Source organism: Nicotiana tomentosiformis, chromosome 8, assembly GCF_000390325.3.
Source record: "Nicotiana tomentosiformis chromosome 8, ASM39032v3, whole genome shotgun sequence".
NCBI lineage: Eukaryota > Viridiplantae > Streptophyta > Magnoliopsida > Solanales > Solanaceae > Nicotiana > Nicotiana tomentosiformis.
In genome coordinates this window covers 74,981,388-75,053,476 of record NC_090819.1, presented here as the reverse complement: position 1 = coordinate 75,053,476, position 72,089 = coordinate 74,981,388, and the positions used below count along the sequence as shown (strand labels likewise).

At 37.3% G+C, this 72,089-nt stretch overlaps 1 protein-coding gene across 5 annotated transcripts; it reads left to right on the top strand.

Moving 5' to 3' along the window:
* Positions 1 to 20,140: 20,140 nt before the first annotated feature.
* Positions 20,141 to 60,217, top strand: LOC104094648 (TATA-binding protein-associated factor BTAF1). Of its 5 annotated transcripts, XM_009600611.4 has the most exons (29): positions 20,141 to 20,287; positions 20,561 to 20,756; positions 20,916 to 21,010; positions 23,343 to 23,557; positions 23,779 to 23,833; positions 30,526 to 30,607; positions 32,657 to 32,994; positions 35,082 to 35,190; positions 35,273 to 35,882; positions 36,267 to 36,399; positions 37,398 to 37,466; positions 38,281 to 38,492; positions 43,716 to 43,938; positions 44,132 to 44,302; positions 49,152 to 49,577; positions 49,724 to 50,167; positions 50,258 to 50,377; positions 50,452 to 50,934; positions 52,436 to 52,974; positions 54,308 to 54,800; positions 54,890 to 54,958; positions 55,728 to 55,832; positions 55,917 to 56,141; positions 56,206 to 56,466; positions 56,547 to 56,596; positions 57,586 to 57,695; positions 57,761 to 57,843; positions 59,324 to 59,533; positions 59,680 to 60,217. In XM_009600611.4, the coding sequence occupies exons 2-29, from the start codon at positions 20,705 to 20,707 to the stop codon at positions 59,848 to 59,850; spliced, it is 6,153 nt and encodes a 2,050-aa protein (XP_009598906.1). In that variant the 5' UTR covers positions 20,141 to 20,287; positions 20,561 to 20,704; the 3' UTR covers positions 59,851 to 60,217. The 5 variants fall into 5 exon arrangements, with proteins under 5 accessions (XP_009598906.1, XP_009598910.1, XP_009598908.1 ...); XM_009600615.4 differs by lacking the exons at positions 20,141 to 20,287; positions 20,561 to 20,756; positions 20,916 to 21,010; positions 23,343 to 23,557 and having other exon boundaries at positions 32,637 to 32,994; XM_009600613.4 differs by lacking the exons at positions 20,141 to 20,287; positions 20,561 to 20,756; positions 20,916 to 21,010; positions 23,343 to 23,557; positions 23,779 to 23,833 and adding an exon at positions 30,301 to 30,321.
* Positions 60,218 to 72,089: the final 11,872 nt, after the last annotated feature.

The following is a 72,089-nucleotide window of genomic DNA, read 5'->3' as shown; positions in this document are numbered from 1 at the left end:
TCCATTTTAAGTTTAAAGTACCTAAAAAATAAAAACCAAGTTAGTCGAGAATTATAATCATGTTAAGCAATTCAAAACAATGCAGTTAGGCCAAAGAATCAAGCTAAATGGGCTACGGAAGCTCCAGTTGCAAAGCTACTATTTTTGCACAAAGTGCACTGTCGTCGCACCTGCGGAAAAGGCCTCGCATGTACTTCTGCGGAGATTCTATCGCATCTGCAAAAAGGGACCGTTGGCCAAATCTCGCACCTACGGACAAGTCATCACAGGTGCGAGCCCGCTTCTGCGGTGACATGTCCGCTTCTGCGGTGTTCATCAGGGGTTTCCAAAAAACCCAGAAACTGCCTAATCTTTTAATTCCAAACATTTTGGGACATAATTTATACTCAAGACTTCTAAATTAGTGCACTATATGATTATACGACTTGATTAAACCTGATTTTATGGTCAATGGCTAGAGTATTTCTCTTGGACAATTTATCGAACACATAACAATCACTAAGTGGTTTTTGATTATTTTAAACAATTTGGTACTCAGACTTCCCAAATTCTTTTCAACAATAACAGCACACACAACTACACTCAACCAATTTCCTCACCCCTAATATTAACATTAATCAAAACGGAAATGGGGAACTTAGGGGATACGGCCATGAAGAAGAAGAAGAAAATAACAGTAGAAGAGAGGAGTAGCAGAGAGAACTGAAAATGATACTTGTGAGATATGTGAGGGCAATAGAATGCATGAGCAGTGGAGATGAATGTGAGAGATGAGAGATGAGTTTTGAGTTTTGGGGAAAACATAGAGTATTACCTGTAGGAGATACACAATAGGGCTTTTTGCTTTAAACTCACCCGATGCGTCGCTTATGCGGGTATGTTACCGCTTCTGCGTACCCGCTTTTGCAGTTAAGTAATCGCTTCTGCGAAGAGACCGCATCGGCGGCTCATAACACGCTTCTGCGTGGCCACTTCTGCGAGAATGTTTGCGCAAAAGCGGTTTTACAAGATTTCATATTGCCACAACTGGGCAGCCACTGCTTTGGCTCGTTCCAACACTTCATCCTCCTCAATTAAACTCCAAAAAATCTGAAACTTGGCTGATTAGTCAAAAATAATATACTAAGCTATTCTAAAAAAGAAATTTTCAAAAACGACTAAAAATTTTGAAAACGATGGGTTGCCTCCCACCAAGCGTCGCATTTATCGTCGTGGCACGACATGAATCAACTTAACTACTTTTCTCGCCACTTGGACAATATGAATTAGGCACCTAACTTGGAATCAAGCTAGTGACCACGAGCGACGGGGGGTGGTAAGTAGATGATTAAGCCAAACTTTAATTTCTTCATTTTGCATTTCTTGGCTATCATGTGAGGAATGTCATTTTGCCTTTTAAACTTTCAAATTATAAAATGTATAACCTTTGCCTTTCCTCTTCGCAATCCCTCACTGATTCGTGTAGTTCAATTCCCATATCACCACACAACTCCAATGTTGAGAAATGCTTGGAATGTGACATCAAGCCTCCAAATTTCAGTTCTTTCCGGATTTTGACATCCTCTTGGTCCCCCGAACTAGAGTCAAATTCAACCATATTTTCAATTACACCGGTTGACTCTAATTCCATATTTTTCGTGGCACCACTAACAAGCTTGGAGTCGGTTGGCGGATGTTCAATTCTTGATTCCTCAAAATAAGGCTCACTTTCTTTCTCGAAGTTGGACTCTTCTTGACCTCTTTCAACACTCTCAAGTTGGTGGGCATAGTGAGCCTCAACCAATATGTTCATTTGATTTTCCAAGGTGCGGATATTATCATCATTTTGAGTTAGTGCTTGTTTTAATTCCTCGAGTGCTAAGTTGTGCTTTTCCTCATTTTCAAGAATGGCCTCCAACATGAGCATCATCCTCTCATTTTGAGCATTTGAGAGTTCTTCTTGGTTTTGATTAAGTTCCAAGGAAGGATTTTTGGCTTCAACCTCTAAGGAAGGTTTTTGGCTTTCATTCACTTCCGAGGCTTTTTGGACCTCTAAAACTTCAAGCGTTTCTCCCATTTGTAAGTTCAACCTTTCAAGTGCCAAATCATTTTGGAGACTATTTTTCAAAAGCTCCTCCAAGGCACTTTGCTCTTTGTTTCCTCCTTCAAGTAGGCATTCCACCATGAGCTTGAACTCTCCATTTTGACCATGTTGAACTTCTTCCACTTCTATATCCCTATACTTGTCATCACAAAAAGTAGAATCATCATAGTGGGGGTTCGGGGAAGGGAAGGACAAATAAACACAATTATCCCAATGACCATTTTGATTTTCTCACTTATCACAAATACTCCACTCATGGGTTTGAGATTGTGTGCACAATCCACCTCCAGGAGAATTTAAACAATTTTGCCATGAGTGTGATCCTCCACAATAAGGACAAGGGTCATCAAAGTATGAACAGCTACCATCCGACCAATTTTCATTATATGATGCCATTTTTCAAAAATTAAGAAAATAAAAAAGAAACAAACTAGAAAAATAAACAAAGATATGAAATTAATTACACAAATATTCACAAGTTTGGACCAAAGTACTTACGCTTATTTCTCAAACAACCTAAATACGCCAAATTTATTCCCCGGCAATGATGCCAATTTTGATGACGTCCAAATCCACTACTAAAACGTAAATGGACATGGTCGCATGCAATATAATTTACCCAACTATGAGTCGGGGGCAAATCTCACAGAGAACAATATGTAGGCGATTAGGCGTGTAACAAAATTATCACGTATTATGCTAAGCCAAACACTTAGAAAGGTTTTGAGAAAATATTTATAACTAATTGCGAAAATGTAAACTAACCTAGAAAGCAAGTAAAATGATCAATGGCTTCAAGCATGGATGCATTGGGAATTACACTCAAGTAACGATCCAATCTATTTCACGACTTTACAAATATGAGCGAGTTTATTATTAATTAGCCTCGGGTAATAATTCTATATTAGCTTCTTCCGAAAACTAACAAGACTTCCTAATTGAATTATCCCTAAAATAATTAAGAGATTAAGCACACCCGAATATGGCTACAAGTAGTTCAATCATATTCCTAGGTAGAATCTATAAAATGAGGGTTAACGCCTAAAGTTCTTGTTAATTAATCTTTCCCAACCCCAAATTATTTTTCCCAAAATTAATTCGAAGTGAATGGGCGAGTCCTAGGGTTAGCTAATCCCTTTGGAAACATTTAATAACAAGATTAATTAAAGAAATAATAACTCACTTCACAATAAATAAAAATCGTTCAATACATAAGCACAACAAGGTATTTAATCCACACTTTAAATATGAATATTCCCATAAACAAGATTTAAATGCTTGAAAAAATAGTACACACTTAGATATTCAATACAGAGCAAAGAAATGAATAATGGAACATAAATGGGTAAAGAATTCTCAACCAAAAGCTCCAAATCTTCAAGACCCAAGTGTGTGTGCAAGAACCTAACACACACACTGCGGAAGAAAATGTGAAATGACATAAGTGTCCAGGTCTGAAGCCCGTTGACCGCACCTGCGGAAGGATCCTCGCAGGTGCGATTCCGCAGATGCGGAATTCTGCTAGCAGAAGCGAAGACTAGTGAAAATGGATGCACCGCAGAAGCGACAAGAAGAGCACAAAAGCGCAACCGCAGAAGCGGTATCCAAGCGCAGAAGCGCCCACGCAGATGCAAACCTCCTTATGCATAAGCGTAACCGCAGAAGCGGTTCTTCACTCACAGATGCGAGTTCTGCCTTATTCCACATCTGCGGACCATTTCTCGCAGATTTTGACTGTTCTTCGTAAATGCGATTTCACTGGAAGGTTTTGCACTTTTTTCATACTTTTTGCACGATTCTACTTCATTAAATTTCAATTCTCTTCGAGACTTCATTCACCTGAAAATCTAGCAATGCACACCATAAATCACCTCATTTCATAATCAAAGGATACAAAAACTAAAGAAAAGAGACTAGAATAAGTGGTAAAATCACCACTTATCAAAAAAAAATGCTTCTGCGTTTTTGCCAGGGCTTCACTACCTCCGGTTTTGCGGTCGCCCTTCTACTTATGAAGACTCGCTTCTGTGAGAAGCTATCTGCTTCTGCTGACACCAGCGCATTTGCGACCCCATTCCGCATCTGCGATCATGCAAGTGCGGAATTTTCCTCGCACCTGCGGCCATTGCCCCACCCTCTTTTTTTCCGCTTCTGCGCTGCTATGCTTTCTTCTGCGAGCTCACACCTGTGATCAAAAATCCGCAGGTGCGATTGCACCAGCAGACTCCTTCCTTCAGCAATGCACTAAGTCTCATTTTTTATCCGTTAACCATCCGAAATCAACCTGAGGCCCCCGGGACATCAACCAAACACACCTACAAGTCCTAAAACATTATACGGACATAGTCGAGCCCTCAAATCACCTTAAACAATATCAAAAACATAAATCGCACCACAATTCAAGCCTATTGAAAAAAATTCCAATTTCTACAAACGACGCCGAAACCTATCAAATCACGTCTGATTCACCCTAAATTTTGCACACAAGTTACAAATGACACCATGGACCTATTCCGACTCCCGGAACTCCAATCCAAGCCCAGTAACCACAAAGTCCACTCTCGGTCAAACTTTCAAATTTCCAACTTTCGCCATTTCAAGCCTAATTCAACTATAGACCTTCAAATCACAATCCACTCACACTCCTAAGTCCAAAATCACCCAACGAAGCTAACGGAACCATCAAAACTCCATTCCATAGTCATTTATACATAAGTCAATATCTGGTCAACCTTTTCAACTTAAGCTTCCATCCTTGAGACTAAGTGTCTCAATTCATTCCAAAATCCCTCCGGACCCGAACCAACTACCCCGGCAAGTCACATAATAACTGTAAAGCATAAAATGAGTAGTAAATGGGGGAATGGGGTGACAACTCTCGAAACGATCGGTCCCAACTACAAAATCCATGGTGATCTACTCCCATTTAAACTCTAGAATATCTAGCCTCTAAAGCAACCCACCTGGTCTCTAGTGCTCATACTTCACCTGTTGACAGTTAAAGCACCGAGCTACAAATCCCACTATATCCTTCTTCATTCTTCTCCACCAATAGTGTTGCTTGAAGTCTTGGTACATCTTCGCCGCACCAAAATGAATGGAATATTGCTAACTATTGGCCTCCTTAAGAATCAACTCATGTAGCCCATCCACATTAGGCATACAAATCCGACCCTGCATCCTCAATACCCCGTCATCCCCAATAGAAACATCTCTGGCATCACCGTGTTGAACCGTGTCTTTAAGGACAAGCAAATGGGGATCAACATACTGGCGCTCTCTGATGCGATCATATAAGAAAGACCGAGAAACCACACAAGCTAGAACCAAGCTAGGCTCCAAAATATTTAATCTCACGAACTGGTTAGCCAAGGCCTACACATCAACTACAAGAGGTATCTCGCCAATAGGAATGAATGCAAGGCTACCCATACTCACTACCTTTCTAATCAAGGCATCAGCCACCATATTGGCCTTCCTGGGATGATATAGAACAGTGATATCATAATCCTTTAGCAGCTCCAACCATCTCTGCTGCCTCAAATTTAGATCCTTTTATTTGAACAAGTGTTGGAGACTCTGAGGATCTATAAATACCTCACAAGACAGACCATAGAGATAGTGCCTCCAAATATTTAGTGCATGAACGATGGCAGCTAACTCCAAATCATGAATGGGGTAGTTCTTCTCATGAGGCTTCAACTGACGCGAAGCATAAGCAATCACTCTACCCTCCTGCATCAAGACACACTAAATACCGATCCGAGAAGCATCATAATATATTGTATAAGAACCTGAAGCTGCTGGAGTTGTGGTCAAGGCAGTCTTGAGCTTCTGAAAGCTCTCTTCACACTCCTCCGGCCACCTGAAAGGAGCACCCTTCTAGGTCAATTTGGTCAAAGGCGATGCAATAGACGAGAAACCCTCCAGGAAACGACGATAATAATCGGCCAAGCCGAGAAAGCTCTGAATCTCAGTAGCTGAGGACGGTCTACGCCAACTCTGAACCACCTCTATCTTATTTGGATCCACCTGAATCCCCTCACTAGACACCACGTGCCCCAAGAACGCCATTGAACTAAGCCAAAACTCATATTTGGAGAACTTGGCATAAAGCTTCTTCTCCCTCAGCCGCTGCAACACAATCTTCAAATATTGGGCATGCTGCTCCTGGCTACGAGAGTACACCAGGATATCATCAATGAATACCATGACAAACGAGTCGAGATAAGGCTGAAATACACTGTTCATCATATGCATGAATATTGCTAGGGGTATTGGTCAGCCAAAAAGACATCACAAGGAACTCATAATGATCATAACGGGTCCTGAATGTTGTCTTTAGAATATCCAAGTCTTGAATCTTCAACTGGTGATACCTAGACCTCAAGTCAATCTGGTCAAATAGATCATCAATACGCGACAAAGGATACTTGTTCTTGATTGTAACTTTTTTCAACTGCCTATAGTCGATGCACATCCACATAGTACCATCATTCTTCTTCATAAACAGAACCAGTGCACCCCAAGGCGACACACTAGGCCTAATAAACCCCTTATCAAGAAGTTCCTGAAGTTGTTCTTTCAATTCCTTCAACTCAGTTGGTGTCATACGATACGGATGAATAGAAATGGGTTGAGTTCCCGGCACTAAGTCAATACCAAAGTCAATATCCCTATCGGGCGGCTTGCCCGACAGATCTGAAGGAAACACAACTGAAAAATCTCACACCACCGAAATAGTATCGATAGTAGGAATATCAACACCGACATCCCTCACAAAGGCCAAATAAGATAAACAACCCTTCCCAACCATCCGTTGGGCCTTCAAATATGAAATCACTCTACTGGGAACATAGTCTAGAGAACCTCTCCACTCAATCCTTAGCAACCCCGACATTGCCAATGTCATGGTCTTAGCATGACAATCCAGAACGGCATGACATGGAGACAACCAATCCATACCCAAGATCACATCGAAATCAATCATACTAAGCAATAAGAGATCAACTCTAGTCTCCAATCCCCAATAGTCACCACACATGACCGATATACACGGTCCATAACAATAGTATTACCCACTGGCGTAGATATATGAACAGATGAAACTAAGGACTCACGGGGCATATCCAGATAATGAGCAAAATACGATGATACATACCAATAAGTGGAACCGTGGTTAAATAATACAAAAGCATCCATGTGGCATACTAAGACAATAGCAACAACATATGTCCTGAAAGGAATAGCATAGAATCGGGCATGAGCGCCTCTTGATCGGCCTCCCTCTCTTGGATGACCCCTAGCTAACTGAGCCCCAACCCGAGCTGGCTGGGCGGGTGGTGAAGTATCTGGTGCTGAAGTCATAGTCTGACTCCTCTGCTAAGCTGAACCTCCCAAAAGGCAAGGGAAATATCTCTTTATGTGACCCAAATCTCCCACTCAAAACAACCCCTCTCTGAAAATGGCAACAAGTACTGAGGCGGACCCCGAGAACCAGAATACCTGCTAGAAGCACCCAGTGCAGATGAACCCTGAACTGAAGGAGCATGGGATGAACTCTGAGCTAGAAGGGCACTGAAAGATGACTGACTCTGATGAGCACTGTATGAACCATGACTGGATGATGCACCACGATGAACTGGACGAGCCATCTAAGTGGGCCTATAGGGACGACCCCTTTTGTGGTAGCACTGTCCCCCAGAAGGAACACCGTCGAAGCCACCCGATCCACAAGGCTTCTTGGCCTCCCTTTCCTTACGCTCCTGACTATGGACCATCTCTAATCGCAGAGCAATATCAACCACCTCGTTGAACTGAACACCATATACACTCTCCCGAGTCATAGCAAAATGCAATTGATAGGTGAGGCCATCAATGAACCTCCTAATCCTCTCCCTCTCGGTGGGAATCAACCAAAATGCGTGACGAGCCAACTCTGAAAATCTCATCTCATACTGGGTCACAGACATGCCGTCATAGCATAGCTGCTCGAACTGCCTGCACAGCTCCTCCCTACGGGCCGGTGGCACAAACTTCTCCAAGAAGAGAATGGAGAACTCACGCCATGATAGTGGTGTAGCACCAACTGGCCTACTCCTCTCATAGGCCTCCCACTATCTGAAGACAACCACAGTAAACTGGAAAGTAGTGAATGAGACCCCACTTATCTCCAAAATACCCACCGTGCGAAGAATCTGCTAGCACCTGTCCAAGAAGTCCTGGGCATCCTCAGACTCAGCCCCACATAATGATGGATGCTAGAGCCTCCCAAACCTCTCGAGTCTCATCTCCTCATCATCAATCATAACGGGACCCACCTGGGTCTAAGCAACTACAACCGGTTGAGCTGGCAATACCCCCGGCGTCTGAAGTCCCTGCATCACCTACTCTAGAGTACGGGCGGCGGGAGTTTGAGTACCTCTCCTGGCCTGAGAAGTGGTTGGTGCGGTCTAAATAGAAACTGCCTGAGCAAGGCTAGTGCACACCATCAAAATCTGAGCCAAAGCCTCCTGAAGGCCTGGAATAACAATGTGCATAGCAGGTGCCTGAGATGACCCTATTGGCTCAACCACATCTGGAACATGCTTCTGAGCTAGAGCAACTGGTGGATCTACAGGTGCTGCACTAGCTATTGTATGAGCTGCACCTCTGCCCCTACCGTGACCCCTACTGCGACCCCTACTGCGACCTCGGCCTCTCATGGCCCTAACTGGTGATAATGGTGGATGTCCATACTATTTGTTAGCACGTGTCCTCGCCATCTGTGAGAGAATAGAATACAGAAGTTTAGTTACCGGAATCAACAAGTCAGCACGACAAGAATAAATGAATGTGAAGTTTCCTTAGGGTTTGGCAGCCTCTCGAAGATAAGTACAGACGTCTATGTATCGATCCGCAAGACTCTACTAAACCTGCTCATAACTCGTGAGACCTATGTAACCTAGGCTCTGATACCAACTTGTCACGACCCTAAACCAACCCGTCATGATGGCGTATATCATGGTACTAGACAAGCCGACTATTCAGATATTTCCAACACTTTAAATCTTTGAAAGATACTAAAATAGTTTAAATAAAGGAAAATCTCTTAAAACAGGATAGGAAATCACAATTCAATACATAATTCTTCACAAAATCGGGGTATCACTGAGTACATGAGCATCTACGAATTAACAAGGTCTAGCACACTGCCTGGATGTTAAAACAGAATAAATAAATTGAAAGATAAGGGGGGAGAGTCAAGGTCTGCGAACTCCAAGCAGCTACCTCGATGATCTCCGAAGGTCTGGCCTCTGCAAATCAACAACAGCCGAAAATTGAAGCACTTGGATCTACACACGAGGTGCAGGGTATAGCGTGAGTACAACCAACTCAATAAGTAACAAATCTAACCTTTGGAGTGAAAATAGTGACAAGTCCAATTATTACGGTCCACTTTCAACATTTAATAGTACGGAAAGTTACAGGAAATATAACAATGGTATCTCAGATATTTATATTCTACAAGTGAAGGTACAAGAAATTTAGACATGCTTTCAACAAGAACTTAGACATGCTTTCAGATTTCACAACAAAACTTAACACATAACAAGGTAGATCCAAGCCACATGCAAATAAAACAAGGTAGATCCAACCCAAATGCAAGTTAACAGTGCAAATCCAGCCCAAATGCAAGTAAATAGGGTAGAACCAGCCCTATTGTCATTACTGCTAGCATTGAGCCCACTGTGGGTGTGCAGACTCTGAAGGGGTCGATCCAGCCCAAGCATTATAATAAGCCAAATTCTAGCATCAATCAATAAAGTTTGTTGTGGCATGCAACCCGATCCCACAAATATCACTCATAATAGGCCCTTAGCCCTACTCAGTCAATAACCTCTCCAGTCTCTCGGGCTCACCAGAACCATGATAATCAGCCCACAATGATGATTTGATATAACATGTAAGGACAACAGAGGTTGAGATATAATATGCAAGTTATAACTGTGACTAAGTATAAATTGACAGATTAAGCAATTAGTTTTACAGTAAAGCACGATCATTGTGGGTCCCAGTAGTACCATCATATAGCCTAAGCAGGGTTTCTAACATGACTGACAACTCAATAGATCTAGCACATGGTGAAAATATGTGTAACAATAAGATTTAACAACTATTCAGTTCCATGGAATCGACCAAGTCACAATTCTTATGGTACACGCCTACAGGCCCGTCACATAGCACATGCGTCACCTAAACACCAATCACCTGATACAAAATTTGGGGTTTCACACCCTCAGAACCAAATTTAGAAGTGTTACTTACCTCAACCTGTGCAAATCCCTACTCCAACACGCTCTTGCCTCGTGAATCGGCCTCCAAATGCCTCGAATATAGCCACAAACAGTTCGATACAATCAACATGAACTAAAGGATTTAAATCCATAAGAAAAATACTAAGTTATAAATCAAAAGTCGACTCAAAAGCCCCCCTCCCCCTCCCCGGCCCACATCTCAAAATCCGATAAAAGTCATAAAACTCAAAAGCCCATCCAACTACGAGTCCAACCATACCAAATTTACCAAAATCCGACACCAAATCGCCACCCAAAACCCCAAATCAAACTCTCCAAATCCCTAACTTCAAATTACCAAATTCCACTTTAAATACAAACAAACTAGTTGGGAAATTCAATTGGGAAACAAGATTATTGATTAAAAATAAACACAGGTGACTTACCTCAAGAAAACCCTCGAAAATCCTCTCAAAAATCGCCTTAGATCGAGTTTGAAATGTCCAAAATGAAGAAATATCGCGAACCCTTGAATTTAAATGTTCTGTCCAGCCTTTTTGCTCCTGCGGACACTAAACCGCATCTGCGGTTCTACTTTTGTGGAAAATCCACCGCTTCTATGATCTCCCTTCCGCTTCTGCGGACACCAGTGCATCTGAGACCCCCGTCCGCATCTGCGATCAAGCAGGTGCGGAATTTCCCTCGCACCTGCGGCCACTACCTCACTCTCCCTTTTTATGCTTCTGCGTTTCCATGCTCGCTTCTGCGAGCTCGTACCTGCGATCAAAAATCCGCAGGTACGATTGCACCAGCAAACTCCTTCCTTCAGCAATGCACTAAGTCTCGTTTTTTGATCCGTTAACCATCCGAAATCAACCCGAGGCCTGGCAGCCAGATCAAGGTTTAAGAAGCTGACAAATTGGCCAAGCACACATGTAACATTTCCCAACTATGTATGATTCAAGTAGTACCAATGGGAAATACTGAAGAACAATGGCATGCATTAATGTGTAAGGAAGAATCAGAAACATATGCTAGATTAGTGAAATTGTTGTTTGAGTACTCCAACTTGTTTGAAGAGCCTACTGAGTTACCACCTTCTAGAGGTGTGTTTGATCACAGGATTGTGTTGCAAGCTAGTACTGAACCTGTGAATAAATGACCCTATAGATATCCTTGAGTTAAAAAGGATATCATTGAAGGGTAGGTATAACAGATGCAAAATCAAGGGATCATCCAACCCAGCTGTAGTCCTTTTGTATCTCCAGTGGTTTTAGTAGGGAAAAAGGACAGAACATGGAGACTTTGCGTGGATTATATGGATCTAAATAAACACATAGTCGAGAACAAGTTTCCAATTCCTATTGTGGAAGACATGCTTGATGAATTAGGAGGATCAAACATCTTTTCTAAGATAGACCTAAGATCTGGCTATCATCAACTTAGGATAGCAAAAGAGGATGTACCTAAAACTCTTTTAGGACTCACTCTAGACATTTTGAGTATTTAGTGATGTCATTTGACCTTTCAAATGCTCATGCTGCCTTTCAAGGACTGATGAATTCTATCTTTCAGAAGTTCCTTAAAAAGCAGATATTGGTTTTCTTTGATGATATACTTATCTATAAAAGTACCATGGAGGATCATTTGATTCACTTAAGATATGTATTTGTGGAGATAAAAAAGCATCAGTTATTGTTAAGAAGAGCAAATGCTTCTTTGGAGTCCATAGGATTGAATACCTAGGACACTTCATTACCGCAGAAGGTGTGTCTACTGACCCTCACAAGATAGAAGCTGTGAGAAACTGGCCTACCCCGACTACATTCAAATAGCTAAGAGGATTCCTAGGTTTGGCAGGCTATTATAGGATATTTATTAAAGGATTTGGGGTCATCTGTAAGACTTTAACTAAACTAACTAAGGAGAATAACTTCAAGTGGTCACCTACAACTGATGCAACTTTTGCAGAACTAAAGGAAGCCTTTACTCATGCACCTGTTCTAGCCTTACCTGATGCCAACAAAACATTCACTGTCGAGACTGATACAAGTAGATATAGAATAGGAGCAGTGCTTATGCAAGAAGTGCATCCAATAGCCTTAATCAGTAAGGCTCTATCACCTAGACATGCTGCATTATCTGTCTATGATAGAATTATTGACTATTGTGCATGCTGTCTCTAAATGGTCACAGTATTTGCTGGGACAAAGGTTCATCATAAAGACTGATCAAAAGGCCCTAAAGTTTCTTATGGAACAGAAACTACACACCAATTGTCAGCCTTTGTGGTTAACTAAGCTAGGGCTGGGAATATATCGTGTAAAACCGATAGCCCGAACCGAAAAAAGCTTATTGGGCTATCGGTATCGGGTTATTGAGTTAATAGTTTGGTAATGGTTTAGAAAATTTTCACTATTGGGTTATCGGTTCGGGCCTCGATTTGCCAATTTTGTTAATGGGTTAACTGATAACCCAATAAGAATTAATAAAATTATGACTTTACCCTTAAGTATATACATACATATAGGGCTTCATTCTCTCGTATTCCCTCTCAGCCGCACTTTCAGTTGATTGTCTTAAAGTCTTCATCTTCAAAGACCTTACTCCTAGCGTAAGTTTTATACAATAGGTTTCTATAACAAAATTCATCTTCATCTAGGGATTTTTGATTGTTAAAGATTCTTTATTTTTTGCTCATATTTTATGATTTTTATTTTCGTTTCTTAATTTTGTGAGCTCACGTTGTGCAACATATACCTACTACCAGTTTCTCTTCGCACTTATCAGTTCTCAATCGACAATCTTCATCAGTTTCGCGTATTTTTTTTATTCTCTTCAATCTTCATCGCTTTAAATTTTTTATTTTTTCTCATTATTTTTTAGGTCACTGTTTTTGGGTTTCGTAACTCAATTTTTAGGCTATTTGGATTTAATTCGAGATAAGTACAAAAAAATTGAGAAAATCCTTGTTTATGGGTGTTCGAAGTTGTGAATTTAATTCTTTTTATATATGAGCATTTGGGTGTTTATTGATATCTTTTAGAATTTGGACATGTATTCTTTTACTGTTGATTCTTCTATTTCATTTTTTAAGATTTTGTTGGCTCACTGCTTGATTTCTTTTATATTCAAACTCACAGTGACACAAACGCATGGCTGAAAATATCATAATTGATAAGGTGATTGGTGAAAGTAGAGCTTCTAATTCAAATGCGACGACACAATCTCAATCAGTTCAGTCGGCGGTAATGAAGGAAAGAAAAAAGAGGTCTCGTGCATGGGATCATTTTGACCAAATTATTGATTCTGAAGGAAATAAAAAGGGTGTATGTAAACATTGCAAAAGAGAATATTTTGCTGACACAAAAGATAATGGTACGAAAGCACTACTTACTCATATGGCCAATTGTAAAAAAAATGCCTTCAAATGTTGAAACAAGTCGATCAAAATTAGCCTTTCAACCTGTTCCGGGGGTAATAAGGGTGATATAGCTGTCGTTTCTTGGAAATTTGATCAAAGAAAAATGTAAGAAGGCTTTATGTCGTATGGTGATCGTTGATGAACTTCCTTTCAACTTTGTTGAAAAAGAAGGTTTTATGAATTTTATGAAAGTTACACAACCTTTTTTCGAATTCCTTCCCGTAGAACTGTGACTCGGGACTGCTTTGATCTTTTCAATGAAGAAAAACATAAGTTGGTGAAGCTTTTTAAAGAATGAAGACTTTACCTTACCACTGATACTTGGACTTTCTTATACAAAGAATAAATTATATGTGTATTATTGTCCATTGGATTGATGATGAATGGAAAATACATAAAAGAATTATCAACTTTTGTCCAATTTCTAGTCAATGAAGATATAGCAAAGAGTATTGTTAACTATTTGAATGAGTGAGGGTTACAAAGATCTTCACTGTCACAGTTGATAATCCTAGTTCAAATGATGTGATAGTGAAGGAGCTTTCTAAAAAGTTAACTAAATGGGGAACCAATTCCATGAATGGTAAGCACCTTCACGTGAGGTGTATGGCTCATATTATGAATCTTGTTGTTCGGGATGGTATAAAAGAATCAATTGTGTCTATTGAACGTATTAGGCAAGCAGTGAGATATATCAGACAATCTCCCACTAGGTGGAAAGAGTTTTAGGAATATTGTGAAGAAGAAAATCTTGTTAAGAAATCTTTATATTTGGATGTTCCTACAAGGTGGAATTCCACCTACTTGATGTTGAACAGGGCAATTGAATACGATAGTGCAATTTTAGATTATGTTGATCATGATATTGGCTTGTCACATCATCTTGAGTTTGTTGATATTATGGATGAAAGTCCTGCAGGTACACTTTTGAGTAGTGATTGGGAGGATGTAAAGAAATTGACAAAATTTCTTGAAATCTTTTATAAGCTTACTTTAAAGATATCTGGGTCACTTTATGTCACAACAAATCATCATTTTTTTGAAATTTATGAAGTTGCAGTTTATTTAAAATAATTAATATCAAATGAAGATGTTCTTTTGGGTTCAATGGCAAAAAAAATAAAGGAGAAATCTGATAAATATTGGGGTGATCCAGAAAAAATGAATAAGATGATTTTTATTTCATGTATTTTGGATCCTCGGTACAAATTTGATTCTGTTAGTTTTGCACTTGCCAAGATGTTTGAAGAAAAAGGGCCAATTATAGCAAAAGAAGTGCAAACATACATGACTTCATTGTTTGATGAGTATGTAAAGTCCCATTCAAAAGATAAAGGTAGTCGAACTTCTTCAGGTTTATCTAACTCTTCATTGGACATAATGGGAACTTCAAGTTCATCGCTTTTAGCGAGTACTATTACTGTCCAAACTGAAGGAGCTTTTGTATCTTTCTTTGAAGAATTAAAAAGACATAAAGCTGGGATTGGAGGTGCAGATTCTAAATCGGAATTGGAAAAGTATCTTACAGAAGAAGTTGAAAATGAAACAACAGACTCTAATATATTGCTTTGGTGGAAAGTAAACTCACCTAGATTTCTCATTCTTGCTGAGATGGCTCGAGATGTGTTAGCTATTCCTATTTCAAGTGCGGCGTCCGAATGTGCATTTAACACCGGAGGGCGTATTCTTGATTCGTTTAGGAGTTCATTGACTCCTAAATTGGTGGAAGTTCTAGTGTGCCTTCAAGATTGGCTTCAGAGTGAGCCACTACCAGTAAGTATTGAAGAAGATTTAGATGTTCTCGAGCAACTAGAATAATGTGATAATATTTTAATTTATTTGGTTGTATATTATTTTTATAAATAGTTTGTTTAATATTTTTGTTGTTTGACTTGTTAATATATATATATATATATATATAAAAAATCTCTTTAGAATTTGCCAAACTTGGAAAAGAACCTTCCGATGATGATGTGTAGAATTTTATATAGTTATGAGTTGAAACTTTGGTAAGTTCATTATTCAACTTCTATAGTATGAATTGCTAAGAATTTATTTGACTTACTATTTTTTTCTTTTTATGTTTAATAAGTGTAATCATGCCTTGACTTCGTGGTCGCAAATCTACCTCACATGTTTGGAGTTACTATGAAAGGATTGAAGAAGATGATGATGGATGGTGAAAAATAAGATGCAGTCATTGTCGTCTTGTTCTTATTACAATGTGCGACGTACTGGAACTAAGTGCTTAATGAAACATGTTGAGCGTTGTTTGGAGCACAATTCGATGGAACATATAAGGATTGAGTAGTTATTTTCTTGTTAACTTGAATAAAAACTATTAGTACTATATTTGGACTTGTTAATCAAAGTGTAGTTGCTACTATTTTGTATTTTTGTGTGATGTGTTTGAATAACTATTGTTGAAGTATTTGTACTGTTTTCTACAGTGTTTGGAGTTTGAAACACTGTTGAATACTCTTGTTCTTCTTGCTAGTTCTCATTATTGTATATGTCCAGTAAATGATTTTGTATTAAAAATGTACTGAACTTGTTGCTGACATTCCATTGCAATATGTGGAGGTAATGAATGGAATTCTACTGCTACTAATTGTTATCAATATATCATTATCATATGTTTTTGGCTAATTCAAGTTATTGTCGTGAGCTTATCCTATGGTTGCGGTTGTTTGTTGTTCCACTCCTAATTAGCTAGCTACATTTTGACATCTTATGTCTAAAGGACAAAAACAATAAGAAAATCTTTAGTTGCGAGTTTCTGAAGAAGTTTTGATCTAATTAGCTACATTTTGACATCTTATGTCTAAAGGACTAAAACAGTAAGAAAATCTTCAGTTGCGACTTGCGAGCTTCTGAAGAAGTTTTGATCTGGATTGAGTTATTTTATCGGGTAAACCGATTACCGAACCGATAACAATTGATAACCGATTAACCGATAACTGATTTCTTATCGGTTCAGTTATCGGTTTTGCATATTTATAAATCAATAACCGATATGTTAAACCGATAATATTCATAATCAAACCGAACCGAACCGACCGATGCCCACCCTTAAACTAAGTTGATGACTACACTATAAAGTACAAAAAAGTGGTAGAAAACAAAGTGGCTGATGCACTCTCAAGGGTCACTGGAGCAGAATTATTAGCACTGACATTGTCACCTTACAACAATGATCTCCTTCAGTCCATTACTGATAGTTGGAACTCAGATCAAGAGTTCAATAACTTATTGAGGAACTTCAAGTTGATCCTAGCAAGCATAAACAATTCTCTTGGATGCATGGTCAAATGAGCAAGAAAGGAAAACTGGTGGTTGGAAAAGTACCAGAATTAAGGAAAGCAATCATGACAACATGGCATGATGGTCCTCAAGGTGGTCATTCAGGAGTGGAAGCTACATTGAAAAGGCTGGTGACACTATTCTATTGGAAGAATATGAGAATAGAGGTGAAGGAGTTTGTCAAAAGAATATAATATTTGCTAAAGGAATAAGTCAGATCTGGCTGCCTACAAAGGTCTGCTACATTGCTGATAGTTGGAACTCAGATCAAGAGCTTCAACAACTTATTGAGGAACTTCAAGTTGATCCTGCCAAGCATAAACAATTCTCTTGGATGCATGGCCAACTTAGGAGGAAAGGAAAACTGGTGGTTGGCAAAGTACCAGAATTAAGGAAAGCAATCATGACAACATGGCATGTTGGTCCTCAAGATGGTCATTCAGGAGTGGAAGCTACATTGAAAAGGCTGGTGACACTATTTTATAGGAAGAATATGAGAATAGAGGGTAAAGGAGTTTGTCCAGAAATATGATATTTGTCAAAGGAATAAGTCAGATCTGGCTGCCTACAAAGGTCTCCTACATTACTGATAGTTGGAACTCAGATTAAGAGCTTCAATAACTTATTTAGGAACTTCAAGTTGATCCTACCAAGCATAAATAATTCCCTTGGATGCATGGCCAACTGAGGAGGAAAGGAAAACTGGTGGTTAGCAAAGTACCAGAATTAAGGAAAGCAATCATGATAACATGGCATGTTGGTCCTCGATGTGGTCATTCAGGAGTGGAAGCTACATTGAAAAGGCTGGTGACACTATTCTATTGGTAGAATATGAGAATAGAGGTGAAGGAGTTTGTCCAAAAATGTGATATTTGCCAAAGGAATAAGTCAAATCTGGCTGTCTACAAAGGTCTACTACAGCCATTGCCTAATCTAGATGTGGTACGGTCACAAATTAGCATGGACTTTATTTATGGTTTGCCTAAGTCAAAAGGGTGTGAAGTAATTTTGGTAGTAGTTGATAGGCTGAGTAAGTATGACCATTTTATCCCATTAAAACATCCATACACTGCCCAATCAGTTGCTAAGGTCTTCCTAGACATAATGGTAAAGCTACATGGGATGTTTGATGCTATCACTAGTGACAAAGATGTTGTTTTCTTGAGTTCTTTTTGGCAAGAACTCTTCACATTACAATGAGTGCAAGTGCACACTTCATCAGCATACCACCTTTAGTTTGATGGCCAAACTAAGGTGCTGAACATGAGCCTTGAAACATACTTAAGATGTTACTGCAATGAAGATGCTACTAACCGGTACTCATATTTGCCTATGGCTGAGTACTGGTGCAACACTTCCTTCCACTCAGCTATACAAACTATTCCATTTGAGGCAATGTATGGTCGGCCTCTACCATTACATTTGCCCTATCTTCTAGGTGAATCAACTTCTGCTAAAGTTGACAACACATTAATAAATAGGGAACTAAAAATCCAGTTGCTCAAGTACCATTTGAGAAAGGCACAACTCATAAGCAACAAACAGATTCTCATAGAACTGACAGACATTTTGCAGTGAGAAACTGGGTTTATTTAAAGGTTCAGTCTTACAAACAAGTAACAATTTCGAATCATTCATCTCATAAGCTGACTGCCAAGTATTATGGACCATTTTAGATCATCAAGAGGATATGTCCAGCTGCTTATACTCTCTTATTACCTATTGGTGTAAGGATTCATCCTAACAGTTCATGTGTCCTTGTTAAGAAAATGTCATGAAGTCCCTTCCCAAATTTCTTATCCTCCTGCCATTGATTTAGCAAGTCCTTATTGCCCTGACCCTGACCTCGTTTTACAAAGAGGAATGATCAAAAGAGGCAACAAAGTTGTGGCACAGGTTTTGGTTAAATGGCATGGCTTGCCTGTTGATGCTGCTACATGGGATCTGGTTACTGTTTTGCAGACAAGGTTTCCCTCATTTGATCCTCGTGGACAAGGATCTTCTATTGGAGGGGAGTACTGATACACGATTATTAAAGAGAGGAGTCGAGTTATTAGAGAAAGAAGCAAACAGTTAGTTGACAATTCAAAAAGTAGTTAGGGTTAGTTGGAGTTAGTTAAAAATAACTAACTTCCGTTAATAAAGAAATCTGTCAGAAAGTGTGATTCTTCATTCACAATGTAATTGATGTAAATATAGTGCATTACACAATTACAATCATGAATAATACAATCTTCTATTCTACTATTCCTCTCTTCTTCTCCCTTCATCTCTCTGAATTTCTCATACACAGTTGACTTCTCGAAGTTCTTCCTGAATTAACTTTGCGATCCTCGAGCTCATTGAGCTCCTGCAATCGCGTAACAAACAGAAAGGAGAAAAACTACAAACCCCATTAACAAAATGCAGAAACATGATGATTCAACACAAAGTACTTTAAAACATAAAGATCTAAACTCTTTAATCCATCCTCAACAAGAAAAATTTGGATGTTGTGGGCAACGAGTTTGATGAAATTACTGATATTGATGTTATTTCAATGGAGTATTCGTACGAGTAGGTTGTAAGCACAATCTAGTATCGTGCGTTGGAGTTTTACTTGAAAAATTCTGAAACTCCAGCATAATATACCGAATTTCCATTTACAGGAGGTTTTCAAACCCATTACAATTCATGAAGTTTAGACTACTAATTGTTCAAACTCCAGTAATCGTTCTTGGAGTTTTTCTATGTTTAAGAGAGGGATATTTATGTTTAGATTTTATTTTTCCATTAAAGAGTGATTACCAATACAATTTAAAAACTGGCTTAATTCTAATAACCGGCCTAAAAAGTAGCAATCCTAGCTAATTTTATCAACATATTCAATGTGAAAAATTGGGGCATAAATCGAACATCATCATTCGGGCTAGTCATCTAAGTCCATTGGGCTACAGCCCAAATGCACCGAGTAAGCGCCCCGCCGAGTTAGGATTCGGTAATTTGGTAGATTATTAATCAATATGCGGGTCGGGTCAATACACCAGAATCGCAGAATTTTAGTTTTGTTTTTCTTTTATAAAAAGATGCGATGCCTTTGCCTTCCTCTCCTCTGTTATCATAAATCGAAACCCTCGTTCTTCTCACTTTGCCACAACCTAATCCACAACAACAAGAAGAATAAGGAAGAATAATAGGTCAGTCTAGAAGATCCTTTCCCAGGTACACTCCTCATTCTCTATATATCTACATTTCTCTATCTATTAATTTTTCTATATGAAAATTGGATCAGTAGCATTCTTCCATTTCTTATATGTAATTATAATTTCTTCGTTTTACTCTAAAGTTCCTGTTAAATAAATCTCGTAATTCAATTTTGCATGTTAATCTTACGAATTTTTGTGAAAAAATTGAACTTTCTATGGTGGTAATTTGATGTTGTAGCGAGTACATGAGAATTGAAATGTGAATTAATGATGTTAATGTTGCTTGTAGGAGAGTATGATCGTTGTATGAGTGACACATGCAAGGGTGTGAAGGGAACTTGAGAGAATTGACAGGGAACGATATGTGATGATGGTGGCTGATTGTTGAATTGAGAACTGGCGTGGCATAAGAGTCGGGCATAGCAGGGGCAGTATGGCTCAGCAGCAATCATCACGGCTTAATCGCCTGCTCACTTTATTAGACAGTATCCTTTTGCATTTTGTTGCATGCTTAATGATATACACATGCATTGATCTCTTAACACGGAAAGAATGGAAAATTTAGGTTTTTTGTTTGCTAGCTTATATTTTTAGCTATAAAACTTTTAAATTGTATGCATGTGTTAGCTTTAACCAAAATTAAGCTGGCTCGACCCAAGCAACAAGATTGACAGCTGCTAGGCAGATTGGTGAAATAGCCAAATCACATCCTCAGGACCTGAACTCTTTGTTGAGTAAGGTACGTCTTTATCTGCAGTTTGTTATCTAATTATATCAAAATTTCCATTCTTGCCTCTCTGTTGTTGCGACCAAACACTGGTAATGTGTCTTTGAGTCAGAAGTGGTAACATTTATCTGTTGGGAGATAGAAGCCTTCTAATTAAAAATCTTCCTCTCCCCGAGTTCATCTGCAGTAAATCTATGAGATATGTACGTTTTTAGAGTAGTCCATAAATGTTAGATAGTGAGTGCTCTTGGCTCAGCAACATATTTATTTCTGACAGGAAGTAATTCTACAGAACTTTACGTAATGATAGGTGGTGTTTAATTAAACGAGTACTTTACTGGTCGAATTGCAGCTTGATTTTCAAAATGTTACCTTTTATTTTTTGAAATGGGAAAAGTTTTATTGATTTAAGGTACCAAGATGGCACCAGTAGTACAATAACAAAGGGAATGCAGATCAGAACATAAAGAACATCAAAACTGCATCTATTGTCTGCCCCTTAGCAAATCCAAGAAATCGATATACTCATTTGTTCTACCAATAAGATTACCCTTACACAATTAGAGAAGATTCTGTAATGTTACCTTTTTATGAACAGTTGGGCATAAAACCCCAGCTAGAGGCAGAACAAGCTTCTGTAGTAGTTCCTGTTGTATAGCCTCTCGGTGATGTAAGAGAAGGTTTGTGTGGTTCTGACTAGAATGTTAGTCGTCATGCATATTGCACATAAATGGATGTTCTAGCCTTTTGGGTCTTTGGTCTTGTAGCAGGTCTTGGATGTTGAACTGTTTATGCGTCAACTTGACATGATAGGTAGTTGAACCTACTAAATAAAAGAAGCGAAAGGGTGATGTAGAATAAGAAAGGAGATCACTAGATCCAAAATATGAGACCCAACAATACGAGTAGTGGAACAATAACCAACCTAGGCTAGATTTGCAGGGTTTTGTGGCTGAAGTGAAACATTTAGAAAAAAACTTGGTGGTTAAGGCCTGTAGGGTAACCAGAGGATGGTGATGATTTATATTACAAAAAAGCAAAGAAGAAATAAATAGAGCCGTGTACTGTAGTCAGGTGAGTAGTAACTAAGAATGAAGAAATGATATTAGAATTCCACCTAGAATGCATTAGGTACCTCCTAATGTGAGGTTGCACAAGTTCTAAAGAAGCAACCCAGAAAGAATAGATTCTCGTATTATTTATAACTATTGAATCCTGAAAATTACGGGAGTGTTTTTGGACTTAAAGAGCTCTGCTAAACCTGTTAAGAAAATTATCCAGATTACATAAATAGCCTGTTTTCCTACCGAAAACAGTTATAACCTAAAAATAATAGGGAACATTAAGAAAGTACCTTAACAATATTCTCCGTATAATTAATGCTAAACGCAAATTATACCGAATTAAACTTGACTTGAAAGCAATCCACAAACTGAAAATAAAACACAAGATTAAACCTAAAACCATTTATAGATGCTTTAATGGCTGGCTCATATAACAGAAATGATTTTCTCTTCTTTTCTCCTTTTGCCTTCCTTATCAAATGCTGTTCGGATTGAGATTGTCACTCATTTTTTTCTTCAAAAGGATGAAAGCACAGAGGAATTGTTGATCAACTTCTGGTGGAACAAAATTTAGAAATATCCAAGAAGAAATTTTCCGATAAAATAAAATAGTGTAGGACTTGCGAGATGGTTATTGCTTAACAGTGGGTCATCAGGTTGCTCATTCTTCAGTAGAACAGCAGTAAAAACAAAATATTTTTGACAATAGAATAGCAGGAAGAAGATCGGGTGACAAGAGTGTAGTGGAGTCAAAGAAGTGTAGACAAAATGATGAATAAAATATTAAGAGAGAGAGGGCAACAAAGATTGGAAGAGAGGAGGAATTACCTGTTGGCGAGGGATCCACCACATAATCAACTCTCAACATTTTGATTCCTTTATGAACCACCTTATACGGCTAGGTCCATTGATGTTTGTGGGACACTATATTTAAAGGCCAAGGAAAAAACACACAGAGACCGGCTTCTACTCTTGTTTTACTCTTGTAGCCTGAGCCGCTCATCAGTTAGGGATTTCAATAAACAATGACATTTGTAGCTTCTTTGCTTGTTAAGTGTCTTCTGCCCAAGCTTTGGCCTGTAAATTACGAGCTATTTTCGTTGCAAAACTTTCCTTTTACCTGGATGGTGAACCGCTGTTTATTGATTCAACTTGGACATGTACTTTCTCTTGTATTCTTAGGTTATTCTATTTGTTGAGAAAAATATGCTCTTGATGTTGAATGGAAGATTCTTCGTGTATAACATTGAGTGGTCACCATAATTCCCTTTTGAGTGTAGGTTTCGCAATATCTTAGGAGTAAAAAGTGGGACACCAGAGTTGCTGCTGCTCATGCCATTGGATCAATTGCTGAAAATGTTAAACATACATCTCTGGCTGAAGTCTGTTCATCTGTAGAGGTGAAAATGTCTGAAGCAGGGATCTCAGGCAATGTTGCAGAATTGGTAGCTTGGCCTAAATGTTATCCTAAAATAGGAGGGACCTCATTTAGAAGGTTGCACATTCTGTATTTATCTTTCTTGATACAATATCGTATATTCCATATTTTCTTTTGAAGCTATTTGGCTGCAGAGATGTAGTATTTGATTGCTTTTTTTTTATGTAGTTCATTGGTATTCTTGCATTGTTACTACACTTGATCTTAGCTAAAAGGCCGAGAAAGGTATGGTATTCTTGCATTGTTAGATCATTGAGTTTTGTTTTTTATGCCTGCAGTTTTGACTTGAACAAAGTACTAGAGTTTGGGGCTCTATTGGCGTCTGCAGGACAGGTACTCTATTGTTCCTTTTGACCTTGGCAGCTGTCATGCTTCCTCAGTGGGAATGCATTAGGAATTTTTTGATAAAATGTTGCTTATAGTTATTGAGATTCTTTGTTGGATTCTATGGTTGTTTATTAATGGAGTTTGTCAATGAGACACTAAAAAACAGGTATTTTCTCAATTTATTTTGGTTGTCGTCTTCTGATTGCGTGAAGCTTGTAGCTCGCCACCTAATTCTTATAAAAGATGGCATTCATGAATGCATCTTATTAAACTCAGTAATGAGGACTACCTCATCATGCTATTTTACCTGACCAATATTGATAGAATGAAAATACAGAAGTTAGCCAGGTTTAAAATTTAACCCATGATTCAATTGAAAGCTCATTTCTGCAATTACTAGGTACTGACAGTACATCATCTTAGAGGTGCATCTTAATGATCTTATAAATTTTTTTTGAGCTCTTTTCAAGGCCTGTTTATAGTCTTATATCTTGTTATAAGTAATCACGAGGATGCATACCTTATCTAAATATAAGGTTTTAATTAGTTTTTTATGCTTGCATTTTATGCAAAGCAGTATTTTTACAAGCAAAGCGCAATGAAATGACTAGGTCCATGGGGCTTGAAGTGAAAAGGCAGAAGTAAAGTGCATGCTTCTTTAAAGTGAAATGCACAATTTACGAAAAATTAGAAGTATCCGATAATAATCAAATTTCAATAGTATTACTAATTTTGACATCTAATATCCAATAATGCTGTTCAACCCCTCGAAGTTGAGATTCAAAGAATCGATTATTTCTTTTTGGGGTAACTCTAACTCTTTTTTTTAAACTAAGAAATCCTCGTGGGTCATTGGTGCATGTTTTGAAACTCGGATAATGAGCCTGCCCGTTTACTATCTCCGCTTAAAAACCAGACTTTTGTCAAGTCTACACTCTACAACAGGGTTCAAACCCGGAGACCATGGACCTGAGGGCTTTTGTGCATCATTGTTTGAAGCACACTTATCTGAAGCGTATGGATTCACAGATGAATGCACCTTGTTTTGTAAAGCAATTGCATTTAACAACTATGATGCAAAGATATGCAGGAAGTAGAGATTAACAATTGTTGGATTCGTACAATTGATTGGTTTGTGTCTATCCAATGCTTTTATTGTTGAATGATGAGCTTTATTGTCATTTGCAAGCACTTATAAGCATCATAGTAATGTTAATCTGGCTAGATAAGCCATTAGTACGAGTATAGAAGATGGCTTAGACTCAATCTACCACTCAAAGCCTTTCATAGAGTGGATCTCTATTTGATTTGTGTAGAATCAATAACCGCTTCTCCTTTCTTCCTAGATGCTTTTCATAGGGACCTTATGATATTCTAGAATGCCAAATTCGCAAAGGTATTCACTAAGCAAAAGGGTGGTGAAGACATAGTAATGCAATGGGTAAGTATTTAACCCAAAAAATACGAGTGATATCTCTTTTTCAAAAAAAAAAGAAGAGCTAAAACGAATGACATACAACGGAGATTTGTGGAAAAGAATTGATGGTTTACAAAATTTTCACCTGGTGGAGTGGAAGGTGTTCACATATCCTCGAGTGTTACCTTTCCAACTATCTACAAGATATCAAGTGTGAAGCATGTGACAACAATATTCTAGAATGTTTCTTTCTCACTATCTGCGGCATATCAGACCTAAAGCATGTGGCAATTATTAGGTTCATGTGGTGCAAAAGGGCCTCTTTGCGAATGAAGGTTCAAGGGAAGTCTACAAGATCGATTGAGATGGGTTCCAAAATCCGATGGAATTACTTTATGAACAAGATATCATGCAATTAGATCAAGATACTTGGAAGAGGAAAGGTAGGGGAGCGTAATATTCTTGGTGAAGTGCTACAATAGGTTACTAAAGAGAGGGGTATTAGTTTGAATTCCTTGGAATGTATGTTTGTTTACGTTGCTGGCAGCACATGGAGCCGTCCTAACAATTGAAAATTCACAAAAGAAAGTTAATGTATGTCAGATGGTGATTCATATGAAAATAGTTGGATGGAGGTAATTTCTTACTACATTGACGGATAACAAGTCAATCTGGAAGTGTTGAATATGTTCAGAAAATACCAGCTTAAGGACATGATGTTTATCTGTGCTTTTAGGAGAAGGAATCCAAAACGCGGGAATGGAGCTCTTTTGGCATGTATGTGAATACTTAGGAGAAAAAGGAACATGAGAGTTGTGAGGGTTGGAAAATGAATTTGTATATTGAGGCATGTGTTTTGTTTTAGGTTAACTTTTGGTGCATGCAGAAGGTTCCTGGTTGCAGTTACCCACTACCCACTGTGTTGGACGTGCTAAATCTCTTCGAAATGTACTAGTGAATGCTTGCAACAATTGAGCCCTTGGGGCTTACCTAGGCCTAAGGAGTAGGAGGAGGTACAAAGCATTGATTGTACCTTTGGCTCTTACACATGCATTTTGGAGAGAGGGACATGCTAGCGTTATATACAATAAAAACATAACCAATGTGATCCCACAAGTGGGGTCTGGGGAGGGTAAAGTGTACGCAGACATTACTCCTACCTTGTGTGAGGTAGAGAGACTACTTCCGATAGACCCTCGGCTCAAAAAAATATATTTTGAAAAATACAGGAGTAAAAAAGCTATGATGAAAACACTGAAGGAAAAAAATATTGACATCAGAAATAGAAAGATAACCAAAGCAAAAGAAACAACAGAAGTAATAAAATTAAAGAATAAGATAATAAAATAATAATAAAATAATGATAAGTAGAAGAGGGAGCAGATACAGTGCTCTAAACTAGAACTATGCTCTCCCACAAAAAAGAGAAATCGCTTGACTACCTTGCAACATGCGAGCTTTATATTAGGGTGGAAAAACGAATTTGTTAGTTGAGGACATTTTGTGTCTTTTGTGTTGGGTTAACTTTTGGTGGGGCATGATTGTTGTAGTGTGTACCGGGGTGGAAACTGAATGTCTAGTTGAGGACTTTTATTTCTTTTGAGTTAATTTTTGATACACCTACAAGGTTCTTGTTTGACGAGACAAGGTGGTATTAACGCTAGACTTGAGGTTTGGAGGTAAATCTTAGAGTCTAAAGGTTTCAAGTTGAGTAGGGGTAATACAAAACACTTGGAGTGCAATTTTCGTGACGTGACTTGGGAGGCTGAGGTTGAAGATGGATACACACGCCATTTCCAAGAGAGCAAGTTTTAAGTATTTAGGGTCTATAATCTAAGGTAATGAGGAGATTGATGAGGATGTCATACATTGTATTGGAGCGGGGTGGATGAAGTAAAGGCTCGCATCCGGTGTCTTGTGCGGCAAGAATGTGCCACCAAGACTTAAAAGTAAGTTTATAAAGTAGTTGTTAGACCAACTATGTTGTATGAGGTGGAGTGTTGGTCAGTCAGAAGATGAAAGTAGCAGAAATGAGGATGATGAGATGGATGTGTGGGCATAATATGAGAGATAAGATTAGGAATAAAGATATTCGGGACAAGGTGGGAGTGACCTGTGTGGTGGACAAAATGCGGGAAGCGAAGCTGAGATGGTTCGGGCATGTGAAGAGGAGAGACATAGATGCCCAGTAAAGAGATGTGAGAGGTTGACTATTGCGGGTCCAAGGAGAGGTAGAGGTAGGTTGAAAAAGTATTGGGGAGAGATGATTAGGCATGGCATGACACATCTTTAGCTTATCGAGGACATGACCCTTGATAGGAGGCTGTGGAAGTCGAGGACTAAGGTAGTAAGTTAGTAAATAGTCTAGCGTATTTCTTTTTAAACCTGTACTTATTTTCCATGGTTGTAGTACTAGTGTTATCCCTGTGATCCTTATTTTTAGATCTCTATTATTACCTTATATTTCTTTTGCTTCGATTGTATTATTTTTTTTTGGTTGTTGCTATTGCGTTTCTTCCGTAGTTCTTTGTCATAATTACTGTGATTTTGCTTTCATTGAGCCGAGGTCTATCGGAAACAACACAAGGTAGGGGTAAGGGTAGCGTACATACTACCCTCCCTAGACTCCCACTTGTGAGAATACCCTGGTATGTTGTTGTTTGCTACAAGGTTCTTGTTACCTGATGTGGTGGTCGTGACGAATTTGTTTGGACTACATTGAATTGATTCCAATTACATGTTTGGACATTCAAGAGAAGGAGAATGATGTGCTGGCTCCTTTGCAAGTGCTTTGGAAGGAGAGAAATATAAGAGCTTTTGGGGGGTTAAAAACAAATCTGCCCATTTGAGGGCATGTCATGCCTTTTGTTTTGGGTTAATTATTGTAGAGAAACCTGTTTTTGTATAGGTTTTCTACTTTAATGTATACCACTTGTATAGTAGGATTTTTCCGTCAGAGCAATAAATTACTATTATTTAAAAACGGGTTATAGAATAATTTATAGGATTTATCATTAAGCTTTTTACTCCCCTCCTTAAAGAGAATGGAGTTAATATCATTTTCATTGTATGAATTCTTTGATTAAGGCAAAAGAATAGGCTTTATCAAATGATCAAAAGAGAATGGTGCTGATATTATTCGGGGACAATTATGGTTTGGGAAACATTTGTTAAATCCTTCTCACTATAAAAAATGGTGATTTGTGTTGCTTTTATGTAATATTAAATATGTGAATTTTGCTTAAAAATTTAAGAGTTCAATATCCATATTCACATTGAAGCTGATGTGTGTTGACCTTTGTACTTGAATGCTATATTCTTTGGGACAAAGGGATAAATTTAAGAGTTCAATACTCTGTCGTCTTTTCCTACATTGCAAGATAACTTATCATATTTGGAGCTTGTTTTTGCTATTTTGGGCATATCCTAGACAATGCGTGTCACTCCACTCTGGATTTCTTACATAGCTGGAGAAGAGATGGTTTCAATAGGAAGACACACAAGCTTTCGAACACTATTCCCATGGTTTAGTGGACAATTTGGACCGAGAAACAATAGAATTTTTGAAGGCCAAAGTTAGCAACATACATAGCCTCAAACACAAATATATTTCTTTGGTAGCTTTTGGTGCAACATGGCCCTTGTAAATGATGTAGATTCCAGTGTTGTCAAAGGCTCAATTAACGCGCGTTTAAACCCCGAAGCTTAGAAAAGCTCAGGGAGGTTGCTTCACGTCGCTTAAGCTGCGCTTCAGTGTAAGACAAGGCACTAAGACATGCGCCTCATTGCCATGAGTTTTATCGTGAATCAAGTGGCACTAAACAACAAATATAATCAGAAAATAAATGTGTAGTAGCTGTAATGGAAAATATTATAAATGAATTTGTTACTTGGTTCTTGAATTACATATATATTTTATCTTTTCCCGTAGTTGCGCCTTTTTTTTAAACTAAAGCCCACACTTTTAAGTGTGCTTTGCGCTTAAAGCGCTAATAGACCTAGAACGCCTTTTAGAGCTTTTCGCCTTTACACTGGTAGATTCCATGTTAGATATGATCGAGGCATTGCACATTTTGTAATTTTTAACACACTGTCTTAGTGCTGTAATACCATTTATAATATATATATATATATATATATATATATATATATATATATATATATATATATATTTATTTATTTATCAAAAATAAAAAAAGATAATATCTTAACATGCAAATGTGGAAGTATTCCAATATTTTTAAAAGAAAGACTAATAGTGTTTTTTGAGAAAGATGAAAGAATATAATGAGTTAAGCACAAGTTAATGTTGAGGAGTAGTTTTTAGACGGCTAACGGATGGTTAGCCTATTCCTAAGCTAATTGGGTTAAGCACAACATAGGAGTGTCAGTGTGGGGGTAATTCACAAGAAATTTTAGACTGTAGGAGGGTGGTTAATCTATTTCCTTATTGCACAGAGGGGAGTTCAAGTCACTAATATCGAAAGGGGATAATAATATGTAAAAGGTGTACATATTTCTTATGTCTTGGAATTGAGTTCAGGAGCTCTACTTAATGCCAGAGTTTCTTCTTTGACATAACAGGAAATGTCTCCTTTACTGAGAAATTACTGAAATTGACACTAATTATTGGTTTTCTTTTTTGCTTCTGCTTTATTTCCTTTTTAAGAATATCCTTCTAATTTGAATTATATGGTAATTTTGTTACTGAACCAGAATTAATACTTGAGCTTCCACCAATAATCTAGTGGGAGGAATTTAGCTATTTTAAAAGATGAGGAAGAACTGCAAGCTTTGTAAGTTAAGACTTTGCGGTGATGTTGTCTTTGAGAATGATGTTTCAGCTCAGAAAAATCTCATCAAAGAGTAGACTCTTAGTTGGTATACTTATATATTCTCTTCACCGTATCAATCCATTCTTAGTCAAAATTATTATTTCATTTAGGACTACATCTGTGGAAGAAAATGAGGTACAAGGTGGTGATGCCGATTCTATCATGTCTTGGTAGCAGTAATTGATTGATTGAAATCCTTATGGGAGGATTAGGAGACAGTTGATCCTTCATTTATGATGGAGGTAGAATTGATCCTACATAATGTTTGCATTTATCCAAAGGCAAATGCACAAATTGAAAGCCAATGTCCTGGATTCCGGAATGTGTGCCCTACTTGTTCTAGTGAATTCTTTGTGTTTTTTTCTTTTTTGAATTTTGTTGTTTTGTAGGATATTGGAATTGTATGCAAGTGCATTACTCAGATGCTTTATATTGTCTTCATTCAGGAGTATGATATTCCCATGGACAATAGCAAGAATTCAAGGGAGCGATTGGCCCGCCAGAAACAAAACCTGCGACGTCGATTGGGTGAGTTCACATCATTAACTGGTTAGCTGACCAAGGCTGTTGATAGCTAATTGTTTTTATGCCATTAAAACCACTTTATAATAAAATAAAAAGATTTCAGATTGAAGTGCTGCTTGTGTGTTTGTGGTATTGAAATTACTAAAGTAAAACGGGCCTGAAAACTTTGCAGGCTGGGTAGGGGAGTGTTGTCAAATGGTACAAACTATGTTCGAAGAGACACTCTAATTAGACCTGCCATTAAAAAATCTGTCTTGGTTTATTTTACCTTATCATTGTCCTGGTTTTATTGAGATAAGCCTACAGTATGTGGAAAAAAGCAAGTATTGGGAGTAGGTGAATGCATGCCATGGGTTGATTGGAGAAGATTCAGAAGATTTAGGATTTGTGATATGAAGGTGACACGGATTTCTATAGTCAGTCAGGGAGAATGACAAATCTATTGAGTATGGTTTAGCAATTCTCCTTGGATAAGTAGGTCTGGCACATTGGCAGACTGATCTGGGTGCGTAGTCACAGTTGATCACAAACGGATTTCTACTCAAGACTGATTACGTAGTTTCCGAAGTTAAGTTGTGGATTTCATTTGTGCAGTAATGTGTTCACCCACTCTCTTCTCTTAAGTTTGCGGCTCCATTGTTTGCATAGCGTTACTAAGATAAGAATTCGAGTTTTACTGTGTTTGGATGAAAGTTGGTACAAAAGTCGATTTAAAAAATTACCTTGTTGACAATTATAACTTAAAAAGTAAAAGAATATTGAATTTTTTGGAGAATTGGTTTCTCTTTTAGAAAATTGGACGCAATTTTGAGATAAACCTGAAATGAGCGTTTGGCAGTTAATAAACCTGAGGTTTTTGAGACACTACCCAAGGATTATCTTGTTGACATTGTTGAAGATGGTAGCGATGCAAGCAAGTAATCTTTTCCATTGTTTGCCTCCTTTTCTGTTGCTTCACCTTTTGTCTTCAAAACTCTCTGGATTCACTGAGAGTAATCTTAACCTAATGCTGGTTTCCACTTCAACATTTGCGTATCTAGAATCACCTTGTGCTGATTATGTTCTTTTGTTTTCTTTTTTCTTGGGGGGGGGGGGGTATTTGCGGGAGGGAGTAAATTGGAAATTCCTTAGGTAGCTTTCCTTACCGTTATCCTTGGATTTACACGCATGTTGGAGAAGAAACAAATGAAATTGATGCTGTCATTTATTTTTTTTCAACCAATCGAATGCCAATTTTTAGAACTTGTTGCAGTTTTCTGTATTTGTAACCGCGATTACCATGTAAATTTCGTAGAAACCGCTAGAGAATATATCTTTATGGGTGGTTGATGATAGTTATTATTTCTCTTGTGTGATTAGATTTGGGCAACAGTGGGAGGAGGAAGTTATGCATCTATCTGAGTTTATTACGAAGTACTTCATAGAATGAATTTCAGTTACGCACCTGACCACCTGCATGTGGGAGAAAGAAGCAAAGCTGTGTGAGTTTAATAACTAATTTCCTGATTTTCAGTTACATACTTAACCACCCATAAGTGCATGTGCGAGTATGCCGATGAGGATAGTTCTTTGGATCATTTAGGTCAAATTGTTCGCACCAATCCGAACTCTTGTTTCTATACATCAGTAAATGGTAGATATAGCAGCGTGTAGTAGCCTCAACATTTACTGGTTCAGTTATTGGTACTGCTGGGCTCTGGAGCCTGCGCTGTCTAAGTGCATGTTAGCATACTAAATTGTAAATGCTGCATCTAAGTTAGAAGAACTGCTCCATGGTTCTACTTAGTCCAACTAACTAGAATTCGCTAGTGGAAATAAGTTCTCATAGGGAACATGCCTGCTACTTCAATTTCGTCTCTTTCATTTTTCTTGATTGACTTTATTATAACCAATTTTTAGATGATAACTATTTTCTTCTCACATGAGAAATCTAGACCTTGGCTCTCTCTCTTCTATGTTAGTTAATGTAGCGGCGTGATTCTTATTCTCTCTCCCATGTGGCTAAATGAATAAATTATTTGCAAACTAACAGGTAGTCATTCTCGTAATCAGGATTAGATGTGTGTGAGCAGTTCATGGATGTCAATGAAATGATAAGGGATGAGGACCTGATCGTGCAGAGAGCTAATTCTCCAGGAAATGGTGTTGCTACTCAATATTATTCATCAAGGCCTGTCGGCAATATCCGGCATTTTGTTGCAAAAATGGTACCAAGTGTCAGATCTCGGAGGCCCAGTGCAAGGGAACTAAATTTGCTGAAGCGGAAAGCAAAAATAAGTTCAAAGGACCAAACAAAAGGATGGAATAAGGATGGAGATACAGAAGCTCCACAATCACAAGATATAATATCTCCTAGGGGCATGTGTCCCGATATATCGAGCTCTAATAAGGTTACAAGATATCCTAATTTTGCTGTACGCTTAAATAATTCAGATACAAGGTGCTACTAACATCAATATGCATGTGTATTTTCACTCACATACTGAAATTATATTTTCTTCTAGTATCTTCATCTTTTTGGGTTCTCTTATGATCTCTTTTTCTTGTTTTTCTTTGTCGTTTGAGATTCAAAATTCGTATTTGCTCGCTCTCCTATCATACATTGTATGTTGGAGAAAGATATCTATGCGTGTAATGGAGGGCAAATTTCTTCATATTAAAAGAGTCCTGTTAATTTTTTGTTCATGAACTTTTAGTGTTTACAGGATATCGGATTCCTAACTAGTAGATGATTGTATTGTTTTCTATTGATATATTTTTGTTTTCTTTTTTCTTATTTCATTTGTGGATTGATTTCAGTACAGTCTTGAAGGGTGAATCTTATATGCGCATCGTACTCGGGGATTTTTTTTATCTTTTTTTTTTTTTTTTGGTTTTATCTTTTCACTGTCAATGAATGCTATGTTGTGGTGTTTTCGTGATGTTATCTTGCTTTTGGATTCTAAATAAATTTGTTAGTCTGGGAACTTTTAAATTCCTGGGTCTTCTTTGTACAATTGCTGTCGAACCTAAGTTAGTTCATTAGTCTGAGAAAAGTCTAGGTCTCGAGGTCTCTGTCCAGGATTATACTTTGGCAGCATAACTGTATCTACTTTTAGCTGGATCTTTCCTTCGATTAGTTATCCTTAGCTGCTTTGCCTTGCTTCTATTAAGTTCATCTGTTTGGTGCATCGTTTCTTTTGCAAATTGATATACATTGCTAGTGAATTAATATCGAAGTGCAACTTGCAATCTTTTCCTGTGAGCGGTTGCTTCAGGATTAAGTTTAGGTATGCAGGCTGTTCTTAGATAATTTTCCCTGTGATTTTTGGCAGACTTAAGGTGCTGCCTTTGCTAGGAACCTATGCTGCTCTTTCCTTTGCCCTGATGTCCCATTCAGGCTTTGCAGTGCTGCTGCAAAAGGAGCTCATAGTTCTTGATATCTGGAAGCCTGTTTAGGCTTCATGATTCCTGCCTGCAATGTAAACTCGAGACAAACTGGACATAAACTTGTTTGGAGTTGGAGTGACATCAAAAGTAGAGGATGTTGATGTGGAGCTGATAAGTTTGAGAGCCACCTAAAGCTAGTATGGTGCAGTGAATCTGGGAGTTATTTTGTCCTGTGAAAATGTAATTAAAGGTCGTGGGTGGAGTAAGTTGGTTAGCTATTAATTACAGTTGAGATCATATATGCAAAAGTTGGCACCACTGTTGAATTTGAGCTATTGCTTATTTCGGTAGTTTTAGGAGAGTTTTGAAACAGTAAAAATGGGTACTTTAAACTGTTCTAGTTGTATAGAATTGAAGGTATGGTCAATTGACATTAAACTTTATAACTGCCTTGAAAATTTGACATTAAAGCTAGCGGGGTGAATTAGTTGTTTATTGGTTAATTTAAGTTGAGGTCATGTATGCAAGTTGTGGCACCATTGTCTAAAATTTTAACTGTTAGTGGTTTGTTGGGAGGTTTAATGTAGTTTTGAAGCTGTATTAGCAGATAAATTTTAGCCGTTCAAGTCGTTTAGAATTGAAGGTATGGATGTACAACTAACAGAGTTTTCTTCATTAACAATATAACCTACAGAGAGTTCAGGTGTTGTATAGAATTGATGGTATGATGAAGAAAGAGGAACTTTTCCATTTTAACAATCTGTATTATTTCAAAGCAAGGAAGAAGCAGTTTTAATGATCAATAGAGTTACGGCTCTAGTATACCCTTAAAGATCAATCGAAATCATCTTGTGGATCAGATAAGATGTTTTGTTTCAATCATTTAATCAACCATGCCTCAGTTTCAAACTAATTTTTTTTCTTTCTATTTTTTTTTCATGGCAATGGCCAATCATCCACTGTTAAATTTCTGGTTTAGTATTCTTGATAAATTTGTGTATATCATTTCACATCCTTCTGCATTCAAAAGCATGTGCTTAAGTAATTATCATACTTTCTCTATATTATAAACTGTAAATATCAAAATCATGAAATATTGTTTCTGCAGCTATTTGGTGAAAACATCTCTGATGAAGATGGATTAGAGAGTGATGGAGATAAGATTTGGCCATTTCAGAGTTTTGTTGAGCAACTCATCCTTGATATGTTTGATCCTTGTAAGCAACTTCCATTATGCAGTTGCACTTAATTCTTTTCATGGGTTTCTTGTGAGATAATTGTTTCTGATTTCTTCTCCAGTATGGGAGGTTCGTCATGGCAGTGTCATGGCTATGAGAGAGATCTTAACCCATCAAGGTGCTAATGCAGGAGTTATCATTCCAGACTTGAGATGTGATAGTGCATTAAATATTAAAATGGAAGATAGGGTAGACGAGAATACTATCAAAAGGGAGAGACCAATTGATCTGAATATGCAAGTTCCACCTGATGAGTTAGAGTCAGTTTCAAAGAAACTGAAGGTTGAACCTGAAGGTGCATCTTATTTGGCGATGGATACAATGGTCTGTACCAGCAGGGATGGTGATCCTAGTGGTGTTAATGTGAAAGTGGAAGATGCTGGATTGAGTTTGGCTGTTGAACAGGCTAATGGTGAATTTAGCATTGGTTCTGTTAAGTTGGAGACTCAATCTCATCTCAGTGGTGGTGGAAGCCTGGGTAATGATATGTCAGCGGAGAAGGAAGGTGGCGTGGATAAGGCTTCGTTGGAAAAAATGGATATTCTAGAAAACCTTCCTGAGAATTGTGAGCTGATGAACTTGGTTAAATTGGCTAGGCATTCTTGGCTTAAGAATTGTGAATTTCTTCAAGATTGTGCTATTCGTTTCTTGTGTGTCTTATCATTGGATCGGTATGGTCTTTCCTCCCTTGATTTGGTATCTTTGAGCTTAGTTTTGTTCTCAAACAGCTCCCCCAAACCCACCACAAAAAAAATGAAAGAAAAGAAGTCCAGAAGAAAAGAAAAGGAAGAAAGCAATTTATTAGTCTATAAAACATTGAGAAATGTTTTTGAATACCAAACAGGAACAAAAGCTGCATAAAAGATTATTTTTTTCTAACCCCGCCCCAAAAAAAATCTGCTCTTTTGCTGTTGACAGTTTTGGAATGCAACTTTGCTGTACTACTGCTGGGCTTCCCCCTTGATTTCATAATTACTGATAAGAATGGTTATTTTTCTCTAGGTTACCGACATACACCTCACCCCCCAATTCTTTGCTTTTTTTTCCATTGACAGTTTTGGAGACTATGTGTCGGATCAAGTTGTGGCTCCTGTTCGTGAGACTTGTGCACAAGCTTTAGGCGCTGTGCTGAAGTACATGCATCCTACTCTAGTTCATGAGACACTAAATATCTTGCTGCAGATGCAGGTAAATATGAACCAAGCTCAGCCTTTCGTTGCACACTGAGTATGGCTTTTAAGATTGTTAACTTGCATAGTAAGTTGATACTCTTTCACTCTAGCTAGTAATCTCCTATCGAGATGGACTAATATGGGTGTTGTTCTTCTTACAATTCACTTTCATTTGAACCAATTACTGAGAATTTTAAAGCGTTACCATATCTTATATTACTCCCTTAGCTCCATTTATCCAATCCACTGTGTAGGAATGCCATTAGGTGAAGAGATACAGAGTTTTATACACATTTCCTATTGTACTAACTTTTAACCAAAAATGTCAATCATTCCTTTTGCCACATGAGATAAAGCAATAGCATCAGCAGCTTAATGTCATGATCTCTTCTGTCATATAGTGTAAAGACAGTTGCATGAAGAGAGGGGATGTAAGAAAAAATATCGGTCTTGCGTTTGCTAAGTGACTTCTTTTTCTCTTTTTTAATCCTGAAGCAAAATACTTTTACGCTCCAACATGTGGGCCCATCTAGTATTAGACAACACACGATTGATCTTCGTCGATCATGCTAATTGCTACAGACTAGCTATTTGAGGTTAATCATACGTACCTCCCTTGAGGTTTGCCTAAACAGGTGTTGTGGACTCAATAGTTCAATGGCATAAAGAGGGATTTTGAGTCTTTGTTGCCACCCACAGTCAAAGTATTTTTCAATGTGCCTGGCTGAGGAAGGAATCTGGCTTGCTTGAGGGTGTGCTAAAAGATCTGTGTTAATATAAGTCTCTCCTCTACCGTATCAAAAACTATTAAGTCTCTCCTCTCCTATAAGTCTCTCCTCTACTGTATCAAAAACTATTAAGTCTCTCCTCTATTAAACAGTTTAATATCATCTGAAGTTTTGTATTTCAAGTTCCAACAATGGTTTTCAATTTGGGACCGACACATGGTTGATTTGTGTCCCTCTCAGAACAGTTTTTGACATCTGTTTTAATTAGCTGTTCTGGGGTTTTCAGCGTAGACCGGAATGGGAGATTCGTCACGGGAGTCTTTTGGGGATCAAGTATCTAGTTGCCGTGCGGCAGGTAAATCTTAATCTATTGGATGGTGTGCTTGCTGAATCTTTCTGCTGGCTTCTTGCCTTAATAAATCCAAGTGCTGTATGCAATTTGACTTCGAACTTTGTGTAGTGAAGTTGTTCGTGCTCAAGTTTTTGAGTCCTTAGAATTTTCATTATTGGATTATGGTCACCTAGAAACAAGGTTAAAGGGAGCTTACGAACAGAAAAATAATGCTACTTGGAAAATCATATGTATGAGTGTATAGAGGAATGAAAGGTTGAAGTTGGATTGTTCGTTGCTATTTTTGCTGTAGTTAAGCTTATCTTGGCCAATGAAATACCTAGGATGGTCAAAGAAAGTTATTTCTTTCTATTAGTTTCTTTTATCTTTTTTTGTAGGTATTATGGTTTGTATAGAGAAGATGTATCGATGCTGTTTTCTATGTCCTTTTAAAAGAGTCAGAAAATAAACTAACTCAGTCTCCAGCATTTACTTTTGCTTTCTATTAGTTGGATCTAAAGTTGCTTTGGTGATGCGGTTTGTATGGTATTTTCCTAGATTGATTACACACTACCTTTTTAGAACGTTGCAGTTTGATCTTTTGTCTCCTTCGTTTTCTTTGAGGGTGGTGGATATGTTAAATACAATCAGGGGTTGAAGAACTGTTACTTGATAAATTGTTTTAGTCCTGCAGAGTTGGCAGTATGGTTTCATATGTTACCTGCTGAAGTTTCCAAGCTCAACTCCTTTTGTTTACTCATCTTAGTATTCCTCTTGCTATGTACATTCTACAGACTATGATGTTTTTGTTGCTAATTTGATTCTCCAATGATAACAGGAGATGCTTCCAGAGTTGCTTGGCTGTGTCCTCCCGGCATGTAAAGCTGGGCTTGAAGATCCTGATGATGATGTGAGAGCTGTTGCGGCAGATGCTTTAATACCTACTGCAGCGTCTGTTGTTTCTTTAAACGGCCAGCTGTTGCATTCAATAATCATGCTGCTCTGGGATATTTTGCTTGACTTGGATGACCTCAGTCCATCTACGAGCAGGTAAGTCTTTACAAGGCAACTTTGGTACTTAAAATTAAACAAATATTTAAATACCAAGATTTCTAATTATGCCAGAGGAGCATTAACATTGATATATTCCAACACGTTACTGTTAATTCTCTTGACGTTTCTACAGGTTAACTCAAACTCAACAAAATGTATCAGGTTAAATTTGCAAATCATAACTGAAAAGACAAGTTGGATATAAAAACAATTAATTTGCAGTATCATGAAACAAAATTGATTTGGAGGTGATGTTATCATGAATCAGTAAGACTAGTTATGAGGATATTTGATTATATAACTGAACTAAAGCAAGCACGCTGCCACCTTGACCAGATTATTGACAAACTGCGGTGCTGACGGTGACATGCTGTCTATAAACATGTCGCTGGATGGTGATATAGCACTCATTTGCGCTGCCTAGAGACCTGCTAGTGGACTATGTTGTGGCACTGACTTTAGATGATATTTGCTAGTTGGCGACTTTGATGTGTCGCTTGACGGTGACAATCTAATGAGATGCTAACTGGACAATGATGGGATAGATATGACTTGTTGACTTGATAGGTGGACATATGTGGATTGGTGATATTTGCTTGGGTTGATGTGGACTGTTTGTAGGCTCATGACGCCGAAACAATGGAACAATGATAGGAAGAGACCAGAAAGATTAGTACCGCCGGTCTAGTCACCTGAAGAGACAAAGATTAATATCATTAGTAAGCTTTTTGAGCTTAAAAGCAAGATTAGTAAAATTGTAAGCGTAACTTTTCAAAAAAATTACTCCCTCCGTTTTAATTTATGTGAACCTATTTCCTTTTTAGTCCGTGCCATAAAGAATGACCCATTTCCCTATTTGGAAATAATTTACCTTTATGCAATGATTTATAGCCACACTAAATATATGTGCCTCATTTACACCACAAGTTCAAAAGTCTTCTCTCTTTTCTTAAACTCCGTGCCCAGTCAAATGGATTTACATAAATTGAAACGGAGGGAGTATAAAATATAAAGAACTTCTAGTATTATTTATATTTATTATTATTATTTTATATAATATTGGCCTAAGATTTAGATTAAATGGAGTAACTTGATCAGTGGATTCATATAGCCGACCCTTTCTTTGGGATTGAAGCATTGTTGTTGTTGTATAAGCTTATAAAACAAGACTGGTATAATTATTAAAGAATGTAAGCCTTTGATTAAGCGGGCAGCATAAGTCTGTTCACCGGTGAATGTAAGCTATTTAGATCCAAGATCGCAGAGGCTTTGCTACTATGTGAAAATAAGAAGAAAAGCCGAGAGACTTGTACAAGTGCTCCTTGTATGGGAGTTCAAACACTAGGAAAAAGGTAAGTTGGAACATGGTGAAGGGAGAGTTGATGAAGACTGTTGCAGCATTTTAGAAATCCAAAAATCCAGAAAAGACTCAATGACTCAATGTATCATTTACTGCCATCATGCCGGAAAGAGAAGGGACGATGAACCTTAAGGATTACAAGCCTTATAGTCTAGTTGGAACATTTATAAGATCGTTTTGTGATAAGTTAAATAATTGTATATTTCTTGCGAAATCCTCGTATACATGCAATATACCAGAAAGTCTAGAACCTACAATAAAATATGATTCTTTATAGTACTCACCCAATCAATGTATCTTTTATTGCCATCACGCCAAAAAGAGAAGGCGGCAACGAACCTTAAGGATTACAGGTCTATTAATCGAGATGGAACATTTGTAAGGTCATTTTTCGATAGGTAAATTAATTTTATATTTGCAAGAAAATCCTCGTGTACATGCAATATACCAAAAAGTTGAGAACCTACAATAAAACATGTTTTATACAAAACTCATGCAATCGTCTTTACAAATAGGGACCTCACTGGTGCACCAAAAAGAAACTAGAGACACAACTACCCCTCAAATGTGTAAAGTCATTCTCAACTCCATCAAAAGCTGTCCTATTTCTCTTCTTTCATATAACCCACTTATGAGCTAGGGTGAAACATCTGAAGGCGTGGGTCTTCTCTTTCTTCATCCTAAACCCCATCTAAGCGATGTCTCCATTACTGTGCTGGACATTACCCATTGTACTTTGAACCAATTCAAGACCAACCATTACAAACCTGCTGGTAACAGTGCATCAGGATTGGATCATCTTCTCAGCAATTACACATATTGCACCAGCTTACATGTTGACTTTCCTCTTCAAATATTTATCTGTTACCATAGCTCCTGTTTTTGTCGACCCTGCGAAGGAGCACACCTTTCTAGGTTGCCCTTAGGATCCACACTGAAAGATGCAAAGGTTTGAGATTGAGAGACATTCATTATAGAGGGGGAGGCAATGCAGATAAGAACGGAACCGTGGATCGGTGATGAAGGATAAGGACTAGGAACTGAACTACCTTTCAGTTGTGGCCATTGAAGAGTTATAATGAAAGGTTCGGAAGACGTTTTGGTAAGTAATGGTGATGTATTATTGAGGTATGCCAGCAAAGAGCTGGGGAGATTACATCCAAAAGAGCAGAACTTTACAATGTATAAAGAGCTCAAAAAATCTATCACGACCTCAAGTTCGAAAACATTGTCCTCGGCCAACTTACACAAAAAGTTAAGCGAAGATATATATATATATATATATATATATATATATATATATATTTACGGTCTATCAATATTGTTCTTGTTGTCTTTAAAGATTCTAGTATTTATCCATCCAAATGACCCCTAAACGACTGCAGAGATGGTATTCCAAATAAAGGAAGAATATTTGGATATTCCCCTCCTTTGCCTAGCAAGTAAATAGTTCAGTGTATCTGGGGGAACAACACTTGATGCCTTGGACATTTAAGAAGTACAGTATTTGACTTGAAAGTTTACTGTGAAGGAATATATGGTTGACATCTTCAACATTTTCTTCGCAAAGAGAGCATCTATTGCATAGCCTCTTTATTGAAGGTTATTAAGAGAGGGACATTTTCCTTTTACAGCTGATTGAGTTTGTTTAGAGCCTTGTTCTTCCAAATAGATTTCCAATGGTCATAGTGTAAGAGGGTGTGGAGATCTTATAAAAAAATGAGTAACAACTCTTCCTAGAAAAAGGAGGATTCCAAAAGATATTATCGAGAGAGGGATATGTGGTACACCGTTGTAGAATAGAGTGAACTGACTATAATCTTCAAGTTCCTATTCATTGTGATGTCTCCTACGATGAATAAACAGCCTTGACTCTTGCTTATGAGTCAGGGCACGATGTACATTTGAAAGTACAGGAAAGGTGTCCTTCAAAGGAGAGCGGCCAAACCATATATCTTGCCAACTTCATGAGGGTTTGAGTGAAGATGTGGACTGCCTTCTATTACATTGTGAGGTGTCAACATCTTTATTATCGGTGGTGATGATTTGGTTAAAGTACATTAGACAGTGCTAGGGACAATGCCGAGCCTACGGAAAAGGGATGAGAAGGCACAAGGCATGGAACTCGCTTCACTTGCTGTAATGTGGGCACGATTATTAGAGTGGAATATGTGAGCTCTCGTGATGTTGAGAATGATCTTTACATTTGAGTTTCTAGTTTTTATTCGGGTGAACTCTTGAGATTCCTGTCAACTCTAAGGCTTTGGTCTAGTGGTGGGAGTGCAACACGTAATGTGTGGGTTAGGCACACGTCATGAGTTTGAACCTTGCCTTAGATAAAAGCTTGGTATTTAAACGGAGACGAGTAGAAGGGCACATCCATTATCCGTTGAGCTTCGAGCTTTGCGCCACTAGACCAAAAATGTTTTCTCCATTATAAAAAAAACCCTGAGGTTCCTCTATATATAGAAGTTTGAGTGTGTTTTGCGGAGAACCATTTTCCTTTTTTATGTAGGTTTTCTACTATCTCATATAATTGTATACATAGTTTTTTTTCATATTATTAAAATTACCTCTTTATCGAAAATGAAAGGAGATTTTTATACTATTGACCTGGATGTGTACTTCTATTTTCTTGACTTTCGACGTCGACGATATCTAGGTTGAAATTTATATTTCCCTTCCTCCTTTCTAAAATAAAGAAAAAGTCGGGGTTTCTGGGGTGTGGGTGAAAGATGGGCAGTGGCTTGATAATCTGTAGTTCTAATAAAGCTCAAGAAAACTGTCTCTCTTTCAAGATTTAGGCTTTCTCAATCTTTATTCTATTATCCTTTTTTGAAAAAAGGATGATTGTCTAGGTCTCTCACCAAAATTCCATCCTCTCACTCTTTAGCCCATTATCTTCTGTATTAATCACCTCTCCGTTTTCCACTCTGAATTATAGCAGTTTATTTCTCAGTTTATTAATTAGAATATTAATTATTAATAAAGTTATTATTAGATAAAAAATGAAAATTAGCTGAAAGTCATACACTGGTGTCTACTATTACAAGCATTTTGCGGATTTATTTTATGTTGCTATCTTGTCCCCAATTATAGCTCTTGGTGAATTTGTTAGTGCAGAAGACAATTGGCAAACTAATTATTGAGGATCTCTAGAATTTGTTGTAGGTCAAAGTCAATTCTCTTTACTGTAACTGCGTATACCTATATAGAGTCAAGATTTAGAATGTTTGAAAGCAAATCTGAGTGTAATTCTTGTTGATTGTGCTACGATGTTTTGCATAGTTAAGTAAGATTTAGAATGTTTGAAAGCCATTCACTTTAAATTCATTCCTTTTTTCATCTTTGAAGCACCTTTAGCCATAGAAATATCTCATTTTGGGGTGTTGATAAATATCTCTAATCATCTTTTACCACCAGATGTTTTTGGCTGCTGGAATTGCAGTACATTTCCTGTCAGCTTTCAGGATTATTGAGCTGAAAGCACCAAACATTTACCCCGTTCAAGGAGTTGTGAATCTTTTAGCTTATATACAACCCCCCCCCCACCCCCCCCCCCCCACACACACACACAACATATGGTGGTCATTGACAAGCTGCCTTATGTGGCAGGATTTTCAGGCAGCAGAGTTTCTCTGCTTTTTCAACTATCTCATTTTGCATAAATTTGAATTTCCACCCCCCCCACAAACACACACAACAACATATGGTGGTCATTGATAAGCTGCCTTATGTGGCAGGATTTTCAGGCAGCAGAGTTTCTCTGCTTTTTCCATTATCTCATTTTGCATAAATTTGAATTTCCAGATTGCCCCCAAATATGTATCTTGATATTCTCCATGTCTTTGGTACTGCAGTGTGATGAATCTGTTGGCAGAGATCTACTCTCAAGAAATGATTCCAAAAACGTTTGGGAGGAAAATGAAATTTGATCTCAATGAAATTGATCGACAAGATGACCCTGGGGAAGGGACATGGTCTTCAGACAATCCTTACATGCTATCAACATTGGCGCCAAGATTATGGCCTTTCATGAGACATAGTATCACTTCAGTCCGTTATTCAGCTATTCGGACTTTGGTAGCCTACCTTATCTGATCCTCTTTTTATTTGCTGTTAACGTAATGGACTGCTGTTAGTTGTGTGCATCACAGTTGCAATGTCTTATCGCTTGTGTTTTGGTTGATTTGTCTTCGCATGAATTGGTTTTACACAATGCAAGTGCACATAAGTATAGAAGATAAAAAGCTGATTCTTAAATTTTCTTATGCAGGAACGATTGCTTGAAGCCGAATATAAGAGGAGCATTGCTGAATCATCTAGCTCTTTCTGGCCTTCATTTATTTTGGGTGATTCTCTCAGGATTGTTTTCCAGAATTTGCTGCTTGAATCAAATGAGGAGATCGTGCAGTGTTCAGGCAGGGTTTGGAGGATCCTTCTCCAGGTTTGTTGTTTATACCTGTCCTTCCCAAGTAAACCCCTACATTACACCCTCTTGGGGTGCGGTTTTCCCTGGACCGTGCGTGCACCAGGCTGCCCTTACCTGTTCATCCCAAGTAAACCCCCAGATCAGCATTCCAATTTCATAGTGCTATATTTAATTGGATCAACACAAACATCCTGTGAATGGCTATGATAATGCCTTATCGTCTTAATTGATATCTGATATTTGAATCAGAGTGTTCTAGCAGAATAGGAGCATTCTCTAAAAAATATTATTTGGATATCCTATTTGGTGATTGGGATAGAGAGGGATGCTATCCTATGTTAGTTGAAGAGACTTTTCTAAGATTACATATCTGGAGGTGATTATAAGTCTGGTATTCAGCTTGGACTTTGTTAGCTCTTTAACCTTAGCATAGGATCATTGTAACTTCTTTCATGCATCTTCTTGATGCCATTTATAACACTACTACTATAAAAAAAATAAAAAAGTCTGGTATTCAGCTATTTAGTTATTTTCTAGAGATACTGGTAGGTTGTATTTAGTTGGATAGAAGAATTAAGTGGATGGATATTTTATTTCTTCCCTTAGATAGTGGAGTCATTCATTTGATGGTTTTTGGGGAAAGGTTTGGATTCGTATGATGGTTTTAATCGGATTTCATCTGAGAATGAACTCCTGTCTCTGAAAAAATTCCTGAACCTCTTCATCTAATTTGAATCTTCTTCTTTTCTCGTTCAAGTGAACCTTCCAAAGTGATGACCGGAGACTAACTACCTGTGGATTTTCTTTATTGTTCTTCGAGAAGGAGGGTTTGGGCCTTTTGGGGAATAAGATTGGAAACGTGATATGCATATGTCCCAAAGGTGTCTTTGGTTTTTGTTTCTTTGTGTCCGAGGGAGAGGGAGACATGGGGAGAGGTGGAAGTCTCTTCAAGTGATTTAGGTCCTGCGTGGCAATGTGTTATCTATTTGCTTTTTCTCCAATTGTCCTGAACGTAAGCAAAAGAACAAAGCAAATGCTTAGTTGTGGTCATCTTTTGACTTTTTTTGTCCATGTCATTGATCCATTGTTCTTGGGTCCTCTTACTAGGAGGGTTTTGTAGTGTGGGGGAAGGCTCTGACAGTGGATTTTTAACCCAGTAACAAATTGATATAACCCTGAACTAGACTACCACAAGTGAGTTGCTTTAGTTGGGTGAAGTGGGAGTGTACACTTTGGTAAAGGACGATGATAATATTATGGTAGCAGCATTGTGCCCAGGGCTTAGTTCAAGTAGCAAAGTTGATGGACTTGTGATTTAGGTCACAGGTTCAAGCCATGCGCCATGCGAACTATGCCTGTTATGTAAGTGGAGATAGGTAGAGTGGTGGGCTTATTATCCCCGAGTTTTGAAGCTTGCGCGAACTTTATGCCAGCTTATCTAGGAAATAAATTATGCTAGCTTCAAATAATTGGCTATAAGATAAATTCGAACAACAATGTTGTTATTTAATGGAGTGAAGGTTCTGTGTTTTTTGGTATACTTCTTGTATACGGGTTTTTTTCCCATCATTAATAAATTACTAGTATTAGTATCCGCATGATGCACGAACAAATATCAAATTATGATTTAGGTTATTTGGATTATATGCAAATTACATTAAAATTTAAACCTTCCAGATAAAAATTACATATAATTATTAGATATCAGAACATGAAACTATTTCTCATATTTCGTACTGCATAACATGTTTTTTTTTTTTTATCTGTAACAATCCAACCCCCTTGATCTTAGTACTTGCATTTTATTCTACGGTCAAATTAAAAATACTAAACATATCATGTTGTAATATATCTTATTTGAGCATATTGTTTTAATAAAATTCTTACTACTACTTTATGTTTGACCTCAAAGTCAAATAAGTCTTAACCTTCTATATTTTCACCAAAAACAAAATCTCTATTAATCTTTGCTTATAGTTGATGCATTATTCATTACTTAATATTGTTATATTTTCATATGATCTTTTGTTAGCTTGCCAATTGACTTAATATCTTGCTTATTACCCTTTTGATAATCATATATAAATATAAATTCTTTATCCCTAAAATGTAATGTATTTTTATACTTTTATCCTCTTACTCAGAGCTTTTTCATCATTTAAATCTATAAATAATATTTTTGTGTATTATTTAATTAATTAATATATTCATCCTTAAATTAATTCAAAGTATAAATATTCTCACACTATCTCTATTTTCCTCTTTATATATTTTTACCCCTATTATGAAATTTTAATTAGTTTTTTATATTAATATTTGATAATATAATAAAAATCTGTTAGTATCACATTTTATTTTAAGTTATAACTTTAAATTAGTCTAAAATATTAATACATAAGTTTTTTAATTATTATATTTTAAATTTATTGTATTTTTTTATAATTATTTTTATATCATGTGCTATTAAATTTTCTTTTTCTTTTGTTTCAGTATACAAATTTAACTTTTAATTTCGTGACTAAATTACCTACATGAGACATTTATTTTGTATTCTTAAAATTTAATTTATCATCCAATTTTTTTTATTTATCTAGTAAAACTTTAATTTTGTGGTCCTATCCATATTTTGAGCGTTTTTACCGTATTTTTAATCTAATCTCAAGTTCAAATCATCTTTCCCTTCTATTTCTAATATTAAATGCTTTTAAATTTTAATTATTGCTATTACGTTACATAATATATAGTATTTCATGTTTTCTTGTGGCCTTCATTAACTTTCTTCTTTATTTAATATCATTATCCATTTATATCCTTTAATATAAAATAGATTAATGTGTGATTTTTTAATCTTGATATAAATATTTATATTATTTTAAATTAATAGTTGAAATTATTAAATTGTTTAAATTTATTAATAATATTTTTAAGTATTATATAGTAAAATTTCCAATATTTTGATTTAGTTAGTTATTATTAATTAATTAATTAAGAAATAAGTTATATGTGGCATTTTCTAGTTATGCCATATGGCTGAATTAGTTATTAGTTAATAGTTAATTAGTTAATACGTTACATGTGGCTAATAGTTGCTGCATTATTCATTACTTAATGTTATATGTTCATGTGATCTTTTATTAGTTTACCAATTTGACTTAATATCATGTTTATTACTCTTTTTATAATTATATAAAAATATAAATTTTTTATTCCTAAAATTTAATCTATTTTTATACTTTTATCCTCTTACTCAGAGCTCTTTCGTCATTTAAATATTCTCACACTATCTCTATTTTCCTCTTTATATATTTTTACCCCGATTATGAAATTTTAATTAGTTTTTTATATTAATATTTGATAATATAATAAAACTATGTAGTATCACATTTTATATTAAGTTATAACTTTGAATTAGTGTAAAATATTCATACATAAATTTTTTAATTATTATGTTTTAAATCTATTGTAGTTTCTTATAATATCACGTGCAATTAAATTTTCTTTCTATTTTAGTTTCAGGATACAAATTTAACTTTTTTTTTTGTTACTAAATTACCTACATGCGACATTTATTTTGTATTATTAAAATTTTAATTTGTTATCCAATTTTTATGTTTATTTATCTAGTAAAAATTTAATTTTGTGGTCCTATCCATAGTTTGAGCGTTTTTATCATAATTTTAATCTAATCTCAAGTTCAAATATTAAATATTTTTGAATTTTTAATTATTGCTATTACGTTACCTAATATATAATATTTCATATTTTCATGTGGCCTTCATTAACTTTCTTCTTTATTTAATATCATTATCCATTTATATCCTTTAATATAATATAGATCAATGTGTGATTTTTTAATCTTGATATAAATATTTATATTATTTTAAATTAATACTCGAAATTATTAAATTGATTAAATTTATTAATAATATTTATTAGTATTATATAGTAAAATTTCTAATATTTTGTTTTAGTTATTTATTATTAATTAATTAAGAAATAAGTAATATGTGGCTTTTTCTTATTATGTTACATGGTTGAATTAGTTATTAGTTAATTAGGTAATACATCACATGTGGCTAATTTTAAGGCTGCTACTTGGTTTGAGGAGAGGGTTTCTTCCTCTCATTTTAATAATATATAGATAGATATAGATTTTATTTTATTATTTTATAGATATTTAAATTCAAAAATAATAACCAATAACTAATTATTAACTACTTATGCCATGTGGCTTCTTTCTAGGCTGCCACTTGGCTTAAGGAGAGAGCTTTTTCCTCTCCTTTTAATAATATATAAATAAATTTTATCCTATTGTTCTCAATAATATTATCTGAAATTTAATGAATAAAATCTCTATTAAATTAATGAGATTTATATAGGCATCGAATAACTTTTTTGTTCTATATTTTTCTTTATTATATTATCCAATATTTAGTATTATTGCATTGTTAATAGAAACTTTTATTAGCATATTACTTTATTTAAATTTTTTTATGCTTCTTTCTTTTTATAATATAATAGAAGATACATTTATTTTTATTTTTTTTTTAATTCTATTATTCTCAATAATATTTTCTGATTAAATAAACATTTTATTTTTAAAAAGAAAAACAAAAATTATTAAAAAAATAAAGAAATTTTAAATTGGCAGTTTTTGTAACTTTCCTTTTTTATTTTAAAATAATTTGAAAACTCCAACTTGAAACTACTTTCCAATTTGAATGGAGACCAAATAGGCATCAGAAAACAGGATTGCCGTTTCTTAATCATTAACCTTGAGCAAATTTTTTTGTAGTTAGCTGAGAATTGTTTCTTAGTTATTTGATCTTCTTATGTTTGAGATATCTATTTCAATTGCTGTTAGTGCCCAGTAGAAGACTTGGAAGATGCTTCAAAGGCATATTTTCCTTCTTGGTTGGAGCTAGCAACTACTCCATATGGTTCATCATTGGATACTGCAAAAATGTTTTGGCCTGTAGCTCTTCCCCGCAAAAGCCACTTCAAAGCAGCTGCAAAGATGAGAGCTGTGAAACCAGAAAACGATTCCCTTCAAAGCATATGCTCAGATTCAGGTGAAGGCTCTACTGTGCTGGAGAAAAGTACAGAGGCTTCCACCAGCAGTGGAAAGATTGTGGTTGGTGCTGATGTCGACATGTCGGTTACATATACACGTGTCGTTACTGCCACAGTCTTGGGCATTTTAGCTGCTAGGTTACGTGAAGGTTCTTTGCAGTTTTTTATTGACCCCTTATGGAAGGCGCTTACCTCTCTATCTGGAGTTCAACGCCAGGTACATAATCTTAAACAAGTGTTTAGCATTGATCTTCATTTCCTTTATATTTCCCCTTCTATATGCCAATCTTTTGAGAATGACTTTTTTTTTTGAGAATACCTTCTATATGCCATATTTAAACTGGAGTTTTGATGGTAAATCAGGTAGCTTCAATGGTGCTTATTTCTTGGTTTAAAGAACTGAAAACCAGGAACATCATGGATATGGACGGGGTTATTGCTGGCATCTCAAGTAATTTTAGGAGCCAATTGATGGATTTGTTAGCCTGCATTAACCCTGCTTTTCCTACGAAAGATTCTCTTTTTCCTTACATTGAACTCTCAAGAACGTATGATAAAATGCGCAATGAAGCTCGTCAGCTCTACCATGAGACCGAGGCAGCTGGCATGTTTAAAGATTTGTTGTCATCCATTCAGGTTGACCTAGAAAATCTTAGCGCCGATGATGCAATAAATTTTGCATCTAAACTTCAATTCTTAAGTATTAATTCCATGGGGGAGGAATCTGCCGAGCTGAACAGCTTGGACGAATTAGAAACATTCAAACAGAGGCTTTTGACCACTTCTGGGTATTTGAAATGCATCCAGGTAACTTTTGGGGGAGAATCTCTAAACCTTAACTGGATAAGTTTATTACATCATTTTCTAACTTCCAGTTTTTCCTTTGACAACTCGCAGAATAATTTGCATATTACCGTCTCTTCTTTACTGGCCGCTGCTGTTGTCTGGATGAATGAACTTCCAGTGAAACTGAATCCAATTATTTTACCTTTGATGGCTTCTATTAAGAGAGAACAGGTAAGTGTTCAATGTGATATTTCCTGAAAAGAGAGCACTTGCAATTTGCATGTCATAATTGTTCATTTTTGAAGGAGGAGATATTACAAAGTAAGGCGGCTGAGGCTCTTGCAGAACTTATCTATCGTTGTATGGGACGGAAGCCTGGACCAAATGACAAGTTAATTAAGAACCTCTGTAGTTTGACATGCATGGATCCTTGCGAGACACCTCAAGCCGGAGTCTTGAATTCTATCGAAATAATTGAAGAGGAAGATCTTCTATCCTCAGTTAGTAGCAGTAATAGACACAAATCGAAAGTTCATATGCTCTCCCCTGGTGAAGATCGTTTAAAGGTTGAGGGCTTCATCAGTAGACGTGGATCTGAACTTGCCTTGAAGTACTTATGTGAAAAATTGGGTGGATGTTTGTTTGAAAAGCTTCCTAAGCTGTGGGACTGCTTAGTTGAAGTTCTTAAGCCTTGTAGTCTTGAAGGCATGACTGAAGAAGATGAAAAACTTATTACTCGAGCTATTGAGTTGGTTAAGGATTATCAGAACTTGATTAACAATATCCAGGTCAGTCTCAATGGTCGTAATTCTTCGTTTCTTGCACCTTTTGATTATTACATGTTTATTGCAAATGCAACCAAGAAGGGACTAAATTCTGGTACACAAGAAGTAAAATATTGCTTTCCATGAAAGTTGTTGTCAATCACTTGGTGGATGGGTGGCTGATATGACGTTCTGGGTGCTATGGACAAAATACATAAGTTTCGTTCTTACTCTTGAATGGTGCACAAGTGCCAATGAAGCCACCTACCATGCTCTATTTTTTTTTCTTTTATTTGCTACATTGGGAGATCTTTCACGAGGTCAAGAGGGGATACCTGTAATGTTTTGTTGCTTTTGTAGTAGGTTATGACTCTCTTTGTGAAGCTACCCTTTATTCTGGTCTCAGTGCTCTGCGCCTTCTGTTAGGTAATGATGCCATGATGAGTCCTCCTCTTTGTGAAGAAAAGATTAACAACCCTTTGTTGATGTTAATACCTATAGAAAGCAGATATTGTTTTTTTAGGTTATCATAAACAAAGTTGAATCCCTAATTCCTTCTGGGAGTTTCTCTTTTTAGTAGATTATTATGGGTATGCCTCACAATTATCTTCTTGGGTGGTACGAATTTGTTACGAATGTTGAGCTTCAATAATCGAAGTAAGAAAAATTCGTTGGGTTGGGATTTCTAGGAGGTTTTTAGTTTCTCTGCGTTGATTCTGATCTTATTATTCATTTCCACTTCATCAACTCCTGAAGGATATCTATTTTAATAAGCCCAAAAAAAAAACCCATTAGGAATAGAAAGGAGGGGGACCAACAGTCAAGCTCAATGTTAGAAGTGAAGAAGGAAATGGAGTTCTTATCTTAAAAATAACCTCTCACACATTCTCTGTTCCTTGAAGGCCTGTGTTTCCTCCTTTTGTTTGTCCTGCTTACTATCTGAACAACAACCAAAATTCTTCTCTGATCAAAGTTCCTCTATATGTTTGCTAGTACCTTTCACATATCTCCTGAGTTTTATCCGTTTTTAAAAAACTTAAATTGATAGATGTTTGAATCTACAGAAAAATTGCTTATTTCATTTGCTAAGATTGAATCATGTCCTTACTTTTGCGATGGAGCGAGTGCAAGTTGCTCGTACAGAGAACAGTAACAGAGCTGTAACTAGTCTATCCCTTAAGGTGAGGCAGTTTGATCACATGCTTACAAAAACAAATTTACAAGTGTTGTTGCTTAACTGATATTGGCTAGGGGTGTAGTTGCAAATGAATTCTGCACCTAAGACATTATATATTTGTTTCCTCTCGGAAGCAGCAACTGCAAGTTTTAGCAAGAAACAAATTCATCAGAAGTGTATATGACAGGTAGCATTTTCCACCACTTTGCTTGTTATTGTTTCATAAATTATTCAGAAAGACGTGATTAGTTTCAGTGCTCTAATTCAGTTGGATGTTCTCTTGCTTCCATGACTCCTTGACTTCAGCATTGTCTATGTCTTCTTACTCTTTTTTCCTTTGAGTGGCAGGTGGTCCGTTCCATTGCACCGATGCTGGACGATACGTTAAGACCAAAACTCCTCACTCTTCTTCCATGCATCTTCAGATGTGTTCGTCATTCACATATTGCCGTGAGATTAGCTGCATCTAGATGTATTACAACCATGGCCAAGTCAATGACATTGGATGTGATGGGTTCTGTAATTCAGAATGTTGTGCCTATGTTAGGTGACATTACATCTGTACATTCTAAACAAGGAGCTGGCATGCTTGTCAGTTTGCTTGTCCAAGGACTCGGTATCGAGCTAGTTCCTTATGCTCCCCTTTTAGTAGTTCCCCTCCTGAGGTGTATGAGCGATTCAGATCATTCTGTCAGACAGAGTGTGACACATAGTTTTGCGACCCTTGTGCCTCTACTTCCATTAGCGCGTGGTGTTTCTCCTCCTGTTGGTCTTAGTGAACACCTATCACGAAGTCAAGAAGATGTTAAATTTTTGGAGCAGCTAGTTGACAACTCTCACATTGACGATTACAAGCTCTCAACTGAACTAAAGGTGACATTGAGAAGGTAACTCCTCCAGATCCACTGATTATCTCTCAAGTGTCTGCATGTGATGCCTACATCCCTGTGCTGAGCTGACTTTTTCTTTAAAACTAATATCTCGGTCTCTCGCTGCCTTAATCACAGTGTTCCCATCACATAGGCCTATCCTATGTTCCTCTTTCTCCTACCCTTTTTTTCCTTGTTTCAGTTTCTCTCTGTCCATATAACAAGGGATGGTGGGACCAAAATGACCATCTATCGTCATGCTGTAAGGTGCATTTTCTTGTTGTGAGATGATTAGACATTTGGATGTGCCAACAGAATTAGTGTAAAAGTATATCATGAGCATGAATATTAGTAACATACAATATGAGGATTTTTTTTTTTTTTGGGGGGTGGGGGGTGGGGGGTCTTAGGATCTAACAATGAGGTATCCTTTCTGTAGTTGAATTGATGCAATCACATGAAAGTATACATGAACCACACTATTGGAAACACAAGCACATCTAGATGGTCTCTCTGTACCTGCTTTTATATTCACTAAGCTATTGAGCCCAAGACAAGATAATTCATTCTACCTGAATTACCCTCTGGAAAGAACTAATTGGACATTTTGTGTGGCAAGCTTACCATGCTCGGAGTTCTTTTGTACACTTAAGACATGCTATTGTAAGTGACCATCTGCTAAGTTTTCAGCCCAGCATACAAAGTCTAGGCTAAAAGATAAAGAGGAAAATTGACGAAATATAAAGGACAGCATATTACTCTTAAATATGTGCTTATACGGTTTCTTCTAATTCATATTGTCCACTGTCCATGTTTCTAAACAGCCAGACAACTGCTTAATTGCATAGTTGCAGAAAAGCATAACTATGTCATGCGAGATGTATTCTTTTGAGAAACGTGATGTCAGCTAGTTTCTAGTTACTGCTGCTCCTACATCTGCATGGAAACTAGGGAAGAAATGCGATAAATACAAGGTTTAACATTGTTGATCTTTCTTGTTTGGTTTGCCTCTGAAAAGAAAATAAAGAGGAAGAAAATTGCTTTTCTTGGACTCCTGTTGGTGAAAGTGGATATAAAAATGATGACTTCCTCCTTTTTCTCTCAAACTCAAGCCGAGGAGAAGAGATTTCTTATTTCAGCTTGATTTCTCTTTATTTTTATTAGTCTTCTTGTGGGGCAGTCATTTAACCTTGGTGCCTTATTAGAAATGCATTTACTATTCTTTAAGCTATTCCCCCTTCCCCCAGACTGAAAAAAGAGGGGGAAAAAAGAAAGGGGATTTCAGTTTATACATGAAGAGCCTTTTGCTAGTTTGTATTTTGGTCTAAGATTTTTTCTCTTATGCTTTCAGGTACCAACAAGAAGGTATAAACTGGTTGGCATTTTTGAAGCGCTTTAATCTTCACGGGATTTTATGTGATGACATGGGCCTTGGTAAAACCCTTCAAGCATCAGCAATTGTGGCTTCTGATGTAGCAGAGCACATTGCTCTAAATAGTTCCAAGGATCTACCTCCATCCTTGATAATATGCCCCTCAACCCTTGTCGGCCACTGGGTTTATGAAATAGAGAAGTTTATTGATGGTTCTTTGCTTACTACCCTCCAGTATGTTGGTTCTGCGCAAGAGCGCATTTCGCTACGGTCTCAGTTTAGTGAGCATAATGTTATCGTGACATCATATGATGTTATCCGCAAAGATGTTGATTATCTTAGACAGCTGTTTTGGAACTATTGCATTCTAGATGAGGGACATATCATAAAGAATTCTAAGTCGAAAATAACAGTTGCTGTTAAACAATTGAAGGCACAACACCGACTCATCCTGAGTGGAACACCGATACAGGTGTGTTAATATTGTTAGCAATTCAGCCAGAACTGAATATTTATAACAGTTCAATGAGTGCTTAATAGTTAATCCATCTCAAATTGCAGAATAATGTGTTGGATCTGTGGTCACTTTTTGACTTCCTTATGCCAGGGTTTCTTGGAACTGAAAGACAAGTGAGTTACACCATTTGCTAAGTTAAAATTGCACTTTTTGTAATTCTTACGTTGTTCAATGTGCCTAATAATTGAGTGATTTTGTTCCGATTTGTTGTTTCCTAAAAGTTGTGTTTGGGTTGAGAGGTATGCACAGGGAAGCTGTCATACTTCTTTCCACCCCTTCAGGTCACGAGCTAACCTGCCCTCTTCTTCCCTTCAAATTATTGATTTTACTTTCAGAAGAAGACATTGAATTGATATTAAATGGCTTCGATTTCTTTAGTCTTTTAGGACCCTTTGTTCACAAGGGTCTGAATTAGGCAGGGAGAAAGCTCCATTCATGTTAACCGCTCGTTTCACGTCAACCTCTTCAGACACTTCTAGAAGCTTGATTTATGTCTCTTTGAAGAGTTAATTTATTGATAGCAACATACTATCCTAGGAGTGCAAATGATATGTAAGGGAGCAGAGTGCAGACAACAATTATTGAAATATGTGATGTTTCTGACTTGGATAACCAGTTTTAATTTGGGTAAACCAATGAAAAGGAGTTACATTGCAAGTAGGCTATTCCCGGAGAACTGTTTTACATGGTTATCATATGAAGCATCGTAATCTTTTCGTTTTGATACTGTAAGTGAGAATTTCTTTTCATGTTGATTGTGGGTATCATGAATTTCTTTCAGCATCTAATGTGGATGCTTAGTGAAACTGAGCTGGCTAGTTACAAACTTCTTTTGATCAAAAGTTGTTATATGACACTTTAACTTATATGTTAATTTGACAGTTTCATGCCTCCTATGGTAAACCACTACTAGCTGCCAGAGATCCCAAATGTTCAGCGAAAGATGCTGAAGCAGGTGTGCTTGCTATGGAAGCATTGCACAAGCAGGTGGGTTCATTTCTACTTGCATCTGGCCTCCTTTGTTCTTGTCACTGCTGATCTAGACTCAAACTGAAAGGTTTTCCTTGACAGGTGATGCCTTTTCTCCTTCGCCGGACTAAAGATGAAGTCTTATCTGATCTGCCAGAGAAAATTATTCAGGATAGGTACTGTGACCTGAGTCCTGTTCAGCTAAAACTCTACGAACAATTTTCTGGTTCACATGTGAGACAAGAAATTTCAAGCATTGTGAGGCACAATGAATCAGATGCAAGCCAAAAGAATGATTTGCCAAAAGCATCTTCTCATGTATTCCAGGTAAGTTGAGAATAGTCATGATTATCTCTTTTGTGGTTGTGGTCTAATATCTCTCTTGTTTCAGGCACTTCAGTACTTGCTTAAACTTTGTAGTCATCCTTTGCTCGTGTTTGGGGAGAGAGTTGCAGAATCACTCTCATCTGTTGTGTCAGAGCTCTTCCCTCCTGGTTCTGACATTGTTTCAGAACTCCATCAACTTCACCATTCTCCCAAATTAGTCGCCTTGCAGGAGATCCTTTCGGAGTGTGGGATTGGTGTTGACTCAGGTCCTGAAGGCACTATTTGTGTGGGACAGCACAGAGTCCTGATATTTGCACAGCATAAGGTAATGCCTCTAGCTTCTCAAGTTATATTTTGATTGATTCTGTTCCTGTCTTAGCCTGGAATTCAACTTGAGTTGTGCAGGCCCTTTTGGATATCATTGAGAGAGACCTGTTTCACACTCATATGAAGAGGTAAGGATAGTTCTTTCTTGTTTTTAATTTTCAAACTTCCTTTTGAAGTAAACTATATAGCCTGCCTATATTTCCATTGCCATTGACATATCTGTGACTTTTATATGGAGGTTGAGGCATCTTTTAATGTACTTCTTGGTTTATCGTGTGGGTCAGCTCTTGGTTGTCATAATTAGGTTTTTTGATATTAGGGGCTAGTGTGTTGTTAACCATTAATTCTGCAGCAGTTTATAGTGGCGGTCTTGATTTGACTAAAGTATGTTGAGAAAGCAAGACATAGGAAATACCTTTTGGAGTCTCCATGTTTGTATGGCACAGTATTTTGACCTGTTTAGCTGCAGGCATGATCTTGGAAGGGGCATAAAAGGGAGGGAAGGCTGTGGTTTTCATTCTTTAGTTTTTTCACATTTCACCTTTTAGAACTGGTTTTGATTTTAGTACATTGAGCTCTTTGTTTGACATTATTTTTTGGAACTTGTAATCTACCGATTCTCTAAATTTCTGAACACAAAATATCAAATTGTAGGTTACATAATATGTTGCATCTACAACTATGGATAAAGACAGTTGTATATGTTCTCAACTGTTTTCTAGCCCCAGAATTTTAGGATACACAATTTTTTCTCCACTTCTTTGTGTCGCACCTGGAAATTTTCTTGTTAATTTGCAATCATTTTGGACGGTTGAGATTGTCTCGGGATATAAATAGACTTCGTATGCTAAATCTTAACTTATTAATAGTTTCTCCTGTAATTATGGATAGCTGTACCTGTTTTGATAAAGTTAATATATATGCAACAAATGTTACCTTCTCAACAACAAAAAAAAGTTTTGCTTGTGCACATGCAAAAGCCTTAGAACCGGAAAAAACAGATGTTAGAGGACCAGTAATGCACCTATGTTAATCAAAGGCTGTCTTGAAGTACTTGAGCCCGTTCCTTTGGTTTGATATTCAGTAGCTAAAGAGATTTTACTCCTTTTTTGAGCAGTGTTACTTACTTGAGGCTGGATGGATCAGTTGAGCCGGAAAAACGCTTTGACATTGTGAAAGCCTTCAATTCAGATCCTACCATAGATGTTTTGCTGCTTACAACACATGGTATGATTCTACATTTTTGCATGGTTTCTCTAGAGCCTGTGCTCATGTACAAATACTTCTTGCAGTTGGTGGGCTTGGTTTGAACCTGACATCAGCTGATACCCTTGTGTTTATGGAGCATGACTGGAATCCAATGCGAGATCACCAGGTATAGAGAATTAGTCTTTCCTTGCAGATTTTCTTTTTGAATATGGTCCAGAACCATTCTCATAATTTTTTTGGCTTATTTTTGGCCCTGTTAAAGTAAAAATGCACTGATAATCTTTGGGTATTAGTTGTCCTCTGTGTGTTTTTGGGGGGCAGGGGGTGGAGGGGACTTTGCATGGGTAGGGGTGGGGGAAGTCTCTCTCTACAAGTTCTTTTGAATCTTTTATAGAGGTTATATGTTTCTTGCCTCTTGCTTTGATTTTTAGCGCTTTATTTGTCATCAATATCCCTGGATGATTGATGGGAGGCAGAGTTTGTTTAACTTATACTTATTTAGGTGTTCTGCTTCTTAGTAAGCAGGACTAAGTCTGATAAAGTATGAAGAGGCATGTTTATTTGACTATGCATCTATATCCCTACTTCTTCAAATCCAGAAGAATGCCTTAGGTAGTATACTTAAAAGCTTAAAAATTTACCAAATCCTGGGCATATTGTTGCTTGACCATCCAATTTTAATCACACTATTGAGAACAAGATTAATTGAATAAAGTGATAAACTAAAAGAACACCTGTTAAAATAATGAACTAGCAGGCACTATAAGATGTTTCTTTTGTAGTTACTGTAAAATTAGTTTTATATGGTGCTGATCAGTGTTTTAAAAGGCGTGGGCGTAAGGCGAGGCGTTTTACATATACCTCAGCGGAAAAACAAAAAGGATGATTAAAACAAAAATGATGATTATAGCAGCAGTAAAGTTTTCTATATGGAGAAACAAAAAGGATGATTAACCCCCAATTTGAACTTTGAATTTGCTGCTATGAAGGAGAATGTAGTTCTTTTTGTATTTGTAAAAAAAATTAAATATTTGTTGTTTTTGGGAGATATTAGCAGACTAGCGGACAAGAAAAAAAATTGGGAAAGACCATGAATTAGGGCTTAAATCAATAAAAAAGGTTTTGACTTTTAAATTTAATACTTTTGAGTAATTACCAAACTGACTTTTGAGAATTTGGGTATTATATGAAGGATTTATTCAACAAATTTTGTTTTAATTTGAAAAAGTCTCTGGGGCTTACTTCTCACTAAAAAAAAACGCGCCTCGAACGCCCCGAATTGCTGGGGTACGCCTCTTGAGACTTTCTCCCCACACCGAATTGGGGCGTACCAAAAACGCCCCGGGGCTCGCCCCGAAAACGCCTTTTAAAACAGTGGTGCTGATAACTTTTTGGTGTTACTTTAGAGGATTTAGTACTTATTGATTCTAAATTTTGAGACAGCACGGATAATTTTGGGTATTTTGATTTACTTCGTGCAGATAATACCTATCTGTGTTGGGTCGTTAGATGTGTTGTATTGATATTGCAGTAGTTGGTGTTCTGCTGATTTGATTTTAGTCAACCATTCTTGTTGAATCTTCTCATGTCCTGCTTGCTCAAGATGATATTGAAAGGCAGAGTAACTTCTTTATATCCTTTTGTAGGCTATGGATAGAGCTCACAGGTTGGGCCAGCGAAAAGTTGTAAATGTTCATCGTCTCATTATGCGAGGAACATTGGAAGAAAAAGTAATGAGTCTCCAAAGGTTTAAAGTGTCAGTTGCTAATGCGGTAATCAATGCAGAGAATGCAAGTCTGAAAACGATGAATACAGACCAGTTACTTGATCTATTTACTTCGGCTGAAAGCAAAAAGGTGATTTAACTTTCAGCTTTGGATCTGTAGTGTCTCTCTTGATATCTTTAGAATTTGAGATGCATGTATGCTGTTTAAATTGTGTTAAGAAATGGATCCTCCACCAATGTGGGACTCAACAACTTACAAATGCTGGTTATTCTCAGGGGGCCAGCAGATCCAGAAGAACCGATGAAAAATCTGATGTGGACTCAATCTTGCCACGTAGCGGGAAGGGATTAAAAGCCATTCTTGGAGGATTGGAGGAGCTGTGGGATCAATCACAATACACGGAAGAGTATAACGTGAGCCAGTTCTTAGCAAAGCTTAATGGTTAATTATCTGAGCTCCTTGCATGCTTCTGCATACATTGGATTGGAGTATGCAGAGCAGGGAGGGGATGAGATGCAACTCTGCATTCCATGTACAAAGTGTACATTCTGAGTCAGCCCAAAATTTTGTCGATTAGTGGTAGTTCCCTTTTCCTTGTTTATTTTGTTTCATTTTCTTCTCGTGATAATTCTAGACATGCAATTATATTCTTGGACTCCATTAACATAGAGAATAGTTGATAGCGGAGCACAGTTGTGGGATGGCGCTGATGATGCCCCCGTTAGGATAGCTGAGATATTGTATATTTGGATGTACATACATTCAGCTTTTCTAAAGTAATGCAGTCAAGATGAATATCAGTTTCATTATGAAGTTATGACCCGTGCTTTCTTCTATTTTTCTGTTAATCTCATTTTCGAATGCTTGCTCCTTTCTCCAACATTTTGCGATTTCTGTTTCTCGCATGGTTGATTATTTTCAAATATTTTAACGTTAAAGTTTTATTCAAGTAGAAAATTTTCAAGCAAGTTCCATGTTAGGATCGGGTTACTGGGTAGTGCGGAATTTAGCTAAACAACGTTATAATGATAATAACAAAGACAATGCAAGTTGATAATAACGGCAATTAAAGAAGATAAAGAAGACACAAATTTAACGTGGTTCGGTCAAGGTGACCTATGTCCACAAGCGGAGGTGCAATTTTACTATACCAACAAGAGTACAAAATTAGAGTAAATACTCTAATTAGTCCCAAATACCTTAAGAGAATAACCTCACAAGATTGCTCCAAAGAAAGGGTTCACACAAGTGTTTCCCAACACTCATTCTCTTACAAAATACTCTATAATGAAATAAAAGAGGAGAAAGAAAGACGAGTGAAAAGCTCTTGAATTGGTATGTTTACAAATGATGAGAAGTTCCTCTATTTATAGCAAGAAATCCTTGGCCTAATAGTGGATATTATGTCATGGCAAATGTCATGATCCACAAATTTGTTATAGTGGATATTACGTCATAGCAAATATCATCAAAATTTAGTCCCCAGTTGAGTAGAAGCCAAATTAATGGCCATATTACATTCCGTAGGTCATGTAATGTATGTGACACTTCCCACTCCCCATCCATTACTCTCCTTTCGTTTAGGTGAAGCTAACCAGAGTTGGAAAGTTTGGTCAATCTGTATACAAAAAGATTTGGATTGAGCTCGACGCTAGGCAGGAATGTAGCAGTTGAAAATTGAAATGAATCACCTGGGCAGTAAAAGTAATTCATTATTCATAGGTTAGTTATTATCAGCTATTAAGAGTCGGTTAGTATATAATTTTATGCACTAACCCGTAAGTTTTTATACTTTGCAAAGTGACCCATTTTATTTACTCACCCCCAAAGTGTTGAATAATACATTTTATTTTGCCAAAGAATGAAAAGAAATCAAGTCAGTTCCCTCCATAAATCCCCTGCTTCCGGTCAAATTTCTTGCTTGATTGAGCTCAGATTTTGTTCCATAGCTAGCAAATCTCACTTCTCCAGGCTTTCTCCATCTCCATTGCAGTCTTAGCTCACTTGCATTTTTTAATTTTCGCATCCGGAGAGGAAGATTGTCAATTTAGGCGATCGTTTTGTGTGTACATTATTTTGGCCATTCATTGTAAGAGACATATTTTTCGATTTGTTCCGCTGGTATGTGGTAAAAAGCTTTCAATTGTTGCTTAGACATTTTCGAACATTTAATTCTGTTATAACTGGTCATCGACCATTTTTAATTTATTAAGTTGATTTTATTTGCCAAATATGGGGGACAGTATCGACATTTGCTATTATTGTTCCTCGTAGTGATTCCTTTAACAAATTGGTTGAGAGCATAATTAGATGTGGTCAGTTAAAATGTAAACTAGTGATGTTTCTGTTAGCTAGTATATGATTAATTTTGTGCCTAGTAAGGTGAAAATAGCTCCTCCTTTCATCCTGAATGATCAACATGTCGAACTCTATCTTCTTGATATTGCTAGTGAGGGTGCTAGGATTATTCTTGATAAAATATCCAATGAATATAGAGCAGATGACGATGTGCTAGAGAATCATAACATCGTTGCGAACAGTGTTGCTCCTACAACACAAGGGTGCGACAGTTTAAAAGATGAAACTAGTTTTTTCCTTGGGAAAACATCAAGAACAAGAAGGAATTAGTTGGGGCGTTGAAGCTAGCTGTCGTGAAGAAGGCCTTTAACTTCTATGTAAAGAAGAGTAGTAAATCATTGTATATGATGGCATATAAGGTTCAGAATTGTGAGTGTAAGTTGCACGTAGTGAAGTACATCAAAGGGGATATGTATTATATTAGCAAGTATAATAATAAGCAAACTTGCAGTATTCAAAATCTCATGAGCCAACATCGATATGCATCGGCGTTTGTCATTGCTAGTTTCTTGATGAATGACTTTGCTGATGGCGAAGGGACATCAATTACACAAATTGAAAGTGTAGTTCGTAATCATTTTGAATTGCGAGGCAAGCTCCTGGAAGTGCTAAAAGGGGTGTGTTCTTGATAAGAACCTCATAAGGAAGATACCTGACACCAGAGGCGGCGAACCCAGGATTTTAACACGACGGAAGCACATATTTTTGTTCAATCATTGCCCCTAAAGGCTTTTAGCGTTCAGGTACCAAGTGATTTAATTTAACCATTTTCAAGGTATATACATATACATAAACAAGACTTATGCCGAAATTTTACGGGGTCCGGTGACCCCTCAATATAATATATAGGTCCACCTCTGCCTGACACGCAGCGGCGAAACTAGAAATTTCTTAAGGGTGTTCAAATTTAAAAGAAATAAAAAAAATTTCCGATAAAGGGTGTTCAATATGTATTATATATTTTTAAAACATAATATTTTACCTATGTACATAGTACAATTTTTAGACTAAGCTTATGATCATGTTGCTTCGCCACTGACACGGGTATACAATTTTAAATGCATATCGTCTTGAAAGTGAAAATCGAGGCAGTAAGACTGCATTAAAACTTGATGCGGCAGGGAGGTTCTTATATTTTTCGTAGCATTTGAAGCTTGCATCAAAGGATTTTTGAACACGACGAAGGATTTAACTGTTAATGAAACTTTTTAGCAAGAAAGTATGGTGGTGCTCTGTTAAATATGATGGCACAGGATACTAAGAACCATATCTATCCAGCGGTATTTTATGCAGTGGACACGGAGTGCGATGACACATGAATTTTTTTCGAGCAGTTGAAGACTGTAGTTGATGATATTCTAGAACCGTGCATAATCTCTGATATGCATCTTAGCATAGCCAATGAAATTTTTTGGGTTTGTCAACATGCTCATCATGGATTTTGTATGAGACATCTTGGTGAAAACCTGTGCCAAAGGTTCATATCTGGAGATTATCTTCACCATTATTATACGGTAACACAAGCGTATAGTAAAAATAAGTTCTTTGACCATTTTCAGCAGCTCAAGAATGATGCCCCACTGCAACTAGATGTCTTGCGCTTGAGGTTGGATTTCACAGATGGACCAGGTATCATTTTTCAGGAAACAGGTACAAAGTGATGACTACAAACATTGCCGAATCGCTTAAATTTCCTTTGATTTTCCTGTTTAATTGTATTGGTCAAAGGTTCATTGAAAAATTGTCACGACCCAAAATTCGTCTAGTCGTGATGACACCTAACCTGACCCACTAGCCACTAGGTAAGCCAAATAACCATCAACACAACTCAAATCAAGTAATACGAGACAATGGATAAAATAATTGAACTTTCTATACAAATCCCAAAGACGGATAGTACAAATCATGAGCTTCTAAGACTTAGAGTTTACAAACTGGTACGAAGTAAATACATCATCTGTTCGAAATACACAAACAGATTTGCAAATTTAAAGCTACCAAGGACAAGTGGCAGCTGTAACAAGAACGCAAGTACCTCTTCAATGCCAGCTCCCGCCATACACATCAACATCAATATCAAGATCTGCACACAAGATGCAGAAGTATAGTATGAGTACAACCGACACCATGTGCTCAATAAGTATTTTGAATAACCTCGGTGAAGTAGTGACAAGGCTTTTTAGTTAAAAGATACTCACTAATATAACCTGTACCGTAGAATAGCAATAGAAACGATACTTAAATATAACATTGAAGAGTACAAGGACAATTATGCGAAGCAGTAAATGATTACTAAAAGAAATTACGGTCAATATTTCTCAATATCACAACCCAATCCTTTCCTTAAAGCGATGACCATCAAACCACTGTAGTAAATAGAGCTTTCATAGTGTGAGAAATGAGATATCAAATTAAATGGCACGGCAACACCCTTTGTGCATTTATCTCATCCTTGCCGAGCATACGAATAACAGTACCAACTAGGTGAAAGAAATGCCAATAACAGTAACGACAAAGTGGGAGATACACATGTAGTAAGAACGAACAAGGCAATGCATATGGACAACAATAACAAACTAGGTAGAAGGCATAGAAGTAATGACATCAATTAAGATAGAAAAACATAAATTTCACTAACTAACATGGTAGAAGGCTTAAATGTAGATATCACAAACAAGAGGGAAAACATGATCTTTATAAGCTAAACAGACAGAAGGCATGGATAACTAACATGGTAGAAGAATTATACGAAAGTGCAACAAATAAGAAACGACATAGATGTAGATATGACAAAAAAGAAGGAAAGCATGATATTTTTAAGTTAAACTGATAGAAGGTACGGATAATACAACAAAAATTGAGGTAGAGGACAAAGACAAAACACCAACGACAAGTCACATAGAAAATATATGTGCAACATTAATAGCTCAAGATAAAGGCATGAATGCATACACAAGGGAAAGATATCACAATATAATGCATGTCTCTCATCCTCGCCTGCATGAAAATACCCTTCGTGCCATGAACGTATGATAATATAAAAGCAATGGTATAACATCACCCTTCGAGTTTTTACACTCATCCTCACATGATAATGTAAATGAAATGGCACGACAATACCCTTCGTGCTTTACACTCTTCCTCTCATGGTAATGTATATGAAATTCCACGGCATCACCCTTCGTTCTTTACACTCCTCCTCACTAAGCACATGTATATCAATAACAAGCAAGGTATGAAGCATGAATAACATGTATATCAATAACAAGCAAGGTATGAAGCATGAATAATATCAAAGAGAGTGATTAAGTGAATATTCCAAATGAACATAAATCACAACTTTCAAGCCAATAACAATTCAACAAACCTCGAGAACCTCATTGTTCAAGTATCTCAACCAATCTAAAAAAAATGATCTTCAACTCAAGTATAGAATCCAAAATCTCAAGAATAATGGTCGTAGCGATGTATTTGTGAGTAAGTATAGTGATGACCGAATTTAGCATATTAATAGTTTCACAAAAAACTGCCAAATATTATTCAAGTTTTATTTAGCTAAATCATGGTTTCTTGCATTTAACTTCATATTCATATTAATCTAGAAGTCAAGTATTATAGTTACCAATAGTATTTCCTGGTATTGCAGCCTAAGAGCTATCATGTTAAACATGTTTGGTTCGTAACAAGTGTTCATCCTCTCTTAATCTGTTTCAAACATTTCCCCTTTGGTCTAGACAATATGTTGACACTATATTCCTTTGTGACTAGAGCATTCACTCCCATCCCATTTTGCCCTTAATTCATAGTTGACAACCTTATTGTGCCACACACTTGTTTGCCTCCCATGAACTCGTAGTATCATTGTGTCTGTTTTGTTGAGTTTATCACACCACCACTTCATCACCAGTAGTCTCACTTTTCAATGTAATATGTAGACATGAACTCCCTCTATATCTTTTAGTTGATATTTGGCGTGACTCAAGTCGGCTGCATTACAGTTGATCCTTTATATCTTCTATTAACACTTGTGCTCTAGGCGAGTCCACCATTCTGATACAAACTATTTTGCGATAACTATGACCATCTCAATTTATAGATTTTCTTCCAATTTTTCTCGCCTCATTCTCCTTAGTTATTGAATAGCTATGCACCCTTCCATACGTTACGTGGTCTTTTCCCTTAGTTGGGAATTCATCCTGCTCGCCTCTCGATACTTGTTGGGATATCCGTGGGAAAGTGTGTTCATCCGTGTATCACTTAACACTTCCTTGCTTGTAAGATTCTTAAGAGACTCTCCATCAAGTACCGATGCACTCTTGGGTTATTATAATATCACATTTATCTTTCCCACTCGTTCTGTCTTTCTTAAAGCCTTAGAGGTTTAGCTAAATCGCAAATCCGTGATTAACTCATTCTAAAAACTCGCAACCTTTCACATTTGACCTATATTACTTCCTTGGGTTCCATTGTTCCTGACCCCCTAACAAGTATAAAATTCCTTTGTAAACATACTCTTAGTTTCTAGGATCGTTGACCCTGTCATTCACATTGCCATGTATGAAGAATTTACCTTCCTTAACCTTCCACCTTTTTGGGGTACTAGTGGTCTATCATTAGCATATCCTTTCAGAGAATCATGCTACCCATTATATCTTTTCTAGACTACACCTATCTTCAAAAAAATATTCAAACATCATAGCTACATGGTCTTTCTCTCGTTTCATTGTATTTATGTGGCCTCTCTATGGCCCTTCCTCCCCCACTTGGGGTGACTGATTCACATTTTGAACAAGTTTTGAATTTAGCAACTTCAGGGACATATGTTTCATGTCTCTATCCCTCATATATATGTTCGACTATTAGGGAGATTTAAGTCACCATGGTATTAACCTCATACGTTCTCTACTCTTATTCAGCCACATAGGCTTGGGATCCAACTCCCTCATGTCAATATCCTTTTTGGAGTGTAACAACACTTCGCACATTCCTAGGATTCTTATAACGTTCATAGTGCTAGGGTCTTCTCATTGTGGGTTCAATCAACTCTCCTTTCATAACTTCTTGTCTCCCGTGAGAGACCTACACATTTATCATTACTCTCCAGGCCATGCCTTTCATATATCACGTGCCTATGTAACATGTTTACATCTTAGAATCATATACATGGTTCCCACACTATCCACATGTACTAGTTAAAATTATGTCTCATTTATCACGACACTGCCTCTTTAGAGGTGGGTAATCACTTCTAGCACTCTTCTCCTATAAAGTATGCTCATGGTACGATATACTTGTCTCATATGTCATACAATTCATTCAACATGATACATGTGCCATCTGTTTAATATTCAAGCCTTTACCCTTTCGTCATGTCATATGACAACATTACTTGGAATAAACCAAAAGAGCATTTAAACTTACCTTGAACCTCAACGCACGAGTTGGAGGAAGAACAATTTATCCTAACTCACACTGTACAGACCTCCAGAAATGTGAGGTAAACTGCGTACATTGATCTGAAATAATAGACACTGGCACACCGTGAAGGCGGACAATCTCATGAATGTAAATTTCAGCTAACCTTTTTGAAGAATAGGTAACTGCCACTGGAATGAAATGTGCTAACTTGGTCAACCTGTCCACAATGACCCAAACGGCATCAAATGTTCTCTGAGTCCGTGGGAGCCCAACAACAAAATTCATAGTGATACGCTCCCACTTTCACTCAGGAATTTCTAACTTCTGAAGCAAACCACCAGGTCTCTGAAGCTCGTACTTAACTTGCTAACAATTCAGACACCGAGCTACATATGCAACTATATCCTTTTTTATTCTCCTCCACCAATAATGTTGCCGCAAATCTTGATACATTTTGGCGATACCTGGATGAATAGAATACATGGAACTGTGTGCTTCTTCAAGAATTAATTCATGAAGTCCATCCACATTAGGCACACAAATACGACCCTGCATTCGCAGAACCCCATCTTCCCCCACAACAACATGTTTGGCATCACCGTGCCATACCGTGTCCTTAAGGACAAGTAAGTAAGGATCATCATACTGCCTCTCTCTGATGCGCTCATATAAAGAAGACCGAGCGACTGTGCAAGCTAGAACCCGACTGGGTTCTGAAACATCTAACCTCACGAACTGATTATCCAAAGTTTGAACATCTGCAGCTAATGGCCTCTCACCAATCGGAATATACGCAAGACTGCCCATACTCACATCCTTTCTACTCAAGGCATCGGCCACCACATTGGCCTTTCCGGGGTGATACAAAATTGTGATATCATAGTCTTTCAACAACTCCATCCATCTTCTCTGCATCAAATTAAGATCCTTTTGTTTGAACAGATACTGGAGGCTACGATGATCAGTAAATACCTCACACGAGACACCGTAGAGGTAATGCCTCCAAATCTTCAGTGCATGAACAATGGCTGCCAATTCTAAGTCATGAACATGATAATTCTTCTCGTGAACTTTTAACTGCCGCGACGCATATGCAATTACTTTGCCATCTTGAATTAATACTGCACCAAGCCCAATGTGAGATGCGTCACAATATACCGTATACGATCCTGAACCTGTGGGTAATACCAACACTAGCGTTGTAGTCAAAGCGGTCTTGAGCTTCTGAAAGTTCAACTCACACTCGTCTAACCATCTAAATGGGGCACCCTCCCGGGTCAATCTGGTCTTAATAGTTGTTCATTATCAATTACAGAATTGTCAATTAACTTTATGTTAACAAAAATCTCGTTTCAAACCTTCACAATACTAATAACGAGATGCGAGGCATGAAGACCTCATAATTATTTAGCCGAATTAACGAGTCACATTTAACACCACCTGGGTGGGCACATACCTCGTAGGTTACAACTCAATATTACAACACGAATTTTTCAAGTATGCACAGAGAATTTCATACAAAGATTTTTCAAATAAGCCTAGCAGGCATGACTCCCTATTAGTACTATAGTACAAATTTACTTTTCACAAGGGAAAATTTAAATAAAAGAATTTTTATCACAAGGATCTCGTCCTTATATAACTTCCACCGCAGCTCATAGCCCGGTCTAAACATATCAATTTATTTTAAAATACGAGGACCTCGGCCTCAGTTCTGAATCACACGTAATATGCACATCTTGCCGATCGAAACTTTCCATTTTCTCCTTTTAAATAACTTTCGTTAAACAAAATCACAAGACATAATGAACCCCACACCGGTAGGGCATATAATTCACAATTTGCAATCAATTATCCGGAAATACATCAAAACATACCGAAATAAGCACCAGAAAGGCACCTTTAGCCTCACAGATCTTATTAGAGTCCATCATGGAATGATAGGCGTAGTTATCTCCATAAAACCTCCCAACAGAAGCAGACACATAAGTAGATTATAGAATTACGAAGCCCACTCATAAGTGGAGCACAATAGGAGGACTCGTCTTGATACTCAGAACCGAATCAAGTTAAGGAAATTGTTACTTTATTCTGCCCCAGGCTGTGGGGTAGACCAGTATAGTAGGGTCAGTAACCTATGCTTACCGAACCAGTTGCTCCACCAGTAGTCCGACCACCAAGAGGTGGAGGAAAGGTGGGTAGGGGTTGTCCTAGAGGTGGAGGTCATCCAGGCAGAGGCCATCCAGTTGGCGCTCCAGCTCGGTTTTATGCTTTTTCGGCCAGACCAAATGCAGAGGCCTCAGATGCCGTGATTACATGTATTATTTCTATTTGCGGCAAAGATGCCTCTGTATTATTTGATCCAGGATCTACGTATTCATATGTGTCATCTTTATTTGCTCCATTCCTGGGTGTTTCTCGTGAGTCCTTGAGTACTCCTATTTATATATCCACTCATGCGGGCGATTATTATTGTGAATCGTATCTACCGGTCCTGTATTATTATATTATGTGGTTATAAAACTAGAGCAGATCTCCTATTGCTTGAAATGACCAATTTTGAAATTATTCTGGGCATGGACTGGTTATCTCCATATCATGCTATTCTAGATTGTCATGCCAAGACTGTTACCTTGGCTATTCCAGCATTGCCATAGCTGGAGTGGAATGGTTTGTCTGTTAGTTCATTTAATTGAGTTATTTCTTTTATAAAGGCTCAACACATGGTTGAGAAGGGTTGCTTGGCTTATCTAGCCTATGTTAGAGATACTAATGCAGAGACTCCGGTTATTGATTCAGTGCCTGTAGTTCGGGAGTTCTTCGATGTATTTCCTTAAGATCTTCCAGGTATGCCACCTAATCGTGATATTGATTTCTGTATTGACTTGGCTTCCGATACCCAGCCTATATCTATCCCATCGTATCGCATGGCTCCAAAAGAATTGAAAGAACAACTTGAGGATTTACTAGCCAAAGGGTTCGTTAGACCGAGTGTATCGCCTTGGGGTGCACCGGTATTATTTGTGAAGAAGAAGGATGGAACAATGCGGATGTGTATTGATTACCGCCAATTGAACAAAGTCACTATTAAGAACAAGTACCCGTTGCCGCATATTGATGATCTATTTGACCTGTTGCAGGGTACTAGGATGTTCTCTAAGATCGACTTGAGGTCGGGGCACCATCAGTTGAAGATTCAGGATTCGGATGTTTCGAAGACTGCTTTCCGGACTAGATATGATCATTATGAGTTTCTGGTGATGTCCTTCGGTTTAACTAACGCCCTGACAACGTTTATGGATTTGATGAATAAGATATTCAGGCCATATATTTATTCATTTGTCATTGTCTTCATTGATGACATCTTTATCTACTCACGCAGTAAGGAGGAGCATGAGAAGCATATGAGAGTAGTGCTTCAGACGTTGCAGAAACAAAAGCTATTTGCTAAGTTCTCTAAATGAGAGTTTTGTCTAGAGTCTGTAGCATTTTTGGGGCATATTGTTTCGGGCGAGGGAATTAAGGTGTATCCCAAAAAGATTGAGGCAGTTCAGAATTGGCATCATCCCACTTCGACGACTGAGATCAGGAGTTTTCTGGGTTTAGCAGGTTATTATCGTCGGTTCGTGGAAGGTTTTTCATCTATTGCAGCACCTTTGACCAAATTAACCCAGAAGGGTGCTCCATTCCGATGGTCCGATGATTGTGGGGTAAGCTTTCAGAAGCTCAAGACAGCATTGACTACAACACCAGTGTTAGTGTTGCCTTCTGGTTCGGGGATGCATACAGTGTATTGTGACGGTTCACGCATTGGCTTGGGTTGTGTACTGATGCAGGAAGGGCGAGTTATTGCATATGCTTCATGCCAGCTGAAGTCCCACGAGAAGAATTATCCAGTACATGATTTGGAGTTAGCTGCGATTGTTCATGCTCTTAAGATTTAGAGGCATTATCTTTATGGTGTGTCTTGTGAGGTTTACACTGATCATCGCAGTTTGAAGCATTTGTTCAAATAGAGGGACCTAAATCTGAGACAACGCAGATGGCTTGAGTTACTAAAAGATTATGATATTACTATCATGTATCATCCGGGCAAAGCAAATATGGTTGCAGACGCCTTGAGTAGAAAGGTGGAGAGTATGGGCAGTTTAGCTTTCATTTCAGCAGAGGAGAGGCCATTGGCTTCAGATATTCAGTCCTTAGCCAATAGACTTGTGCGACTGGATATTTTAGAGCCTAGCCGAGTTCTTGCATGTGTTGTAGCTCAATCTTCACTATTTGAGCAGATCAAGTCTCACCAGTATGATGATCCACACTTAATGGTTCATCAAGAAACGGTACTATGGGGTAGTGCCAAGGAAGTTACTATTAGAGCAGATGGTGTTTTGTGACTCCAGGATCGTCTATGTGTTCCTAATGTGGATGGACTGAGGAAAAAGATCCTAGAGGAAGCACACAGTTCTCGGTATTCTATTCATCCAGGTGCTACGAAGATGTATCGTGATTTGAGGCAGCATTATTGGTGGAGACGAATGAAAAAGGACATAGTTGAGTATGTGGCTAGGTGTCTAAATTGTCAGCAAGTTAAATATGAGCACCAGAGGCCAGGTGGCCTACTTCAGCAGATGACTATACCAGAGTGGAAATGGGAACATATCACTATGGACTTTGTAGTTGGGTTGCCGCAGACCTTGTGGAAGTTTGATGCAGTTTGGGTCATTGTTGACAGGTTGACCAAGTCGGCACACTTTATTCCTGTTGTGACTATGTATACTTCAGATAGGTTGGCCCAGATATATATATATATATATATATATATATATATATATATATATATATATATATATATATATATATATATATATATATATATATATATTCGATAGTAGATAGTTCGGTTGCACGGTGT

What these genes read in the sequence shown, in the direction of transcription:
- LOC104094648 (XM_009600611.4), top strand. Translation starts at nt 20,705, where the DNA reads ATGGCTCAGCAGCAATCATCACGGCTTAATCGCCTGCTCACTTTATTA. An exon ending in AAACCTGCGACGTCGATTGG is followed by an intron (nt 30,608 to 32,656) that starts GTGAGTTCACAT and finishes TCTCGTAATCAG; the next exon opens with GATTAGATGTGTGTGAGCAG. An exon ending in ATCCAATGCGAGATCACCAG is followed by an intron (nt 57,844 to 59,323) that starts GTATAGAGAATT and finishes ATCCTTTTGTAG; the next exon opens with GCTATGGATAGAGCTCACAG.